The sequence below is a fragment of the Miscanthus floridulus genome, chromosome 7, assembly GCF_019320115.1.
Source record: "Miscanthus floridulus cultivar M001 chromosome 7, ASM1932011v1, whole genome shotgun sequence".
Lineage (NCBI taxonomy): Eukaryota > Viridiplantae > Streptophyta > Magnoliopsida > Poales > Poaceae > Miscanthus > Miscanthus floridulus.
In genome coordinates, this window is record NC_089586.1 from 78,262,092 (window position 1) to 78,334,180 (window position 72,089).

General features: G+C 46.5%; 2 protein-coding genes and 1 pseudogene across 2 annotated transcripts; all 3 read right to left on the reverse strand.

The window, feature by feature from the left end:
- Positions 1–6,173: 6,173 nt before the first annotated feature.
- On the reverse strand, positions 6,174–9,816 carry LOC136465693 (nucleolin 1-like). Its single transcript, XM_066464330.1, has 4 exons — positions 9,725–9,816; positions 9,400–9,642; positions 6,287–6,860; positions 6,174–6,197 (listed from the first exon to the last, which is right to left on the reverse strand). Exons 1-4 carry the CDS (start codon positions 9,814–9,816, stop codon positions 6,174–6,176), a joined length of 933 nt encoding a protein of 310 aa, XP_066320427.1.
- A 21,675-nt stretch (positions 9,817–31,491) lies between these two features.
- Positions 31,492–51,434, reverse strand: LOC136465694 (uncharacterized; annotated as a pseudogene).
- Positions 51,435–58,725: 7,291 nt separating this feature from the next.
- LOC136463525 (vegetative cell wall protein gp1-like) lies at positions 58,726–59,921 on the reverse strand. The gene has a single exon (XM_066462512.1). It carries the CDS (start codon positions 59,832–59,834, stop codon positions 59,256–59,258), a length of 579 nt encoding a protein of 192 aa, XP_066318609.1. The 5' UTR covers positions 59,835–59,921; the 3' UTR covers positions 58,726–59,255.
- Between the last annotated feature and the right edge of the window lie 12,168 nt (positions 59,922–72,089).

Consider the following 72,089-nt stretch of genomic DNA (forward strand, 5'->3'; position numbering starts at 1 on the left):
TACCTGGGCCGGGCTAAACGTATTCAGCCTGTTCAGTTAGGGCTGAATCGTGGATTATTACTCCTGACTTCTAACTGAAAATTTACGATCGTTTATGACCATAACTTGGTTTGAGATCGTTTCATCACATAAATGGCCATGGTTTGTCAAGGTTTTATGTTGAGTGATTTTATCTTCAGGACCTGGTAGGACCTATGAGGCACAATTGTTATGAAATCTGGTGCTTTTCTTAGGTACCGTTTAGTTCATTTCCAATTTGCAAAATTTTTCAAGATTTCCCGTCACATCGAATCTTTGGACGTATGCATGAAGCATTAAATATAAATAAAAAATAAAACTAATTACATAGTTTAGACAAAATTCACGAGACGAATCTTTTAAGCCTAATTAGACTATGATTAGACACTAATTGTCAAATAACAACGAAAGTACTACAGTACCATTTCGCCAAAAAAATTGCAAACTAAACAAGGCCTTAGTTTCTAAGGTTGTCAAATCAAAGGTATTATATGTACGTTGACGTAGGCATGCTAATTGTTATGAATGTTTATTTCTTGTGGTGGCCTGTTTGTGGACATAACTGAATTATATGAGTACGTTTGGCTAGGTGGCCAACTCTTAGGCAGGCTCTAAGAAGCCACCTATGGAGTGTTGCCTGTCTATCCCGTTAACCAGGCCTCGATGGGCCACCGACCAGGCTGTATCCTGGCTAGCTGGGAACGTGGGGAGAGTCCGTTTCCAGCAAGCCTGGCTTGGCCAGCGCCTGGGGTCCGTTCGCGTCACCTCCCAGTTCGTGCTCGAGACGGCGCTTGGAGTTCCGGCGAGGGCGCAGGGAGCAGAGGCCGCCACCACGCGAGCTCCGGCGAGGGCGCAGGGAGCACAGGACGCCACCACACGAGCTTCCCGGCGCTGGAACTCCGCGATGGCCTCGAGCGCCGCTCGGCGGGCGTCGTCCAGGCCCGAGAGCGCAGACGGGGTGGCGCACCTCGCGCACCCACCGGTGGTGGTGCTCGGGCAGCTGGGGCGCCCATCGGCTGCCCGGCAGCGACGACGACGAGGCCGCCGTGCCCGTGATGTACAGCGCGCGCAGGATGTTCGCGGCGTCCGAGTGGCTACGCCAGGAGCTGCAGGAGCGCGACGACCTCGGCCGTGGCCCGCCCGTGCCAAGATCTGGGAGCTGCCGCACCTCCTTTCGCTCGGCGTGGGCAGATGATGCAGGGCTCACTGGTACCCCCCGCCCCGGCCTCACCATCGAGCGCGGCGTGGGCAGCTCGACGTCCGCCGGATTTTTAGGATTAGCAAATAGTTTTACCAAGTGTATATGAAATTTGTTATTTGCGGCGTATCCTAAAAATCTTTAGTTCCTTTCTAGTACTGTAATTGTCATCGGATTCTCCCTCGGCCTTTTCTGATCGATGGCTCCATGTGGCCAGGAGATACGGTGCTCGCGCCGATGGTGAGAGGCGCTCACGAAGTGTTTGATAAATTGTCTTCGAAAGGTGGTAAACTTATTGCAAAGAGAAGAGGTGACTCTATGACTAACCAACCAACCAAACCAGACTTAGATAGTATAAACAACCAAATAAGTTCATCTTAACTCGTTGCAGACAGTTTTAAGGTAGCCTGGCTTATTCCTAGCCAGATTAGAAGGGAGTCAGAGAACAAAACAGACCTTATATAACCCGTATCTTTTGTTCTCGCTTCTTGGCGGACATAAAACCTTTTAGAGCTAACACCCCTCATCTAAAACTCTAAACACTCGTTGAAGTCTCTCGCTTTTTCTTGTCAAGTACATAAGAGCATTGTTCTGGATGTCAATTGATATCAACAAACAGGATTTATATCTGAATGACAGTTCACACTACTACAGTATTTTTAACCGTGGCGAGTATTTTGGGTTAACCAATGCGGTTTTTGCAACCGTCTCGACCAAAAGGTCACGGTTAATCGTGGCTTAACTGAGACGGTTGTCCTAACCGTCTCGGTTAATCAATTATACGTGGCGGTCGGCTTTACACAACCGTCTCGGTTAATACATATTAACCGAGGCGGTTGTCTTAACATGCCCGCCTCGGTTAAGATTTTAACCGAGGCGGTTGATTAAAGACGCCCACTTCGGTTAAAGCATTAACCGAAGCGGTTGTTATTAAGTGCCCGCGCTCGGTTAATGGTTTCCATATTTAAAAAAATGTATTTTTAAATTAGAATTAGAATTTGAATTTGAATTTCGCTAATGCAAACACAAATAAAGCAGAAAATAGATGAAAAATATATATTACATCCATTCTTGTTCGAGGAACCAACATTTAAGTTATTACATTAGAGATGTCTTCGTCATTACAAACCCACATCATTCATACATGAGCAACTAAGGCCAGCCATACATATCAACTTTCATTGGGAAAGAGGTCCGGTAAAATGTAATCCGAGATTCATAACTAGTTGCTATAGTTTCTGATCCTCTCGAACTTCGGGTCCCACACTAAGTCGCCTTCCTTATTGAAGAACGTATTCCCTTCATGTGCGCTCTCTATGACAAACTTACATATGTCTCCTACTGTTTGCCTGAAGTTTTGATCGACCTTCTCCCTTCGCCACCATCCTTGTGCTTTCTTGAGCTGCCGCTGAATCCGTTGCACGTCCCCAGGTACTCGCAAACGTAGAATCCACATAATACTGAGCCATAATGTTGTTTAGCGCACTGCACGATATATAATACACAATCATTAAAGCATATATAGAGAGCAGTAGTAGAAGGACAATATAGTATAGGAGTAGTAGTGAGAGTAGTAGTAGTTATAGGAGTAGAGTATAGTAGAGTAGTGTAGAGGAGTTGTAGTAGGATTGGTATAGGAGTAGAGTAGAGTAGAGTAGTAGTAGTAATAGTAGTAGGAGGAGTAGGAGTAGGATTAGTAAAGTAGTATATCAGCAGGAGTAGTAGAGAGCATGCTCGATATAATAACATAAATGACTTTTGATATACTTATCGGGAACTCGTGCTTGAGTTTCAGTTTCATGCCATTCTTGATTTTTTTTCTCCTCGGATCTTCGGTCATAGGATTCGGGATCTTGCACGTACTTCTTATAATTGTTGTACAAAAAACCAATAGTGTCAACAACAATTTCAACATGTATGTTAACTGTAAATGAATAATTTTTGTCACTTACTATCTCAAACATCTTTCAAAGCGCTTGTACCCTACTTTGTTTGTTTGCCGTAAAGAGTCAAATATACAGACCCTTCCATCCTAAGGATAGATTATAAATGCAATCCAGTGGCCCATGATGCCCTAGCTGCACCATTCACACAATACAGATTAGAAATGTACAAATATGAGAAGTCATGAGCCTAGTACCTATATACATATGTTCCAAGTATCTTTTGGACTTACCCGAACTAGTGGGTGGCCATGATCCACCCATTTCCCTAGACCTTCTTCATGGCTTCATAGATGTACATTACCGCCCGATACTTATATTCGATTACCAGATCTTCCCTATATTTCTTTCTCTCCTCCGGGTTCAAGTTCACTAGCTTTTCATGAGTGTCTAGTATATCGTAACCCACGATGGTTGTCTCTGTAATAAGCATCAAAGAGAGATAGATAATACCCTTGCCCAATTCCTTGCTTACATAGGCCTGTATCCTGCAAGGAAAGGTCATCATGGCATTATTAGTTTGTTCCTAAAGTGCCTATAGCGATGTAGTGGTGTCAAAGTCGTAAGTAACTTACAGGGCAAGTAAGGTGACTTGGGCGATGTCGAGGTCCTTTCGCCGCAAGAGTCTATGCATGTTGTGGAAATCTACAATGACTTGACCATCAGTGGGCGTGTGGAAGTACTCCGCCGGAATCTTGATGACAAAGTTTTCCAGGCCAACTTTTACTGCTTCCATGTACCATAGATGGAACCTCCTTACCTCCCACTTCTCTTCAAGGAGGTTGCCCAAGGTCAACATAAACTTCCCATGCACGTAGTTTTCAGGGCAATCATCTGACTGGGGCCAAAACGACGGCAGTGTTTTCGGCCTACAACACTAGGGCTTGAGATGTTAGGGAGTGGGAAATGAATTATAGATTGACTATGCTTGCTAGTAGCATACCTTTCAAATGTAGTTGAGTATGGGTGCTCGTCAGCTATTTGATAGGCCACCCAACTCGACTTGGTGTGGTTTAGGGGTATGGCCTCCTCTTCATCTGTAGGCTTCCTTGGTGGGGGAAGACATTGGTTTGAGCCCTGCTTCGAACCACTTGTAGGCGGTGGTGTCACATTGCCTGATGTTGCCCCTATGCTTCCCTATGGATTGCTATTAACACGAGGCGGACTACCTAGAGGACTGTTGCCTAGGCTTGCCTGGGCCGCTAGCATTGTCGTTGTCATCGCTGCCATCATCATCATCGTCGTCACCCAGGTCATCCAAGGGAGACAATGACGGGTGTGAGGGCTGTGACATCGACGTCGGCATGTCCAAGACAATGTCGCTCGTGTTCCATAGAACGTGCATGCCGATAGTAGCGCCGATGAACCTGTACCCCTCTTCATTGGTAATGTCGATTTTATCCTTGTCAAAATCTTTGTTGGTCCACGTCAAGTTGACCCAAGCATAGTCGGGCGGGATTGGCTTGCCGTCGTACATGGCACCGCTTTTAGGCAGTAGTGCCACTCCCATGGCCACGTCCTTCTTCCTCTAAGCCCTACCAATGGCCACCTAGAGCGTGCAGCTCGTTGGTTCAATGATGTCGTCAATCGAGTACCTGGGGAGTTGTCCGGTTCATGGCACTATTTGCCCTTGTACGGTGGCTTGAGCCTATGGTAGCAGCATGCTAGCATAGCGAAACATTTGCATCTTCAGCTCCACCATCTTGGGGTTGGTGCTCGTGAAAGCGTCTTGTATCTTCCCCATGATCATGTCCTTGACTGCCTCATCACGGCCTTTCTGGACGAGCCCTTCCTTGTAGCTCTACCTCCTATGGTTAGAGTTGGCGTCAGATTGACAGGCCTCCACGTCCTTCTAGCTCTATGAAAGGTCCTAATAGCTAGAGAGGGGTGAATAGCTAATAAAAATTTCTACAACAACACTAAACAAAATGGTTAGACAATTATGAGGCGAAGCAAATGTTGCGCTAGCCTACTAAAATGCAAGCCACCTACCACAATTCTAGTCTCGATGATCTCTAGGCACACAAAGGCTATGTCACTACACTAAGCTAGTGAGCTCTCAATGATTAACTAAAGAGACTCACTAACCACTAGATGTGACACAAGCTAGCTCTCAAAACTAATGACACTAAAGAGCTTAGCTACACTATGAATGTAAATACACAAGTGGTTGAGATGTTTATACCGCCATATAGAGAGGTGTGCCGATCACAAGATGAAGCCAATCAATTACAATAGAGTCCCAGTGACAAGAGGTGACACAATGATTTTTTACCGAGGTTCACTTGCTTGCCGGCAGCTACTCCCCGTTGTGGCGATACACTCACTTGGAGGTTCACGTGCTAATTGGCATCACACGCCAAACCCTCAATACGGTGCCGCACAACCAACACAAGATGAGGATCACATAAGCCACGAGCAATCTACTAGAGTATCTTTTGACTCTTTGTCGAGGAAAGGTCAAGAACCCCTCACAATCACCACGATCGGAGCCAAAGACAAGCACCTTCCTCCGCTGGACGATCCTCGCTGCACCAAGCCATCTAGGTACCCAAACTTGCTTAGGTTCTTGAAGGTTAGTTACTAAACTCTTTGGCACCCAAATAGCTTTCTTCTTTGAGCCCATCCATGGTGCACCAATGAACTTAGCCTTCACACCATTTGTACCCTTAATAAGCACATAGAAAGAATCAAGCTTAATTAAGGATACATTGGCTTGTGGCTTCTTTTTTATGCACTTTTGCTATACATGATCAACTTGCTTGTAACTAGTGCAAAACCAGTCATTGTTCTTCACAAAACTAGTCTTATGAGGAGCAAAGGCCACCTTGCCTTTCTTGGGAGTATAGCACAATCCCTCTTTGTAGAGAGAAGCTCTTTGGCTACCCAAGCACATAAGCAAGCGGTCCTCACAACCATAGGCTTTAGCCAAGGTGTGATTGAGCTCTTTTACCTCCTTCTTGAGTGTCTCATTCTCAACCATTATTGAGGCATCACAAGTTAAACCATCACTACTAGATGAGGTAGAAGTGGATGCACTATAAGAAAGGTTAGTGGGAACAACAATGATAGGCTTATATGATGATTCTTCAATTATGTCACATGTTAAGCCTACTTCACATGTTACAACATGCCTCTTCTCTTTTTGCTCATTAAGTAGAGAGGAATGAGCTTTTTCAAGCTTCTTGTGAATCTTGCAAAGCTCCTCATGGTCTTCCTTTAGACTCTCATGAGATGCATTGAGCTCATCAAAGGCTTGCTTAAGGGCTTTTAGTTCCTTACGCAAGCTTTTGCATTCCCTTCTCTTAATGTCAAAATGTTCCTTAGCATCATCTGGCATGTTAAGTAGTTCATCTTTAGTAGGTTCATCATCATCACTATCACTTTCATTTTCATTTTCGTTATCATATTCCTCATCATCACACTCATCATCGGATTGTACCTTAGTGGCCTTAGTCATGAAGCATGATGGAGTGTCGAAGAGAGATGGCTTCTCATTGATAGCAATGCTTGCAAAAGCCTTCTTGTTGGTGGTCTTGTCATCATCACTATCATCATCATCATCACTTGAGGAAGCATCACTATCCCAAGTGACCACATATGAACCATCATTCTTCTTATTGAAGGTCATCTTGTCCTTCTTCTCTTTCTTTTCCTTCTTGTCTTTCTTCTCGCTCTTCTTGTCCTCATCATTATTGTCGCTATTGTATAGGCATTGAGCAACAAGATGATCCTTGCTTCCACACTTGAAGCATCTTCTTGACTCTTCTTTGTTCTTGGATGAGGACTTCTTTCTTCTAGCACGGTAGCCTTTCTTTACCATGAACTTACCAAATCTCTTGACAAAGAGAGCCATCTTCTCATCATCATCATCTTCCCATGAGCCATCATCTTCACTTTATGTATCTTGCTTGGCCTTCCCCTTAGATGATGTGGCTTTGAATGCCACACTCTTCTTCGTGTCATCCTTATTCTCATCTTTCTTCTTCTTTTCTTCCTTCTCATCATCATCTCTATAAGTGTCATCGGTCATCACATCTCCCAACACTTGGTTTGGTGTCATGCTATCCAAACCACTCCTCACTAGCAAGGTGACCAACATGCCAAACCTTACGGGTAAGCATCTCAAGAACTTATGGGAGAAGTTCATGTCCTTTATTTCTTCTCTAAGTGCTTTGAGATCATTGACAAGCACTTAAAGCTTATGGAACATCTCCAACACACTTTTATCATCCTTCATCTTAAAACTAGCAAACTTCTCCTTAAGGATGTATGCCTTGGCACCCTTCACGGCTTGAGTGCCCTCAAATGATTCTTCCAACTTCTTCCAAGCTTCATGAGCCATCTTAATGTTCTTGATTTGCTCAAATGTTCTCTCATCAATAGCATCATGAATGGCACTAAAAGCATTGTCATTGTTTTGGAGAAGCACTTCATCGACCGTGGTGGAATTCTCCAGATCGGCTATCTCAATTTTGGTCTCCACCACCTTCCACACTCTTCTATTGATTGACTTGATATATGTTGTCATCTTAGCCTTCCAATAAGGATAGTTTATGCCATCAAATTGGGATGGCTTCTTGGTGTTGTTGATTTGAGCTATTTTTGACATCGAAGGTTGTTAAGCCTCAAATCATGGTGACCACAGCTTCGATACCCCTTGAAAGGTCCTAATAGCTAGAGGGGGATGAATAGCCAATAAAAATTTCTAGAACAATACTAAACAAAATGGTTAGACAATTATGAGGTGAAGCAAATGTTGTGCTAGCCTACTAAAATGCAAGCCACCTACCACAATTCTAGTCTCTATGATCTCTAGGCACACAAAGGCTATATCACTACACTAAGAAGCAATGCACCTAGATTCACTCCCAATCTCACAAAGATGATCAATCTATGATAGAGATGAGTGGGAGGGCTTTGGCTAAGCTCACAAGGTTGCTATGTCAATGCCAATGGCTAAGAGGGTGAGCTTAAGCTGGCCATGGGGCTTAAATAGAAGCTCCTATAAAATAGTGTCATTGGGCTCCCACAGCAGCCCAACTCAAGGCGATCGGACGCACCGATCAGATGTGATCGGACGCATGCCTCAGCATTCGGTCATCTGATGTCATCCACGTGTCACACCCGTTTCAAATGCCAGCTACGCGATGCCTATGGCTAGTAGCCATTCTCGCGCTCTTTAAGTCATGATCGGACGCGTCATTGCGTAGACTAGACACGCCGGTGCCAAGTCAGCCATGCGCACATGCCACTACTACACCATGACTGGACACTCTGATGAGATGACCAGTCATCTACGTCTGGAGTCCGGTCACTTCTAGAGAGATTCTAGAGCGGCCAAATTATGACTGGACGTGTCCGGTGCATCTCGACCGGACCCTTCACAGCATCCGGTGCAATACCCTAGGTTACACTGCCTCGACCTCTACTGACCGGACTCACAAGCCAGTGTCCAGTCACTGCGAGAGCGACGTCTGGTCACTCAAAATCAGTGACAATCACCTTATTTACTTCACTAACTTCACTCTTGCTCAAATGTGCCAACCACCAAGTGTATCACCTTGTGCACGTGTGTTAGCATATTTTCACAAACATTTTCAAGGGTGTTAGCACTCCACTAGATCTAAATGCATATGCAATGACTTAGAACATCCAGTGGCACTTTGATAACCACATTTAGATATGAGTTTCACCCCCCTTAATAGTATGGCTGTCGATCCTAAATGTGATCACACTCACTAAGTGTCTTGATCACCAAACCAAAAAACTCCTATCAAATTTCACCTTTGCCTTGAGCTTTTTGTTTTTCTCTTTCTTCTTTTCCAAGTCCAAGCACTTGATCATCACCATGGTTACACCATCATCATGATCTTCATCATTGCTCCACCACTTGAAATAGTGCTACATATCTCATGATCACTTAGATAAATTAGGTTAGCACTTAGGGTTTCATCAGTTCACCAAAACCAAACTAGAGTTTTCACTCTGCCTCGAGGAAACCCCACGGATATGGCTGCGGTGCTCGAGGTTTCCCAGCGCCTTGGTTAGTACATCCCTCTCTTAGTGAGGTTCAAAGGACCCGCTCTTCTTGGTCGCAGAAACCTCCAAGATCCTCTTCTCCACCTCCTCGGTCTTTGGCTTGCTGTACTTGGTCCTGCCCTCCTTCACCTTTTTGGCCTACGGTCATAGAGGTAGTTATGTGACCTCACATCAACACCCTATAATGGATTCAGCTACCCAGCCTCAGCTGCCTCCCTTTCTTCTTGCCACCACTTCTCCATCTTAGCGGCGCACCCTATCATGCCTAAGTGGTGGTGGAGCTCGTTCCTCTTTTCAAGCTCAGAGAACTTCTCGCCCTTGTCCTTTGCATCTCCGGTCGATTGTTTCATGACGAACTCTTCCCAGACGTCATGTGTGATGAAGTTGTAGTCTTCGAATGGTGTCCTTCCTTTATGTACGTACTCCCTATTGAGCATGGACCTAAAGTTGCGAAGCGCTTTGCCTACAACAAATAGAGCATTCCCCCATGCACTTGTCTTCATTATAGCCCTCTGCTGGATACATGAACTGCCTCTTCACCTCTCCCCACACATTACCCTTGATGTCCTTGGGAACTTTTCTCCAATCATCATATGTGATAGTCACCTTCTCCATGACTATACAGGAACACTGGTTGCTGAAGGTGTCGATGATGGTGGTTGGCTCCAAGGGCTCTCCTTTCGGCCCTAACTTGTGTATCAAATGCACTTTGTTGCGTATCAGGTGCCTCCCATGTTGGCCCCTCTTTAAGTCTCACTTCTTCTTGCTACCGGTCATTGCATTTGAAGAAGTGCCTAAGGAGGGACCAAATGCTTCTCTCCTCTACCCCTTCTTCACCGTCGTCGGGATACTCCAAACAAAGAGGCACCAGTGGTATCTGTCGAGGACAAGAACTCACATTAGTTATATACTTGTGCAAGGCCCTCGAATGTTGTGTCAATTAACATACACTGCTTCATCTACGTACCTCGTGCCTTGAGTCTTCGGTATCATCTTCCTAAGGCACTCGTGGTGAGGTGCGAGAACCTCATGCCACATCCTTCAGATCAAAGTCTAGATCATCTTCTTCCTCTCCAAGAGGTCTCTTCACTGGCCTCGGTGTTAGATCCTCGCTCTCATATGAGGTGCACCCATCTGATGATGAGCCTTCATCATTGCTCGCATCAGGAGTAACCAATTTTCAAGAGCCTCCTTGGTCGACATTGATAGCTATGGAAAAGAGAGAGTTATAGGAACACAATGTTATATTCATCTCAAAACATATATAAACACAATGCTATATTCATCTCAAAACATATATAAAGGAATCAGTAATTATATATATTCATTTGAAAACAAGATTACATCCTTTTTTCATATACATTGGGTGTAGGGATACAAAAAGTGAAGAAAAGTACAAAATTGTACAAGAAAAGTACAAAACTATATAAGGAAAGTACAAAATTTAAGAATTTGGAGAAAAATCATGTACATAGTTGGCTTAGATTCGCCCCATTGTTATCACATCGCTTCTAAACTGGTTGCTTGTATACAAGCCATCCTAGTTTATGAGCTTATTACCAGTAGGGGGGCATTTGATCATCATAGCCGTTGCCTCAGCATAAAAGGGTTCACATCATTGCAAATGCCACTACCTCAGCACATTTTTAAAAGTTTAAATAGTTCATCATTGCATATGCCACAGAGAAGCTCAAATTCAATCAAAGCATAGTACAAGAAACTCAACCGAGGCGGCAAAAATGATTAACCGAGGCAGACAGTCCCATTAGTAGAGTAGACTAGTAGTAGTAGTAGAGTAGGAGTAGGAGTAGGAGTAGTAGAGTAGGAGTAGGAGTAGGAGTAGTAGGAGTATAGTAGAGTAAGTGTAGTAGTAGTACAACATGAGATAGTAGTTAGGACCAGCAAGTAGTTAGGACCAGCAATAATGTTGTAGTACTAGGAGCAGTAGTACAGTAGTAGATAGTAGGAGTAGCAGTCAACAGCTAGCAGCAGTAAGAGTAGGAGCAGCAGTCAGCAACCAATAGCTATAAGAGTAGAAGCTAGTGAATTTAGGCATCATAGCTCATGAACCGAGGCGGTCAGCCCACACCATAATATGAGTAGAGTAGTAAAATGCAAAAATCATGGGCATCATAGAAGTATAGCAGCCAACACCATAATAGGGGTAGAGTAGTAGAACAGTGGTGGTAGTAGTATAGAGCTGTGGTATCAAGACAGTGCTAATTAGCACAACTAGAAAAAAATCTTTTGCACAATGTTTCCATTTGGGGCTCGAAGGTAGTTGGCTTGGTTGCCCGCCTAGTAGTATAGGAGGAGTAGTAGATATAGGAGAGCAGAATAAATCCGATGCGATCACGGTCCGACTGGGAAATGTATTGCTTTTGGAAACCATTTTATTTCTCAGCCCAAACCATGATCACATCAGATCCACATCATGCATAAAGTACAGTAGTAGTACCAGTAGTAGTAGAGTAATAGTCTTAGGAGTAGAGAGTAGTAGGAGTAGATAGTAGTAGAGGATAGTAGTAAGAGTAGGAGTAGTAGAGTAGAGAGCAACAGCCAGCACCAGTAGCTCTAGAGAGGGAGAGAGGAAGCACAACAAGCACCAGACAGCACCAGTAGCACCAGAGATGGAGAGAGTAGGCACAAGCACCAGACAACACCAAAGAGGGAGAGAGAAAGCATGCCAAGCACCAGCCTTGCCCTATGCTAAGTCCTTCGGTCGTTTCAAATCAACCCCGAAGGGTTGCCTGAAGCATAGAAGAGTAGCCAGAAAAGAGCAGTTCATCAAATTGGAGTAGTATATAGTTGTAGGAGTAGATGAGTAGTGGTAGTATATACCAGTAGCTATAGTAGTAGTACATACTAGTACCAGTAGTAGTAGTATATACCAGTAGCAGTGTAGATGAGTAGTAGAGAAGTGTAGCATCATGGGCAGTGCATCAAGCACAGCAAGCACAACAAGCACCAGAGAGGGAGGGAGGAGGTGTGCAAGTATCAACAAGCACTAATGTTGCTGAAATTGTGTAAGAACAGTGGACAAGCAAGCAATAGTAGTAGCCAAATTGCATATAGTTGGTCAAATTTATCTCAATTTAGCCAAATTGCATATATTTGCAAGAATAGTGGACATGAGTAGTAGCTGAGTAGGAGGACAGTAGAGCAGCAGCAGCAATAGTAAGTAATAGGAGTAGACAATTTCACTTCAAAATCATCTCAAACTTATCCCAATTCATCTCTATTTAGTTAAATTTGTCCCAAACCATCTCAAATTAATGTCAAATTCATCTCAAATGAGTGGCAAATGCTCAGTTAACCAATACATTAGGCATCATAGGCACTGGCATTTGCATTGTGACAAAAAATGCATCACAAGAAGCATTTAATCAAAACTAGAAAATTGAAATGACAAATGCATCATAGGCATCACATATCATAGGCATGGGGACAAGAACATCACAGCCAGTGTACCGGGGAAGATGGAGCCAGAGCAGATGGCGGTAGGTGGCACGACGACCGGAGCTAAGGTTTTGACATGAGTTCGCGTCGGTGGACAAATGGCGAAGATAGAGCCAGGGAAGAAGGCACCGGGGTCATGGACGGACAGGGAGGATGTATCTAGGGAAGCAGGCCACGAGGTCGTGGATGGAGCGGATGGCGGCGGGTGGCATAGTGGCTGGAGCTAGGGTTTTGCCCTGAGTTCATGTCGGTGGCCACAGCTAGGGAGCTAGCCTGAGGTGGAGGACGAACGGGGAAGATGGCGTGGGGCACAGCTCGGAGCACGTGAGGTAGGGAGCGGGGGGTGGAGGAGCTCGGCGATGGCGATGGCGGCAATGGTGGAAAAATTGGGCAGCCTTTCAGGGTCAATTTGAAACCGGCAAAGGACTTAGAAAAATTCAGGGGAGAGGAGGCGATATATATAGACAACGATTAACCAAGGCAGGCCACTTATGGTGCCCGCCACGGTTAATATTTACCGAGGCGGTTGCTTTAAAGTGCTCGCCACGGTTAATAATTAACCGAGGCGGGCGACTTAGGATGACCGCCACCATTAAGATTAACCAAGGCGGGTGGCTTAGGGTGCCCGCCTCAGTTAATATTTTGCATTTTTAACATTTCATTCAATTCCTCGGCTATTTTGGTTTTACAACGTTTTAAAATTGAAATTTAATTTTAATGCTTTTTAAAATTCATAGTAGTAGTAGTGTAGGAGTAATGGAGTAGTGGGAGTAGTGTAGAAGTGTAGGAGTAGTAGTAGAGTTGTAGGAGTAATAGTAGTAGTGTAGTAGAGTTATTGGAGTAGTAGTAGAGTTGTAGTAGTAGTAGTAGTAGTAGTAGTAGTAGCAGTAGTAGCAGTAGTAGCAGTAGTAGCAGTAGTAGCAGTAGTAGCAGTAGTAGCAGTAGTAGCAGTAGTAGCAGTAGTAGCAGTAGTAGCAGTAGTAGCAGTAGTAGCAGTAGTAGCAGTAGTAGCAGTAGTAGCAGTAGTAGCAGTAGTAGCAGTAGTAGCAGTAGTAGCAGTAGTAGCAGTAGTAGCAGTAGTAGCAGTAGTAGCAGTAGTAGCAGTAGTAGCAGTAGTAGCAGTAGTAGCAGTAGTAGCAGTAGTAGCAGTAGTAGCAGTAGTAGCAGTAGTAGCAGTAGTAGCAGTAGTAGCAGTAGTAGCAGTAGTAGCAGTAGTAGCAGTAGTAGCAGTAGTAGCAGTAGTAGCAGTAGTAGCAGTAGTAGCAGTAGTAGCAGTAGTAGCAGTAGTAGCAGTAGTAGCAGTAGTAGCAGTAGTAGTAGTAGTAGTAGTAGTAGTAGTAGTAGTAGTAGTAGTAGTAGTAGTAGTAGTAGTAGTAGTAGTAGTAGTAGTAGTAGTAGTAGTAGTAGTAGTAGTAGTAGTAGTAGTAGTAGTAGTAGTAGTAGTAGTAGAGTTGTAGGAGTAGTAGTAGAGTTGTTGTAGTAGTGTAGTATAGTAGTGTTGTCGGAGTGTAGTAGTAGAGTTGCTTTCAACAAGTATCAAATTATTTTTAAAAATCAAACACTTAACACGTACAGATTACGATCTCCCACTTAACACGTATAGATTACGATCTCCCACGGTCATATATATATGTGTGTGTGTGTGATTCCATTACAATAATAATCAGTTACATAAAAGTTCTTATTAATCAATAAGTGACTTCATTATTACATATATGTGTGGCACACATGTCATTTTTTTGCTACAAGTGTTCCCACTACGGTCTTCTTCTCACCGTCGGGGCAGAACTAGGGCATCATCTTGGTCTTGTTGACGCGGGTCTTGACCAACTTGATCTTCTTTGGATGATCGGTAAAGAGCGAGAGCTCAACGTAGTTGTTGTATTCTTCGAGGCTCTAGATTCCATTAGCTCCCACAATCCTCTACTTTCCGAACACAACCACATGCCTTGTTGTCTTTGGGCACTGGCCAGTAGGCTACTTGTGCGTAGCGGCTTGCTAGTACCCACTGATCATCTTTGTAGCTAACACTTTGGAGCTCCATGGTGGTTAGTCCATAGTCGTCCACGACAACCCCCTTTGGTTTGACCCACTAGCACCGGAAGACAGCTAACTGTAGGTCATCGACGTAGTCAAGTTCCCATATCTTTTCAATTTGCCCAAAGTATGTATTGGTCTGCCCTATTGACTCATTGATGCCCTCATATTGAACACCACTGTCATGTGCCATGCTCTTCTTGTCATTCTCCTTTGTGTGGAACCTGTATCCATTGATGGCATATCCTTGCCACGTGGTGATTTGGGTGGATGGGCCGGATGCAAGCCTCGCTTCATCGGACTCTCCACGGGGTATGCCCTGCATCTCTTTGATCCATGTCGTGAAACTGATCTTATGTTGTATCTAGACCCATGCCTCCGTGCGTTGTCCATCATGAGCGGCGTGGATCTCCTCTAGGTGCTTGTCAACATATGGTTCCATAACCACTAGCTAATTGATGACGTTGTGATGAGCTTCTTGCACTGTTTCGTACTATACATCGGTGCATACCTTCCTCCCCATGCAACCCATTCCTGAGGTTCTACCTTCATGCTGAGGGATAGGTAGGCCAATTGGCCTTCCATCCCAGGATGTACCTGGTGTAGCAGTTAATGGCCTCCTCGGTTGTGTATGCCTTGTTCATAGAGCCCTCTGGGTAGGCACGGTTAAGGACGTATCTATTGAGGGTTGACATAAACCGCTCGTACGTCCACATCTATTGTAGGTACATGGGGCCTAGTTCCTGTATCTGATCAACCATGTGCATCATGAGGTGTGGCATAATATAAAAAAAAGACAGCAGGAAGCATATCTCGAGATAGCAAAGAGTCTTTGTGATGAACTATTTCAGGCCAGGCAGCTCAGATTTATCGATGACCTTCTGTGTGATGCAGTTGAAGAAGTAGAACATGCGTGTGATGACCATCTTCACATACTCTGGACCGATAGCCCTAATTATAATGGGAAGGAACATTGTGAGAATGATGTGGCAGTCATGTGCGTTGAAGCTGGTTAGTGTGAGGTCGTTCATCGAGACTAGGATCTTGATGTTGGAAGAGAAACCGGTCGGCACCTTGACACCCCTAAGCCACTAGCACATGGCCCTCTTCTGATCTCTCGTCAGGTTGTAGCTCCCACTCGGAAGGTCGACTTTCCCGCTCTGTGGCGCCAGTGTCGAGTGAATTTCGGTCCAGGCATCCTAGTTGATAAGATCCATCTATGACTTCATACCATCCTTCATCTTAGTCTTGATGTCTAGTAGTATGCCAATGGTGCTTTTGAAGATATTCTTCTCGAGGTGCATGCAGTCGATGGCATGGGGCGTATCTAACTTCTTGAAAGGAACGGGGGCGACAGGTGGTTCCTCCATCCTATCCCGCTTCCTCTTCTTCCTTATCATGGTCCCATCTTCCTCTTTCTTTTTCTTCCTGAACTCAATGTATATGCCCTTTACCATTTGAAACACCTTTTGCCCATACCTCGTCCTTTTCGTCTCATCAAGTTGAGGCTCCTCCTGGTTGTTGAAGTACTTATTCATCGTAGCTGCTTGGTACCTATGCTTTTTGACGAGGAATCACCTATGCCTCATGTACACCATCTTCTTGGATGCACTAAGGTAAGTGTAGCAGGTACCGTCAATGCAAACTACACAACCTAACTTACCTTTGATCTGCCCCGATAGTGAAAAAGACTAGGGTAATCGGTGATGGTGACAAAGATGATGGCTTTTAGAGTGAACTCCTTCTTTAGGAATGCATCCATCATCTTGACCCCATCATCCCATAGTATCTTCATGTCCTTCATGAGCGGCTCTAGGAACACATCTACATCATTGCCTGGCTGCCTAGATCTAGAAATAATTATGGTTAGTAAAAGATACCCGCGCTTCTGACATAGCCAGGGAGGTAGGTTGTAGATGGTGAGGATGACCATCCAAGTGCTGTGCGAGATGCTAAGGTCACCGAATGGATTCATCCCATTGGTACTCAATGCGAACCTTACGTTGCTCGCCTCATCGCCAAACATCGGGAACTTGGCATTGAAATGCTTCCACTGCTTGCCATCGGAAGGGTGCCACAACTTGCCATCGCCCTTTGTGCGCTCATCAGATGCATGCTAGGACATTAGCTTGGCATCCTTGGAGTTCCCGAATATAGCATGCAGGCGATCGATCACGGATAGGTACCACATCGATAGGGCTAGACTTTTCCTCTGCATGTAACCCTCTTCTTCCTCATCCTCAGGAGACGGGATCTACTTCTTCGTGGTACTCTTCTTGGTCTTCTTCTTCTTCTTTGGCCCTCTCTTGTCATCCGCATCCGCATGACAACCGACATTTCTCTTGTACCGACTCACGCCACAGTGCGGACAGCTCTGCAAGTTCTCATACTTGCCCCGATATAGGATACAATGGTTAGGGCAGGCGTGAAACTTTTGAAGCTTTATCACCACTGGTCAGATCAACTTCTTTACCCGGTAGGTATTGGCGGGCACCTTGTTACCCTCTAGGTATGTGTCAGCAAGGATATGTAACAAGTCGTTGAAGCTAGTGTCGAACCAGCCATGGCAAGCCTTCAGCATTAGCATCTAGAGGTTAAAACGCAGCGTCGTCCAGTGCTTCGGACAACCCTTATAGAGGGGATCAATTGCCTCCTGCTTCATCCCTCTAAAATTCTCTAGCCACCTCGAGCTACTAAACAGAACGCCGTCGTGGTCAAGACGGTTAGCGATTGACTCAAAAAGGTCCGTGGTCTCGGGATCCCTCACAGGCTCACCACCATCCCCATCATCACCGCCTTTACCACCATTGTCGCCAGCCGTGTCTTGGAGCAGATCATCTATCGTGATTTAATCATGATCTGCATTATTGTCGTCAGTAGCAGCATTGCCATGCCCGTCGGCCGTTGCTGGTGAGGTTTGTTGTTCTACATTCACCGCTATCATCGTCATTGTCGATGAGTTTCCTCCAGATGCACTGGCACTCAGATCCTCTGCTTCCCCATGAAACTTCTAGACGGTGTAATCCTTGATGAAACCATACCGGACCAAGTGAGATTTCACCACGTTATCTTCATGCAGTAGAAGGTTCTTGTAGCTCTTACACGGACAGACGGTGTGTTCCCGCTTCAGACCCAGACGATGCCTTTTCGCAACGGCAATAAACTTTATCACATGTTCTAGGTGCGAAGGATCCAGCCTCAATGTCTTTGTACATCCATTCCCTATCCATGACTGCTACACACACAAACAACGAAAATGGCGCATATAAGCAGAGCAGTATGGGAAAAAGCAGCTGGGTAGCTCTAAATCTGATTGTATCTCTCCAAATAGATATAGATCTAGATCTTGAAAAAAAAACACCCAAACCATGGAAAAGAGAGGATTGAGGGTTTGAGAGCGAGAATCAACCTCTTGCGGTGCCCCCTTCACCAAATCCAAGGGCAAAACCCCTCCCCCTAAAAATGGCCATTTTTAGGGTTTTGAGGTGAAAACCCGAAAAAATAGAGGAGAAGCCGTGGGGAAGAATGGTGGGTGAGGCTGCATTTATAGCCCAGACTTAACCGAAGCGGTCACTATAAGGAAACCGCCTCGGTTAATCGCTTGTTAACTGAGGCGGTTGCATTAGAGCAAACGCCTCGATTAATGGATGAACCGAGACGGTTACCCTAAGCCAACCGCCTAGGTCAACCGCCTCGGTTAATCCGCATTAACCGTGGTGGTTTCTTTACGACGTCCGCCTCGGTTAATGATTAAACGAGGCAGTTGCTGATCTGGCTGCCCTGCCTCGAATAACTGAGGCGGGCAACCAAGCCAACCGCCTCGGAGCCCCATTTTAAAACGCTGTGTAAAAGAATTTGTGTAGCAGTGTCAACTTCCATATAACCATTGATTCATAATTCATTCATCATGAATGGGGAACAAAGGAAGGAGGCTAGCCCTAGCCCTATCTATCTATCTTGTGCTAGCACGCAGCCTTACGATCGATGGGCACGATTCAATGCCGAGCATTTCGGTTCAGTTCCGTGCGTTGTGAATTCTTCATGCCGGTTGGTGGGTTTGGCGGTGAGGCTCCCTGGCTCCTCAGCTTGATTGGACGGCGGTACTTTGAACAGTTGGATCTGTGGCTACTACCGTCATGCAAGGCAAGCATGTACCATGTCCTAACTGCAATTTATGACCAGCGCATCAAGTCCAAAGTGTTGATTGTTGCCTCCGATCCATGCCCATGCTTCAACACTACTCGTACGGAGTTAGTGAGTTACTGTTAGGACTATGTTCCAATTGCATTATTGCATCTGCTGCTAGGACCAAGAGAGAACTGCTTGCATTCAGCAGTAAAGCATGTCCTTACTCCTTAGGCTTAGCCCTTATCTTATCTTATTAGGAATGTGCCACCTGAAAACCATTATCTCAATGCATGTATCTACTATACTGAAGCAGAAATCGATGGATCGATCAGCAGCAGCAGACTTGCTAGCTGTTGGTCAGAGGACAGAGGCATTTCCAACTTCAACTACTGCATAATAACTTTAGTCGATCTGGAACATATATAGGGTACTTAATTACATAGTTAAGGCTCTGGTGGGTTCTTTAGGCGCTCCTAAAATTCCTGTCACATCGAATGTTTGGACACATGTATAGAATATTAAATATAGACTAATTATGAAACTAATTGTATAACTTGCGACTAATTTGCAAGATGAATCTTTTAAGCCTAATTAGTCTATGATTTGACAACATGTTGCTACAGTAAACATGTGCTAATGATAGATTAATTAGGTTTAAAAAATCATCTCGCAAATTAGCCTCCATCTATATAATTGATTTTATAATTAATATATATTTAATACTTATTATTAGTATCTAAACATTCGATGTGATATGAATTTTAGAAGCGACTAAAGAACTAGACACCCCCTGATACTCGTGAGCTAGTGAGGGGACGTCTGAACCTTAGATAATAGAGTAATTCCTCGTGTGTGCAGAACCGGTGCATTTATATATAAATGCCTGGGGGTGACGATCGACATGACATCGTCTCCTTTCTTCGTGTATCGTCCTCTTGCTAATAACCTCTAGTATATATCCATCATCTCCTGTTGCGCTATCCACGTCCATCTGCCTATTGCTTACACACATGCAGTGGATTAATTATAAATTATATATATATGCCTACGTGATCGATCGACGTACCCAGCAGGTACGTGCAGAATCGCCTATCTATCTCTATCTATCATTGGAAGAAAGGAAGACGTTGTACGTACAAGATCAAGATGTAGCCCATGAATGTGTTTAAAGGCCGCGTATAATCGGATACAAAAGGAGCTACTACTCTGATGACATCGATCTAGAGTACGTAGTCGCGTCTGAAACTAAACACTAATTTATTGTTCCAACGTGAACGTAGTACTGCTCAGCTCTAACACTATTTATTAGTTCCTCGTGCCGTAGTCGCCGGCTTTCTTCGAAACCTTTGGTTACCTAGAGCTGAGCCGTTTGTTGTTTGATTTGGTGTTGTCTAATTCCTCTTAATGAAATACATGCTACATGACACGTTCGCTAAAAAAAATATCCCAACAACAGACAGGTGCAATTCCAAAGTATGATACTTGGTCCCAGTCCCATAGGGCAACCATGCATTTCGTAGCCACACCAGCTTTGCAATTGGGCAAGTAAATAGCAAATCAAATATTTTGGATGCATGTTTTCATCTTCATTACAGAAATAAATAACATTTGGGACATAACGTCCACTTTCATGTTATCTTTATAGTTAGGGAAGCATTAATTGTTCTGTGTAACAACCACACAATATATTTTGATCTTAACAAGAAGAAACTATTATTTCCTTTCCAGATGGGACAAATTATATTGAGGCGGCTCTCGCTGTGTTTTGTTTTCAGCTCATGTTTTAATCACCTGGCCAGTCGATCGATCGACAGCATCTAGATGAGCTGGCCTGTTTTGTTTGCGATGGACCTGAGTAGTCTAGCTTCGTTGTTTGTTTGAGTTTTGTGATTTTTGTCTTTTGACTTAAAACTGGCTTATATGGCTTTGGTTTCTGGACATTGGCATTTTTTCTATTAATTTTTAAATAAGTTTTTAGCTCTCAGGTATCTATCAGCACAATCAAAACCTAGTTTTTTAGTGTTTATTTAACCAGGTTTTCACTATTTCAAAGTTAGTTCAACAACTGGGCTGTTTGTTTGAGCTTCTAGCTAATAGAAGTCAGCACAAAGCTGAAACAAACACACCCTTAAAGCCGAGTCACTTGTGCTAGTGATTAAGCATATATAGGGCCTCTTTGCATTAACTAGGACTAGTTATTAGCAATAGCTAAAAATTAAACCAAATTAGCTAGAATTAGCCAGATAGTTAGCTAACAACTGGTTAGAGCCTTAGCTAAAAAAATAGCTTATTATATATTAGCTCCCTATTTACAAGAGCTAAGGCTAACGGAGGGTGTGTTTGGCAGGGCCTCAGATTCTCATAGAAATATTTCGGATCTAAATTCTCTTAAGAAATGTTTATGATGATGAATTGGAATTACTTTTAGAAACCGTTTGGCTGGTAGTCTAGATTCTAGTTAAAAATCATATAAATAAAAATATGTTCAAAAAATCTAAACTTTTTATGGACGGAGAATAACTTAAACACAAACCATTTTTATGGATGGAGAATAGCTTTGACTCTTTAGCTTAGCAGCCTGTGGGTCTGATGAGGTCGTACAATATATGATATTATGATATATGAAACGGGACAGGGACTGTTCTATTTTAATTTAATTGGCAAACTGAAGCCGCCACTCTAATTTCTCCTGTCAGTAGATTGTCCTCTAGCCATGTCCCATGTGTACTCGCTTATTATCATTGCCTGACCATGGCTTATTCGCTACCTGAAACCTCTTATAGTAGTACTATATATTTTAATCATCATATCAAGGACTTATTTCACATGGCTTATCCTCAGCCTCTGGAGGGGTTAGAGCACTTGAGGACGAGCCAACGGCTTGGACTTCTCTACTATTTGCCCCATTCTAAACGGATCCTAAAAATTAGATTGCTAGGCCCATACCACTTACTTCTCTAGGGGGCCGTGAAATTGTTGAGACGGCCTACAGGACATACGGCCTTAGGGGGCATGACTCCTCCATTGCTCCTTCGAAAGCTATTTTTTTTTTCAGCCGCTTGAGCAGCTGTGCTGCAGCTGCAGTAGTTGAAACGAACAGGCCCATTGATCTGCAAAGTGAGACACACGAGTGAACTGTATAAGAGTAGATGTGGGCTACTACACCAGGCTTGGAGCCCATATATAACGAGGTCATACATAGCATCAACCAAGTAATAATAAAGCAAGATATATAGCATGCAGGTCAACTACTTTTAGGGGCAGTAAAAGCTAATGAGGCCATTAATTTGGGAGAACGGTACGAGTAAAACAGGTGAGGATTATGCAGATTGAATTGCATAAGAATTAAACAGTCTACTCGGCATGCAATTACAACTTACAAGGACCACCTTGCTAATTAGTAGTTCATGATGACCAGCTAGGAGAGGAGGAAAAACTGAGATGCCAAGTAGAATCAATCGGTAAGGCTAGCGCTCGGACGTCCAGCCCCAGGCCCGCGTTCGGACGCAGCTCCCGTGCTTAGTGTCCGCATCGCATCTCACGCACCCCATCTTGTTCCGATCCCATCCAGCGCAAGTGTCTGAAAACCGCGCCTCGCACCAATCCCGTGCCTGCACGGTGGAACCGCGCCCCGTGACAATCCCGCGCTCGCATGGCGGAACCGTGACCCCGTGCGCACCTGCCCTACCTGCAGAGGCGTCTACTGGCCTCGGGCGCCAACACGCTAACCAAGGCAGCGCCCTCAACAACAGCAGTAGGTGGACGACGGCCTGCAACATTCGATCTACTTTTGAAACATCTATATGAAACATTTGCAACATAAGTCTGAGACAGATGAAACACTTGAAACATTCGCTTGAAACATGCGTGTGAAGCCATTGCAACATGTGCAACACTAAAATCTACTTTTGAAACATCCAGATGAAACATTTAAAACAAACATCTGAAACATATGAAACAATTGAAACATAGGCTCACAACATGCGTATATTGCCATTGCAACATATGCAACATCCCAGATCGACTTTTGCAACATTCGGATAAACCACTTCAAACAAAAAGTTTGAAACGCTTGAAACACAACGTACACCCGCACGGGCACGGCCTACCTGTGTGGAGAACTGTAGAACCGGCGGCGACCTCCTCCTGGTGGCGCGGTGCACGCCATGGCCGCGATAGGTGAGGTGGATGGAGTTGCAGCGAGGGACGCCCGCACGGCGCGACACGAGATTGGAACGGGCGTGACCTGGGATGGGGTGCGGCAGGGGATGGCTGCGGCAGGCAAGGCAGAGTGGGGTGAGTAGAGGCATGTCGTGAACGCGGTGGGCAGATGGCGCGTAGACATGTCCGCTATTGGTGGAGGGCGCGGTGGACGCGGCCGCTGCGAGCGGATGACAAGGTGAGAGCAGCCTCGATGATCGGGGAGTGGGGAATGTTCTGGACGACACGCAGACAAATAAGTTGGGAAGCGGAATCAGTTGAAGACTTGAATAGGCCGCAGGGATATTGGTGTTGAGCCCCGATGGCTGCTCAGGCCTAGAACGGGGCGTCCGAACATAGATGCTCAGACGGACGCACTGACAGGAGTACTATAGAAAAACAATTGCTGGATTTTGATGGGAAAACTAACTCTGACTGAGGTCTGAAGTAAACACCCCCTGTCTCTCACAACCTAAAGGCCTTTTTGGTTTCTGCAGTACCTCCTAAAATTCATGTCACATCGAATGTTTGGACATATATATGGAGTATTAAATATAGACTAATTACGAAACTAATTGCATAACTTGCGACTAATTTATGAGACGAATCTTTTAAGCCTAATTAGTTCATGATTTGACAACGTGGTGCTACAGTAAACATATGTTAATGAAGGATTAATTAGGCTTAAAAAATCGACTCGCAAATTAGCCTTCATCTATGTAATTGGTTTTATAATTAATCTATATTTAATATTCCTTATTAGTATCTAAACATTCGATGTGACATAAAATTTAGGAGCAACTGCCTAACCGAAGAATTTATGTCCTGCTAGATTACGAGCCAAAGCTAGCCCAGGTTGGGTCAGGTGTGCAGCATGCAGTGCGCGCCACATGGCTCGTATACAATGGCGAGAAAAATTAATTGCCCTGGAAGTGAGAGCGGAATCACCGCGAATTTCCGCGAAGTACTAGTAGTCGCCTAGCTCCGATCCCCCCGTCCTCTTTTTCAGGCAAGGCGACGCCAAACGCTACGAAACGGGCCATCGTTTTCAGGGGACTTCCGGGCCTTTTGTGATCTTGCCCTTGTCCGTTGCGTCCTGAAAACGCTCGCCTACTGGAAATCGGTGGAAACACATGGCCGTCTGTATCGATCGGATCGCAGCTGAAGACGCAGGGCAGGTTGCGTAGAATGGTGTTGAGATGTGCATGGCAGATTAGAATAGATTAGATTACATTACATTACATTAGTTGTGAGATGACGATGATTCCTGGAAATAAAAAAGAAAGCCAGCATGTGCACACACACTCCTTAATTAATAATGTACATATTTTCTTTGCAGTGACTATCACGCCTTCGTCCATTTCATGACTGCAAAATGTGCTGGAGGCGTGCAAACAAACTTGCATTGTGTGTGCTCGTACGTGATTTTTAGTTGGGTAAGAGTGAGGATGTATGTCTAAACCACCTAGGTTTAATTCCTAGCTTGTCGAGGCCACGTGTTTATAATGGGTGGCGCAGAGCCATTCTATCTGTGATACGAATTCTGTTAAGAGAGAGCAGGCGGACGACACGTGCATGCATGCGTGCTTGTTCACCGATTTATCTTCAACCACTTACACATGCATGCTTGAGTCGATACATAACTAAGGGCGGATAATAATGCAAGTAGAGAGGGAGCAACATGTGTATTAGAGGATTTAATTTGTTGTCGGTCTGTTCTAGTAAATCATCTGTGCTATTATGTTTGTATGAAATGGAATCATGTGTCGATCGGCTTGCTTCTGAAGGTAGAGATGTTCGTCATCATTGCCTTAAGCAAGAACAACCAGAGTCTTCCACAATCAAAACAAGCACATCGACACCTGATTACGTTTCATCCGGGGTCCGGGAGTGTGTGTTCACTCAGCATGGTAAGTTTCACAAGCTATATGCAACAATATTGATATCATCATTGAGATCACAGGGAAACACCATAACTCTTGTGAGAATTTCTAAGATTTTTTTCCTAGTGTGTCCTGTGAAGAGCATGGAGGCTCAATTGGGGACGTCTAGTTAGAATATTTAGATTATATTCTTTTTTGTAGCATGATATAGTTATATATGCTATTTTTCATCCCTTTCTGTGATCGACAAGATGACTATATATATTAGCTTTGAACTTTTCATCTTATTAGTTCTTGCAATCTTTTTATGCACTTGACACTCTAGTGCTTATTGCATGTTTCAGTATGTAGGCTACATTTTTTTTATATAATATACAAGGACACTCTTAATTACTGCAATATAAAGGCTACACTCTTAAAAATACTACAATAATGTATAGCATAAGCAATCATTTTAGGCTGTGCTGAATTTGCTATATCTAAGAAATGTGTGTAGTAGTATTGTTTTATAAAAATGTATAGTACTTAAAATTAAATGAACGGTTTTGATATGATATAATGCTTCAATTAAAACATATAAACTTATTTCATAAGCAATCATTTTAGGTTGTGCTGAATTTGCTATATCTAAGAAATGTGTGGTGTAGTAGTATTGCTTTATAAAAATATATAGTACTTAAAAAATTAAATTAACGATATTGATATGATGCAATGTTTCAATTAAAATATATAAACTTATTTAAAGTAACAACTAACAAAAATTTGGATTTCTTAGGGCGGATGACTTAGTTAACCGTCTTTGGAAATAGTTACCGAGCAAGTAACTTCATGACTTATTCAAACAAAGTCTTATGAAGACATTTATATCAAAATCTAAAACCTTATAGTTGATAGCTTTTTTATTTAAGATCGTTTAGGGACTTTGTGGGGTTGAGATGGCGGACTACAGGGGGTGAATAGTCCTTTCTAAAATTAATCACGCCGGCTAACCGAAATAAATGCGGAACTAAAACTAACGGTCTAGCTAAGACTACACCCCCCTATCTAAGTTCACAAGCACCTTATAAAGATTCTAATTAGGCAACAAAGGTGCCAGGCTAGCTAGAGCTCACCTAATCAATTCTAGAGCAAGGTCAAACAAACCTATGCACTAGTACTTTGGCAACCAGGAGAGCTCCTACATAATCTAGTAAGCAAAAGCACAAAGCTTCTAAGCTCACTAGCAAAGCTCAATAATAAGGCTACACAAGCCAAATTATAGAGCACAAAATACTTAGCTACATAAACTAAGCAATGCAACTAATAAGGCTACTCAAGCCGAATTAGTTACGCAAGAGAGCTACTTCTATGCTACACAAGTAAGAAGGTAACTAGCAAGCTACACAAGCTAACTAATTACAAGGGCAACTACACAAGCACAATATATAAAAAGTAAGTACAAGCTTGTGTAATGGGGATGCAAACCAACAGGAAGACAAGGATGACACGGTGATTTTTATCCCGAGGTTCACTTGGTTGCCACCAAGTTAGTCCCCGTTGTGTCAACCGCTCACTTGGTGGTTCAGCGGCTAATTGGCATCACCCATCAAGCCCACACGTTAGGCACTGCAAGAACCTACCCCAAAAGTGAGGGTAGCTCAATGACACGCTCAACTAGAGTTGCTCTTCGCGGCTCCCGCGGGGTGAGCACAATACCCCTCACAATCACTTTTCTGGAGCACCGCACAATCTTCTTTGCGTGCTTCGACGAAGACCATCACCAAGTCATCTAGGAGGTGGCAACTTCCAAGAGTAACAAGCACCATCGGCTTGCAACTCGATCACCTAGTGCCACTCGATGCAACCTCATGATGCAATCGCACTAGAATCACTAACTCGCAATAGATTCGCACTTCTCGCAAGCACAAGTAAGTTAGAGGCTTCTCAAACCAAGCATACACAAAGGCAACACATCCCCATGGTGCTCAACCTTAGCCAAGCCCGAGCTCCACCTCTATTTATAGCCCCCAAGCCATGGGGAGCAAGCGGATCGGAAGGATGTCTCGTTGTGGCCTGACGCGAGACGCTGCCCGATGGACTCGAGTAGATCATCTGACAGGCCGGATCTCCGGTCAGAGAGAGGTAGGGACCTTCTCTTTAGATTGGGAGGCTGAGCCATGGAAGACATATGAATAGACCCAAGGACAATTTTAGCAAGAAATAGCACAAGCAAATTCTAGAGATGGACTCATGGACCAGCCTATTATGCTAGGATTCATCTTGTTGTTATGGCAGTAGTATCAACGACATTTGATTGATTGCAACCTGTCCGATATGATTCCATATAGGATCGCTCATAATCCAATGCCATCTTATTAGTATATCTTACTACCTTATTATTACACTTCTATATCTATATATAAACCAGAGACGTACACCATGTTCATAGTTTATGTGGTTCTATCTATATAAAGGCGTTATAAACAGTAAAGCCTTCTTATATTTTATACGTTGCATATGAGCATGTATGTACCTAGCAAACACAGCTAGAAAAACATCTTGAAATTTGAAATGGAGGGAGCAATAAAAAGAAAAGGCAGGCCGCTGAAACACAAAGCACATGAAATTTAGCCCACAAATCCAGTATCCAACCCTAAAAATGGCCCAACGAAAATACAGCCCAAGCTGACCAAAATTCAAACCATCTTGCCCGTGTGATCACGCATTCTCTCTAAAAAAACGCATTCTCCCCCTCTCAAAAGGATTAACCGAGGTCACCAAAACCCCTCTGGTCGACCCGCTTCCTGGCCCACTGGTCAGTCTGTGCCGCAACAGCAGGATGCGTTGCTCGCATCGCAGCGGTAGCAACGCCCCCCTCCTGGCCTCCCCTCCCAACAATTCTTTTTTATATATAGGTAGCATGCATGTGCGTTGCTATGGGACAACAAAACTTTTGTACTAAAAACACATGGATCGTACGATAAGATAACAATATTCCAAAATTGTCTTTCTGTCAAAATATAAGTGGTTTCATAGTATCATTTTAATTTGACAAGTAAGGTCATTGCCGCATGTTTCATTAATGGAATTTGCTGGTTTACTGATCTTCTCTTTCTCTTAGCCTGATACCTTAGCGGCACATCAATTAGTCGTCATATACATGAATTAAATAAGAATAAATTTAAACCCAAATTTCCCAGTAGCCTGGTACCTTAGCAGCACATCAGTTAGTCTTCATATACATGAATTAATCAAAAATAAATTTAACCCCAAATAACCCAGACTGTCACCATGGTCGTCGTCATCGCCATTCTTGAACCATATCGTCACTGTCACTTTGTGAGGACAGTGGATCCTCCTCATCGGCGTCGTTCTTATCTTGACCACATCGAGCAGTTTGAACGTTGAAAGAGCATCAGGATTACTTTAACATGTTGTCTTAGCTCCATTTGGATATCAAATATCTACGGAGCATAAACGGAATCAATACAGAGTCATATCTATTGACTCACGATGGCTAAGACAAAATTTATATATACGTTGACTTATGTTAATGAACAGCTATACTCTACTTCTAATTCCTAATCTGATAGTGAAGATGTCGTTGAATGCCTTGCCACTGTTGATAAAACTTGATGATGACAACCTTGCAGTGAAGACTACCTCAAGTTGATTCAGTAAAAGTACAAAACAATGCATCTATGGTGCTAACAAAAATAGTGTGGCCATCAAGACCGATATCACTCTTATTATGTCCTGTAAAAAAATAGTTCAAAAATAGTTTGAAGGGTCGATTGTTCACAGTTCAGAAATAATTTTGACTCAAAAAGTAAAGATGCATAACACTAACAAGTTTTTCTATATGAGTTGACAAACTAACATGACTTTTATATCGGAGCTGACATTCTTCTTACTGCAGTAATCATTGATGTAGAAAACACACACATTAGACAACATTGATTTCAATTAGATACCCCGAATTAGGTGTCTTCTTTTTGCAGTTTTGGCACAGTGAATATCATACTGTATTTTCATATTCATAAGGTTGTCACGATATCAATTCATATGCACTGATCATAACTTAAGTACACCAAAATAAATCAAATACAAGGTATGTATTGGTTACTCAGTTAGTACTTGCAACCTGACACTTGCTAAAAGGAACAAAGAATTTCAGATGATAGCTGCAAGGCAAGTACTCACCGGCACGTGCTCGACCTCCGGGCTCTGGCAGAAGATCTCAATGTCCCGCAGCTTGGAGAAGTAGAAATCTCTTTAGAGCATCTAGTAAGTATTAACCTAAACAAGAAAAAAACTATTTTACTACAAAGTATAACAGCCTAACTCATGATTTGAATATTTCCAATGAGACCAACAAAATGACGCAGACAGCAGAGTGTTTCATTGTTCTCGTCAAATTCTAAAGAAACCAAACAACACGGCATGCAAAAATTTTCCACACAGTGAGTATGACATCATCAAACTGCTTTGAATTAGCAAAGGAATTGAGAAATATTAGGATCCTACAAGGCCTTAACACCACTAAAAACAAATTCTTGCACAAAAATTGAAGCTACTACATAGCATGTCCACATGTTAGTATGTCACATCACACAACTGGAATCAACTCTCATTAGCACTGAACATTCAGAGCACGAAACACAAGGGCAGCAAACTGGTTCAATCAATTTTAGGAAAAAAATCCCCACGCGAGCAGCACAAGGCAAGGGAGAGAAACTAAGCCGTGTCTCACCTTAGTGATCTTGAGCTTGTTGAACACATCCTGTAGGACCTTGTAATTCTGGATCATGTGCATCAGCATGGCACTAGGATGTGTCGCATCCATCAGTTTGCACGCAACCGCACCCGACGCCGCTTGCAGACCATGAAATCGACGAATGGGTTTCAAGGACTCAAAACTTGGACAGAACCCAACCGCTTAGCCCGCATCCTCCCCACAGATTCGCGAAACCTCTGCTGCACCACTAACGTGATCAACATAGATCGGCAAGAGGGACTCGGGCGGGCACTGCTTATCTGAAACAATACAAGGTAGGCTACGCTAGAACAGAAAAATTTCTACCACGTAAAACAGGAACACTGTTGTTATAGATCACGGGATTACCACTAGACACGTAGATGCGGAACTTGATGAAGCGCGTCGGGGCAGTGTAGTCGATCACCTTCACGTCAAACGTTCAGCGGCGTCCTCCTCGTGCAGCGGCTCGTCCAAGTGTTGCAGATGCAACACCTCCAAGGTATCCACACGTGCGGGGAGGAAGCATCGCAAACCAGACTGCTAGATCAACGAGTGCAACTCGGTGAGGGCGTGGGTGATGGACAGCTGATGGGCATGGGAGATGGACAGCTGCTGGGCATGGGAGAGCAGCAGCTGCGCCAAAAGGGTCCTAACCCTAAGCCACCCCTACCCCTCAATATATAGAGGTCCCTGATAGGCCTCTAGGTCCGAGGCCCATTAGTACTCCTAAATCTGGTCCAATTCGGATCAGATCCTCATTGGGCTTCTAGCCCCTTAAGTGTGTGACCCTATAGGTTCACATACATAGAGACATGACGTGAGTACTTCTACTCGGTCAATAGTTGGTAGCGTCCTCTAGCAAGACATGCCAACTCCTATACGCACACGAAGATCATATCAGACGAACCATCACAACATCATGTACATGCTATTCCCTTTGTCTCAAGATATTTGGTCTAGCTCCAAGCCGACCTCTCTTTCTCGATCCTGTGATTCAAAATCCCTTTCTAGGTTAACTCTTAACCTCACGTAGCATGGCCATGCATTTTCGGATTTGATCACTCGAGGGGCCTAGAGATATCTCTCTCAAGTAGAGAGGGGCAAATTTCATCTTGATTGATCATACCTCACAGCATGCTTTCTAACAAACTCAAAAGCTACCTTTATAACTACCCAGTTACGGAGTAGCGTTTGACAGCCCCTAAATAAGTCGATTCACATCTTGAGTGCATGCAACAATCTTAGGTCTAAGGACAAAGCGTACACATTGTGTAAAGAGAACTATGTAACTATATCTCGTGTTGGGTCGGTCCTATCACATGTCTCTACATGTGCCCACATTATTAGCTTGACATCTGCATGTCCATGACTTGTGAAACATAGTCATCAGCTAATACATGTACTAGTCTAATATTCATGTGTGTCCTCACATGAACTCCAACTAGGGACAACTTTAGAATAACCATACAAGTAAAGAGTTTCACATACAATTCACATAATTGCAAATCAATTCAAGTAGCCTTTAATGGATATTCAAGGAACACAATGAAACATGGATACAATGGAATATCATCATCTCTATGATTGCCTCTAGGGCATATCTCCAACAGTCTCCCACTTGCACTAGAGTCAATCTAGAAGATATCTAATACCCATAGCTCTTACATGCGCATCATGCTTAGACTGCGGGAGAGGCTTTGTCAAAGGATAAAAAATATTCAATTCTGTATGTATTTTGCATATCTTGATCTCACTCCGGTTAACAAAGTCTCGAATGAGATGAAATTGCCGCATTACGTGTTTATTCTTCTAGTGATTCCTTGGCTACTTTGCTTGCACAATAGCTCAATTGTTATCACAGTAGAGATTCAATGGGCTGGACGCATTCGGGAACACACCAAGCTCAATAAGGAAATTCCTTATCCAAACACCCTCCTTCACGGCTTCTGAAGCCGCGATGTACTTGGCTTCTGTCATAGAATCAGCCACCGTCTCCTGCTTGGAACTCTTCCAGCTAACAGCACCACCGTTTATCGTAAACACAAATCCTGACTGTGACTTTGAATCGTCTTTATCTGATTGGAAACTAGCATCGGCATAACCTGTTACAACGAGCTCATCATCACCTCCATATATGAGGAACATTTCTTTAGTCCTTCTAAAGTACTTAAGAATGTTTTTCACCGCTATCCAGTGACTCTCACCCAGATCAGACTGGTGTCTACTTGTCATACTTAGCGCATATGAAACATATGGGCGGGTACTTATCATTGCATACATGATAGATCCGATAGCCGAAGCATATGGCACTCTACTCATGCGATCCCACTCATCAGTTGTCGAAGGACACTGAGTCTTGCTAAGGTGTATGCCATGTGACATAGGCAAGAACCCTTTCTTTGCATGTTCCATGCTGAGCCGTTTCAACACTTTGTCAATGTAAGTATCTTGGCTTAATCCTATAAGCCTTCTGGATCTATCTCTATAGATTTTGATGCCTAGAATATATGCTGCTTCCCCTAAGTCCTTCATCGAAAAACTATTTTTCAGTGAGGTCTTGACGGTTTCAAGCATAGGAATGTTGTTTTCAATCAGTAATATGTCATCCACATATAATATTAGAAATACTACAGAGCTCCCACTAACCTTCTTGTAAACACAAGCCTCTTCTTCGTTCTTAATGAAGCCAAACCCTTTGACCACTTCATCAAAACGAATGTTCCAACTCCTAGATGCTTGCTTCAACCCATAAATGGATTTCTGAAGTTTGCATACCTTTCCAACATTTTTTGGATTGACAAAACCCTTGGGCTGCATCATATACACGTCCTTAGTTAAATTTCCATTCAGGAAAGCAGTCTTGACATCCATCTGCCATATCTCATAATCGAAATATGCAGCTATAGCTAGAATAATCCAAATAGATTTAAGCATCACTACGAGCGAGAAGGTCTCATCATAGTCAACTCCTTAAACTTGTCAAAAACCTTTTGCGACAAGTCGAGCTTTATAGATGTGAACATTTCAATCCATATCTTTCTTCTTCTTATAGATCCATTTGCACTCTATGGTTTTAACACCATCAGGCGGGTCAACCAAGTTCCAAACTTGATTGTCTCCCATGGACTCTATTTCAGATTGCATGGAACTCTGCCATTTTTTAGAGTCTGGGTCCATCATTGCTTCTGCATATGTTGTAGGCTCATCGTTGTCCAACAATAATATTTCCCGCAATTCGCGGAGCCTCGCTGACCTTCGTGGTTGTGGTGGTGCTTCTCTTGCCATGGGTATCTCAACTTGTTCTGCTACGCTAGCATCACTCGTTGATTCTTGCCCAATTGGCTCATCCCAAACTTCTTCAAGACGCACTGTCTTTCCATTCTTCTCCCCTTTGAGAAACTCTTTCTCTAGGAAAATACCGTTTCGAGCGACAAACACTTTGCCCTCTGATCGGTTATAGAAATAATATCCTAAAGTTTCCTTTGGATATCCCATGAAAATGCATTTATTCGACTTGGGTGTTATCTTGTCCGACTAAAGTCGTTTGACAAATACTTCACATCCCCAAATCTTTAGAAAAGACAAACTAGGAGTCTTTCTAGTCCACATCTCATATGGTGTCTTAACTACGGATTTAGACGGTACCCTATTAAGTGTGAAAGCTGCTGTTTCTAGAGCATATCCCTAGAATGATAACGGTAGGTCCGACTGGCTCATCATTGATCGAACCATGTCCAACAAGGTTCGATTACGTCGCTCGGAGACACCGTTTCTCTGAGGTGTTCCAGGTGGCGTAAGCTGTGGAACAATTTCGCAGCTCTTCAGATGATTGCTAAACTCGTGGCTTAAATACTCGCCTCCATGATCAGATCGTAAGGCCTTAATTTTCTTGCCACGCTGATTTTCAACTTCATTTTGAAATTCCTTGAACTTTTCAAAGGTTTCAGACTTGTCCCTCATCAAGTAGACATAGCCATATCTACTAAAATCATCAGTAAAAGTTATCAAGTATTGGAACCCTCCTCTAGCTGTTGTGCTCATTGGTCCGCATACATCGGTATGTACGAGTTCCAACAAGTCTAATGCTCTCTCAGGAAAACCTATGAAAGGCCCCTTGGTCATCTTGCCTAGCAAGCAAGCCTCACATGTCTTGTATGATTCAAAATCAAACGAGGTTAAAAGTCCATCAGAATGGAGCTTCTTCATGCGTTTTTCACTTATATGACCTAAACGATAATGCCACATGTAGGTAGGACTCAAAACATTAGGCTGAGGCCTTTTAGCACTTATATTATAGACAGGTGAATCATCAAGACTTAAAACAAACAATCCATTCACAATGGGTGCAAAAGCCATAAACATATTATTCTTAGAGATCACACAACCATTGTTTTCACTCGCAAATGAATAACCATCCTTCACCAAGCATGAAGGAGACATAATGTTTTGACTTAAACTAGGAACGAAATAACAATTATTCAACTCCATGATAAATCCTAACGGGAGGTGGAGTTGCATCGTCCCGACGGTCAACGCAACAACCCTTGCATTATTGCCCACGTGGAAATCAACTTCTCCTCTTTCAACGCTTTTACTTTTATCAGTCCCTGCATCGAATTGCAAATATGAGCAACCGATCCAGTATCAAATACCCAAGAATTAATAATTGTATCAGCGAGAAATATATTGTCTATAACATTAATAACAAGCGTACCTGAGGTGGATGTACTCTTACTTCTGCCATTCTTCAATGAAGCCAGATACTTCTTGTAATTTCTCTTCCAGTGACCAAGCTCATGACAATAAAAGCACTCTTTGTCTGGAGCAGGTCTAGCTTTAACCTTGGGCGCTGGTTTGGCTTAGAGTTCACATCCTTGCCCTTCTTCTTCCAAGAATTGCCCTTCTTTTTAAAGCTAGGCTTGTTCTATATTGCTATCACATGGCTACTGCCAGCATTTTTCTTAATGTCACTGTCGGGGACCTAATACCGGGGTACCCCAGAAGGTGGAACCGATAACCACCGAGCGTAAAAAACTTCTGGACGCATAAGGGCGCCATGTCATCCTTTGTTCGAATGACAGGAGTTCGGTTCCGCCTCGCCCGACACCCTTGGGACGGGCTCGGTCTCGCCCGAGGACCGAGGGATAAACTCCGTCTCGCCCGACGCCTTGAGGACGGGCTCGGTCTCGCCCGAGGGCTGAGGTATGAGTTCCGTCTCGCCCGATCCCGGAGGGGTGGGGTCAGCCTCACCCGACGCCTTTGTGGGATAACCCTGCCTCGCCCCAAAGGCTCAAGGCTAATCTCCGTCTCGCCCGACGCCTATAGGGCGGGCTCGGTCTCGCCCGAAGGCTAAGGGATAGATTCCGCCTCGCCCGATCCCGGAGGGATAGGGTTAGTCTCGCCCAAGAGATAGGGACTGGCCTCCGTCTCATCCGACGGCCCAGAACGAGCCTCGCCCTGATCGATATCTATCCTTGGTAACGATGGGTACAGGACGAGACAAGACGTTCGGGTCAACCATGACTCCAACGACCATACCCTGCGCCCTGACAGGAAGAGAACTGTCAGGGAACGACAGGACTGATGCTTAGACCCTTCCGGGCGCCGCAGAGCCCAAAAGGTATTACAGGTGCGTGCACCTCACTCTGTAGAGTTGTAGGCGCCGCCTTCAGCTCTGGGACACGGAACCCAACGAAGATATACGACAACCGCTACGCTCCAAGAACGGATTTGCTATCTCCACAAACAACGGATACTCCGTCACCACGCTATGGACCCAAGGGAGCGGGGGGCCCTCTTCCCGACCCCTCAGGTCCTCCAAGTCAGAGAGCCTTGGCCACGGCGCTACACCGGACCCCGACCCCGAATTCTCATCATGGGAACCAGAAGGCGTGAGGAGCAAGGCTGGGGGGAGGCCCCTAAGTCAAAACCACTGTACCACAACCCATACCCTGGGGGCAGCATGCTGTGACTAATCTGACATCCTATAGAGATATCGACAACATCGTAAGCACTTATCTTCCTGCGCACTCATCAGAATGGGGGACCTGACCAGGTAAACAGGAGCCACAAGACTAGGTAGTGTACGAAACACTGAAGCTCTCACCCTTGTAAAGCCAGCCCCTTCATCTATAAAAGGGGAGGCATGTCCTCCATCAAACGGACGGGAAAAAATAGGACCGAACAATAGAACGCACTCACACACATTCAAGCAGCTACGAAGCTCTTGACCACCTTTCAATCCTTCGATCAGAGACTTGGGACCAGTCCCTCTCTCGGCAGTTTGTATCCCTTACTACAGATCGTTTACGGTGCTAATAACACAAGCAGCAACAAACTGGACGTAGGGACGTTCCGCCCGAACCAGTATAATTCCTGTGTCCTTTAGCGCACCATCCGAACCTAACGCGCATTACTATAAATTTACTTGCCGGTGCTTGTACGAAACACCGACAGTTGGCGCGCCAGGTAGGGGCTTTGCGCGTTCCAAATCAGGTCTCGGATGGCCACCCACGCAATCACCTGGGCCCCGGGCGCACACGTGCGTTTCGGCGACCTGGATTTCATCATCACGCTAGGAGGAGAGCTGGCGCTGACTGATTCAGCCGCCCCCTCTCCCCCTTCCATCAACCTCAGCCGTCTCAGGCTTGAGGGCCCACCAGACAACTCCCGAGGAGTCCCGTCACCCAAGGGGGCTTCCCACGACGCCACCATGTATCCGGAAAGGTCCGTATGGAGCGCCCCGACAGCGTTTCCATTCGGTCTCCGCAACGCTGCTGGCGACCGCCGGCCGCCCTTGGGCGCTACGTGTGGTTCAATCACCCACGGACATCGAGTTCGTGGGGGTGATTGAGCGCGATACGGAGACCCTCTACGAGCTCCTCAACGAGAAGCCTGTATCGCTCTCCAGCTCAGATTCTAGTAGGGGGAGCCACCATCCTTCCCGAGAGTGCTACATGACGCAGACCCCCGAGGGTCACGTCGAAAGCGCCTCCAGGGAAGAGGCCACCCCTACAAACAATCCTGACGGCAGATCCGGGGAAGAGGGGACAGCCCCATCTCACCTGAGGATGGAGCAGCTAAGGGCTCGTCAGCAAGAGATCGATGAGGCCGGGCAAGGGCTCGCACGGGAATACGCGGACATCAATCGCGAGATTGAACGCCGCAAAGACGGGGGGCGCGCGCGCGCCACAGCCCGCACCGTACATCAAAGGATCCTCACCGACGATGGGGCCTTTCCTCACTTTGCCCGAGCCAGCCAGAACATCGCCGCAGCGACCGCTTTGCTGCATGGCCTTCCGGAGGCCGCGACGTCCGAGGATCGACACGCTTATCGGGAGATTCGCACGTTGCTCGAGCGTGCAGCAGCGCAGCAAGCGGAAAGTTCGTTGTCTCGACGACGCGAACCCGACACCAGCAAGCACGCGCCCTCAGTGCGTCCCACCAAGGACGCATCCGTACACCAAACACCGCCAGCCGGCGGGCAGCCCTCCGTCGTCCCTGTACATCAACGCCTCGGCCGTGGCCGCGACGTACGCAGCATCATCGACGCCCGGAGACGTGCCCACGGCGACGAGGGAGAAGCAGCGCGCCGCGGCTATCATCCCCGACGTGGAGGGCGCTACGACAGCAACGAAGACCGAAGCCCGAGCCCCGTTCTGCCCGGCCCTCAGGCCTTTGGCCGGCACATCCTCAACGCCGCGTTCCCCCTAAGGTATCGACCGCCTACGAACATTCCTAAATATTCTGGCGAAACAAATCCCGGGCTTTGGCTCGAAGACTATCGGCTTGCATGTCAGGCCGGTGGTGCGAGTGATGATAATTTTATTATTCGCAATCTCCCGCTGTTCTTGGCCGACTCGGCACGAGCATGGCTGGAGCACCTACCGTCCAATGCTATTCAGAGTTGGGCGGATCTAACTGAGATCTTCGTGGGTAATTTCCAGGGCACGTACAAACGCCCTGGAAACCCATGGGACCTCAAGAACTGCCGTCAGAAGGCCGATGAAACCCTCCGCGGGTACATCCGGCGCTTCTCCCGACAGTGCAACGAGCTCCCAAACGTCGCCGACGCCGACGTGATAGGAGCCTTTCTGTCCGGAACGACCTGCGAGTCCCTGGTCCACAAGCTAGGACGCAGGGGCCCGCGAACTACCAAGGAACTTCTGGACATCGCCACCAGTCACGCCTCTGGAGAAGAGGCGGTCGGAGCCATCTTTGATCGCTCCGACGGAAAGACAAGGCGGGACGAGGGCGCCAGCGAAGGCGCCTCCAACCGTCCCGCCAAAGGGAAAAGTAAGAAGCAGCGGCGCGACAACTCGCTCGTGGCCGCAGCCGACCGCAAAGGTGGCCGGAAACCCGCGGAGGGCACTCCGAACCACTTCGAGAAAATGCTCGAGGGGCCATGCCCAAACCACGCCTTCCCGGCCAAGCACCTATACAAGGAATGCGGCCTTATGCGCAAATACTTGGCCGGGGGCCTGAACAAGGAGGAGAAGGGGAAGGAGCCTGTTCCCACCATTGACGACACGGAGGAGAAGGACGACGCCTTCCCAACACCGACCGGTGCCCTCATGATCTTCGGAGGATCAGCGGCCTACGACTCCAGGCGCCGCCAGAAGGTCGCACGTCGAGAGGTCTATACCGCTGGACCGGCTATGCCAGCTTATCTCCGGTGGTCGGAATCCGCCATAACCTTCGACCGGTCCGACCATCCAGATGCCATCCCACACCCGGGGAGGTATCCGCTTGTCGTCGACCCGATCGTCGGTCCAAAGCGGCTCACCAAGGTACTGATGGATGGGGGCAGCGGCCTCAACATCATGTACGCCAAGACGCTCGACGAGATGGGCAGTCGACCGAACGCACCTCCGTCCCGTCCGAGCACCTTTCCATGGCGTCGTGCCTGGAAGGCAAGCTGTGCCACTAGGGCAGATTGACCTGCCCGTCACTTTTGGGGATCGATCCAATTACCGGACTGAGACCCTCACCTTCGATGTGGTGGGATTCCCGGGGACTTTCCACGCCATTCTGGGGCGACCATGTTACGCGAAGTTCATGGCCGTGCCCAATTACACATACCTGAAGCTGAAGATGCCAGGTCCCCGTGGGATCATCACCATCGGCACCTCCTTCCAGCGCGCTTACGAGTGCGAGGTCGAATGCTGCGGACACGCATCCGCGGTCATCGCGTCCGAAGAGCTCGCCACCCTCAGGGAGGAGGTCATTGAAGGGACACCCGACGCAAAGAAGTCGTCCGGATCGTTCGAATCAGCAGAGGGTTCCAGGGACGTCCTCTTGGATCCCAGTAGCTCCGAGGGCAAAAAAGTCCGAATCGGGACCGCGCTCTCCTCCGCATAGGAAAGCGCGCTCGTCGACTTCCTCCGCGCCAACAAGGACATCTTTGCGTGGAAACCCTCGGATATGCCGGGCATCCCGAGGGAGGTCGCCGAGCATACCCTCCAGATCCTCCCGGGCTCCAAGCCGGTGAAACAACGCCTGCGCCGCTTCGACGAGGAGAAACGCAGGGCCATCGGCGAGGAGATAGCCAAACTACTGACCGCAGGATTCATTAAGGAAGTATACCACCCAGAGTGGTTAGCAAATCCTGTTCTTGTCCGAAAAAAGAGTGGGAAATGGAGAATGTGTGTTGATTATACTGGTCTCAACAAAGCGTGTCCAAAGGATCCATTTCCTTTGCCCCGAATAGACCAAATAGTCGATTCCACCTCGGGGTGCGAAACCCTCTGTTTCCTTGACGCATACTCAGGCTACCATCAGATCGCGATGAAAGAGTCCGACCAGCTCGCGACATCTTTTATCACGCCCTTCGGATCATTTTGCTACGTTTCAATGCCGTTTGGTTTGAAGAACGCTGGGGCGACGTACCAGCGCTGTATGCTTAGTTGCTTCGGAGACCTCATCGGGCGAACCGTTGAGGCCTATGTCGACGACATCGTAGTCAAATCCAAGCGGGCTGACCACCTTGTCGCCGACCTTGAACGCACCTTTGCGAAACTCCGGGCGAACGGCATCAAGCTCAATCCCGAAAAATGTGTTTTCGGAGTCCCGAGGGGCATGCTGCTCGGCTTCATCGTCTCCGAGCGTGGCATCGAAGCCAACCCAGAGAAGATATCGGCCATCACGAGGATGGGCCCGATCCAAAACATAAAGGGGGTTCAGCGGATCACAGGGTGCCTTGCCGCCCTCAGCCGATTCATTTCACGCCTCGGCGAACGAGGACTCCCCCTTTATCGACTTCTGAAGAAAACTGACCACTTCGAGTGGACAGCCGAGGCTCAGGAGGCACTTGACATGGTTAAACAATTTTTAACTAAGCCGCCGGTCCTAGTTCCTCCACGCGATGGAGAATCTCTCCTACTATATATATCAGCCACCACCCAGGTGGTTAGCTCCGCCTTAATAGTAGAGCGAGAGGAGGAAGGGCACACCTTCAAGGTGCAGCGCCCTGTATATTTCATCAGCGAAGTGCTATCCGACTCCAAAACCCGCTACTCCCAGATCCAGAAACTCCTCTACACCGTCCTCATCACCAAAAGGAAGCTACGCCACTACTTCGAGTCACACCCCGTGACAGTAGTGACGTCGTTCCCCCTCGGCGAGGTCGTTCGTAGCCATGACGCTACGGGAAGAACCGCAAAGTGGGCGCTCGAGCTGATGGATCAGGGCATTTCTTATGTCCCCCGAACGGCGATCAAATCTCAGGCACTGGCTGACTTCATCGCGGAGTGGACCGAGGTCCAGATGCCACCAGCAGCCGTCGATCAAGAGTACTGGATAATGTACTTCGACGGATCGCTGATGAAGAAGGGCGCCGGAGCAGGACTAGTCTTAGTATCCCCCCTCGGGGTCCACATGAGGTACATGGTTCGGCTCCATTTTCCCTCATCAAACAATACTGCAGAATACGAAGCGCTCATCAACGGCCTACGAATCGCCATCGAGCTGGGCATCCGACGCCTTCGACGTCAGGGGCGACTCTCAGCTGGTCGTCAACCAGGTCATGAAAGAGTCGGCCTGCCACGATACCAAGATGGAGGCATACTGTCAAGAGGTCCGACGTCTGGAGGACAAATTCGACGGCCTCGAACTCAATCATATCCCCAGACGCCTCAACGAAGCGGCCGACACGCTCGCAAAAGCGGCATCCAGCCGAGAGCCGGTTCCAACAGGCGTCTTCGCTAGTGACCAACACAAACCCTCGGTACGCTACACGGGGTCGGAACAAGCCGACGATGGCCCTTCTAGTCCGACCCCCAAGGCCGATCCGCCAACTGTTCCTCCCGACCCCGAGGTCATGGAGCTTGAAGAAGACCCAGCAACGGAGTCCGATCCTCCCAATGACTGGAGAACGCTTTACATCGACTATCTCCTCCACGATGTACTACCAACCAACGAGACAGAAGCCCGACGGCTCGCGCGACGCGCCAAATCCTTCGTTCTTGTAGAGGGCGAACTCTACAAACGAAGTCACATCGGAATTCTTCAGCTTTGCATCCCTGGCGAACAGGGAAAACTCCTACTGAGCGACATCCACGGTGGGGCATGCGGACACCATGCCGCACCAAGAACCTTGGTTGGGAAGGCATTCCGACAGGGTTTCTATTGGCCCACCGCAGTAGCCGATGCCGAGCAAATTGTACGCACCTGCGAAGGGTGCCAATACTACGCTCGGCAAACACACCTCCCGGCCCAGGCTCTCCAGATGATCCCCATCACGTGGCCCTTCGCGGTCTGGGGGCTTGACCTGGTCGGGCCTCTTAAAAAAGCGCCCGGAGGCTTTACCCACTTGCTTGTCACCATAGACAAGTTCACAAAATGGATTGAAGCTCGGCCAGTATCCACAATCAAATCCGAGCAAGCTGTGCTGTTCTTTCTCGACATCATCCATCGCTTTGGAGTACCGAACTCCATCATCACAGACAACGGCACGCAGTTCACCGGTAGGAAATTTGTTCGTTTCTGTGACGAACAACACATCCGAATCGATTGGGCAGCCGTCGCGCACCCCCGGACGAACGGACAGGTCGAGCGCGCAAACGGCATGCTCCTTCAAGGCCTCAAACCCAGAATTTTCAACCGGTTGAACAAATTCGGCGCGCGTTGGCTCGCTGAGCTCCCGGCTGTGCTCTGGAGCCTAAGGACGACTCCTAGCCGGGCCACCGGCTACACACCCTTTTTCATGATCTACGGCTCCGAGGCCGTTCTCCCGACGGACCTCGACTATGGAGCGCCAAGAATCAGAGCATATGACGCTAAGGGAGCCGGGGCATCTCACCAAGACGCCATGGACCAGCTGGACGAGGCCCGCGACATCGCCCTCCTCCATTCAGCCAAGTACCAGCAAGCGTTGCGGCGGTACCACAGCCGACGGGTGCGGGGTCGAGCCTTCAACGTCGGAGACCTCGTCCTCCGTCTTGTACAGAGCAACAAGGATCGTCACAAACTCTCCCCGCCCTGGGAAGGGCCCTACATCGTCGCGGAAATACTTCGCCCAGGCGCCTACCGGTTGAAAACCATCAAAGGGGAGGTCTTCGCCAACGCCTGGAACATTGAGCAGCTACGTCGTTTCTATCCTTAAAATAAGCTTACACTTTTCCCTATCAGTTTTTGTCTTAACAGAACTTCCGATCCTTAGTAACTACCGACCCCTGCAAATCGCGAGGGGTCAGACCTCACTCGGGGGCTGGCATGTGATCGTAACATATGTCATGTGTAGTACAAGTATTACGCTTGTAAAAAATCCCTGTGTTATACTTGCAAACATTTTTCTAAGTTTTCCATTCGCCTCATAAACGAGTCTCGAGGGCTAAGATCTTGGGAGCTAATTCTGAATACAACTGGTAGGACTGCGAGACACCCACGCCCCAGCGGCTGCAACCTCTTTGCTCACCAGTTCAATCAGAATTAGTTTGCCCACGTTCCTAGCCTCCTATGACTTAGACCATGAGAAGAGTTGGAAAGCACTAAAATGACTTGCCACAAGCAAAGGATGTAGTTTTGTTCATTTTTTGCACGAATTCACCACTTACAAAGCGATGTCATTACAAAAAAGGAACAATATACCCTGAAGATTGTTTACTCGGGGGCTTCCCCACAACGTTATTTCATTACAGTCTCGGCTCAGCTCTACCACAAGTGCTACTACGATCGCCGTACCACGCTCTCCATCGGCGACGTCGAGGGCATGTACACGGGCCAGTTCGTCCACTGCGGCCGCCGTGCCACGCTCTCCATCGGCGACGTCGAGGGCATGTACACGGGCCAGCTCATCTACTGCGGGCGCCGTACCACGCTCTCCATCGGCGACATCTTCGCTGGACCCTCGAAGGCGCCACCATCTATGACGCCTCCGCCGGAGCGTCCGGGGACTACGCCATCGTCGTCAGCCGCAACCCCGGCAGCAACGCCACCGTCATGGCATCTGGGGACTACGCCATCATCCCCAGCCATAACCCTGACAACGGCGTAGGGGCAGGAAACGCCTCCAGCCAAGGGAGGAGCGCAGCGAACGACGGCGCAGTCAACGACGCACGACACCCACCGGCGCCTCCTTTCCTTCGGCAGCAGCGACTCCTCAGCAAGGGCCGCGCACACCATCTCATCTACGTTGGATAACCTCCGGCTCGACATCACGCACCAGAATCACGAGCAAGTTTGTAAGTTCTCTATCTCTCTCTGGCATTACTCTTCCTCACTCAGGAACCACCGCGACGCACGGACGCGTTGGACGGAAAGGAAGAAGAAGGAGAGATAGCGGCTCGGAGGCAGAAGGGGAGGTGGGATGAGAACTCCTCTCCCCCTCCCTATTTAAAGAGGAGGCGCAGTAACTAAGGAAAGGCGAAAGGTCGGACGAAAAACCCTCTCCCTTCCCCTTTTTTAATACGCAATCAATGCTGATTGATATCTGAGGGGACGCGCCGGAAGTGACGGGACGAACCCCGGTCTACGAAGCGTCCCTCTTTGGTCAAACTGAACACTGCCTGGGTATGGCCCGCCACTGACCCGCTCCGGACGCGGCGATTAAGGCACCCACATAGGCAGACAACTTTTTAGCCTTCCCATGCAGGACCACGGACGACCCGATGACGGGACCCTTCAGATCTCCTGGGTCGACCGTTCGGCTCAGAAGACACGACCAAAGAAAGATAAGCCTCTCAGCTTTCTCACTTTATACGTTAAAATTCGTTCGCAAGATTCCGACCCCGTCAAATAGCAGGGACGCGAGCATCACTCGGGGGCTGTCGAGGATGACTACCAGTCTAGACATCCTCTTCACCCGACCCCTCCGTACGCCCGAAACTAAGGGCGCGACATACAGGCACAAAGCTTTGAGTAAAACTGGACGAACTAGCAAACCCTACGCCCCGATAGCTACGGTGTTTTCTGTTTACCAGAAAAATCCTACTCAACGCCCCTCGCGTCTCTAGTTTCGACGTCGGCCCTCTCAATGAAGGGATCGGAGGGGTCCGCCTACAGAGTCTCCCCCAAAGGAGAAGCTGTCAGGCCGCCCAAGTTAATCGAACGGCTCGGATCGTCACCGAGACACGAAAACAAAGAATAGCAATTCTTACGCAGGTTTTTTCAACCTCGTCACAAACGTCGGGGCCCGAACCCATCTGCTAGGAGCTTTTCCGCCACTCACATCACCAAGGTAACGTTACCGACCCCGCCTTTATTTTCAATTAAATATTGCATTCAAAACATTCTCATTCGATATAGGCAACCATAGGCTGAGGTTCGAAGGCCGGCCCGCGAGGGCTCGAGGCCGCCTCACGCCAAACAGGGCCAGGGAGAGATAACCAAGACGAGCCCCAGCGGCCCTGCCCGATCCCGCTCAGAAGCGAACCGGGACGTCTCGACCTTCTCTCGTTCGATTCTAACCTCGAGCCAAACCCACAGAATCTCCATCGAGGAGAGGCCATCGGGCCCCCTGAGCTTATCGAACGACTCAGGCATCTGCCGGGAGGCGGGTTAAGAAGTTGTGGAGTGCCACCAGAGGGCTCTGCCGACCCCATCAGCAAATGATGGACCCGGATTCCGCACGAACGTACCCGTTAGCGAGCTCGTTGAGCGCGGTACTCAAGCCGTCGAGGCAAGTGTCGTTCACTCAGCCCCTCCGATTGCGAAAACCGAGGACGGGGTAACACGCAAATAACAACCGACCCCTATCAGACCCTAACAAGGCTCGGGGGCTCGGGCCAAACAATGCAGGAGCAAAGGCCCCACCTTGCCGAGCCCATAGAGTCCCCAGTTGGGATTTCTGTTGGAAGGCAGGGCAGGGATTATTGCGAGGACATCCATTGTCACCAAAACCACGATTCCGGTCTCCAGTAACACCCGACCCCAGGCAGGTGCGGGGGTCGGACCTTACTCGGGGGCTGTTAAGGTACGGCTACCTCCTCAATCTCCTCACATTATAATCAGCGGCATAATTCAGGGGAACATATTGGTAAGACCGTAAAAAATCAAATCGCAAAAAATCAAACAAAACGAAATTAAGACGCAAAAGCACGAAAGGCGTCCAGACTCGAAAAATACCGACACTTGTCCACATATTACATATAAGCTATTCTCAAAATTGTTCGACTAATTACTCCCGCGAAGGGAGAACCATTTCTTTCAGACTGTCTGCCAGGTTCTTCGCAAGAGGAGCGACCATCTTCTCCATTTCCTCCAGCTCTTCATCCTCGTAGGTGGACGGAAAGCCTTCGCTCATCACCCTCAGGTTTATTTCCTTCTCATAATGGGCGTGGGCGACGGTGAAGGCCTGGGTAATCCCGGCGTGAAAGGCACTCTCCTCAAGTTGGCCCACCCGAGCCGTGATACCTCCGACACGAGCCGCGAGCGGGCTGGTCTCCACAGGCTCCGTCACATTCAGGGCGTTAAGGACCACCCCGACCGCAGCTTGTAGAAGATCATGCTCATCGCTCTCCGCCTGAAGGGCCCTGCGCGTATAGGCAGCCTCTTTCTCCAGCTTGGCGGCGACGTTCTCGGCACTCAACTTTCCTTTCACCGCGTCATCAAGCTCCGCCCGGAGAGAGCGGACCACCCCGACGTCCTCATCCACCTTCTGCTGGAGGGCTGTGGCCCTACTCTCGGCCTTCTGCCGGAGGTCCCGCTCCATCTCCAGCTCCTTCAGGATTTCGCTGGCCTTCTCATTAGCCGCGGCATTCCTCTGCAGCAGCTCGTCTCGTTCTTTTTGGAGTTTGGCAATCTCCTCTCCATCCAGCTTGGACCTCGCCGACAGGTCCTCGAACATCCCGTGCGCCTCCTCCGCATCCTGACGCGCCTGGGCCTCCCGCTCTTGGACGATAGCAAGCTGGGCGGCCATGTTTGCTCGCAGCCGGGCCTCCTCGGAGAGGCGATCCCGCTCTGCCTTCTGCTCACGGAGGAATTGGGATTTTTTCCGGCTACGAGCAACAAGAATCTGAAGAAGAAGAAGACTGATATCAGAAATGCGAGAATCCACAAACACACGAAGAAAGAAAAAAGAAAGTCCAGAGAATACCTGAGAGGTAGGGATAATGATCTCACGAAGGGCTCCTCTGGCCTGGTCCAGGGCGTTCAGCATGGTCGAGAATCCCGATGTCAAGACCTTCTCGCTCCATACTCTCGGAATGATCATCGAGCGAGAAAAGAGCCGACGTCGGGTCCTGAGCAGCCATCCACTGGAGCGGCGGCTCCCCCCGCGCAGGGGAGCGGCTTCCTCCCGACAAGGGGGCCGGTGGCGGCTCCCTCCTGACCCTGTGTGGCACCACCGCCGCACTCAAGGACCCTCCGGATGGACCCTCCTCCGTCTGGACCGCTTCGGGCGCCACGGGCGGATCCACATGGGCACCTGGTGGCGCGGATTGCACACCACGCCCTCGGGTTGCCACCACGACCGCGCCCGGCTGATCCTGGCTCGGCGCAGTCACGATCACCTTCACCGGCGGTATGCGGTCCTCGGCCGCTCTTCCACGCCCGCCGCGGAAGAAGCCGCTCGCTCAGTAGCCTCCGCGGGCGTGGGAGCCACCATGGACGCCGTCGGTTCGGCCAACGCGGCCCCAACGTCGGCACCACCCCTGCCCCAAAATAGGGGAACTCCAGGCGACGCCGTCTGTCCCGCTGGAAGGGCGAGACTCTTCTTGGGCGCCAGCCCCAGGGGGTGACCCGTCCGCAAGAACCTACACAAAGGTAATAACCGTTAGTCAAAATAAAAATGAAAAGAGAAGAAAACAGAGGAGTCAGAGCTTACGTTGACGTCATCGGCCGACGGAAGCGTTTTGGGGATGGATCCCCAGACCCTTGCCCTGACTCGTCCGGGCGGGGACCGTTTCATGCCTGCCCCCTGCTCCGGGGTAGGGGGGTTCGTCTTGTCGGGCGCGGCACCGGAGTCACTCCCCCCCATCGTCTTGTCGGGCGCGGCTCTGGAGCCGTCCCCCTCCCTCGTCTCGCGGGGCGCAGCACGGAGCTCGCTCCCCTCCATCACATCACGAGGCGTGGCACCCAAAGCCGGGCACGGCTCCAATACCACCCCCCTCCACGATCGCCTCAGGGTCGCGACAGCAAGCTCGGTGTCCCCCATCCACCGATCCTCGGCCGGCGCGCCGTGCAAAGCGGCGGACTCGCCGGCCTCCACTGACCTCATTGATTCACTTCCCTCTGCGTGAAAAGCGAAGGGCCCCTGCACGGGTGGGTGGCCACTTGTCAGCGTTTCCTCGTCCGCCAGGACGCCCCAATCCACGTCGACGGCTACCTCGTCGTCGTCGTCGTCATCATCATCATCGTCGTCATCCTCGCTGCTCACGTCCTCTCCCCGGTCCCGTGCCTCCTACTTCAGCCGTTTCGCCTTCTTCATCTCCTCCTTCGCTTTCTTGTCCCGCTCGGCCGTGAGTCGATTCGCCGCCGCCACAGCCCTGTCCTTCGGCAGTGGAGCCGGACTATCCTTGAAGACTAGCCCCCTCGGCTAGCCCCAACATCACAAAAGCAAGTATTAAAAAGGGAGATTCAGGAGAAAGAAAGAGTGCAGGGGGAAGAGGGGCTTACGAATTCGAAGAACCCAGGCTCCCGGCCGCATTGGAGGATGCCCGGGCACCGGATACACGATGTCGAGGACCATGCCGGCAGAATCCTTCGTCGGCTTCGTCGCTTCCTTGACACGCTGCGCCATCTTCCGAATAAGGGAGCGCCTCGTCAAACGAGCACCGTTCCCTCGAACGACATCCCTGGCATCATCCGATGCAGGGGAAGCACGCGCGCCATCAGTGGCGCCACCCTCCTCGCGTGGTAAGCAACCGATAATCCCCGACCCCTTTACAAAAACACCCCGACCCTTCAGGGCATGGAGGGCGGAGAGAAGGTCGGAGATGTGCTTCTTGTCTTTAGTCTGACGCCCCAAGCCCCATGACGCCGGAGCATCCACAATAAGACGTCCAGGTGTACTTCGGTAGGGGGCACTCGCATCATCCCTACATAAAACCATTGCGAATGCCATCCCTTGTTGGATGTGGCCAGACGCATTACGGGTAACCCTCGATCGGGTATGGCGCAGGTGAATGCTGGCACACCCCATCGGCGTCTACTTCTTTCCCCCCATCTTCCTCCTCGACAGACTAACGCTAAAGAAATGCCGCCACAGATCAAAATGGGGATCGATCCCCAGGAAACCCTCGCACAGGGCAACAAACGCTGCCATATGCTGTATCCCATTGGGAGTTAGATGCTGCAGCTCTACCTCATAGTAATCTAATAACCCCCGAAGGAATCTATGCGCGGGTACCCCGAATCCCCGCTCATGGAAGAGGGCAAAGGAGACGACATACCCTTCAGGCGGCACTGGCTCACCCTCGTCGCCAGGAAGCAACCACTCCTAGACGACGGATTGTGGGCGGAGAAGGCCACGGCGGACGAGGCCCTCCAAACGCCAGGAAGTGATGCTTGTTCTGCCCCACAACTCCATTGAAGCAGTAGGGGGGAAGGGCAGGCACGAGCTTAACGGCGGCTGGAACACGAACGCAGGCCGATCGAACGGTGGCGATGCGGGCGTGAGAGGCAGGGAAGATTGGCGGCGGATGTCTCAGAACGCAAAGGAAGGGGAGCGAAATACGGGACCCTGGGGGCGAACCCCTCGGTTTTATAGGGGGCGACGGACACGAGAAGGGCAACCGTCCGCCTCGATCTCCGGGCCTGCCACACGCGCCCCCGCGTCGCGTCGCGGGACACGCGCCCGCAGTCCCTATCTTCTTATCCCAAAAATCTCGGCGGACGGTTCGCCTTCCCCAAGCGAATCCGGACTCTCTGCCCACTGGGGAAGCGCAAGCCACAAAGGCCTGTTTCTTTTCTCTTTGGCCCACCTAGGGTCCAGCAACTCGCCGGCCAGCCCAAATAAGAAGGAATCCACGAACGATCCGCCATCAGGGGCAGAAGCACCAGTTAGGACAGCCCCGAGTCAGTCCCCAGCGAACGGGACGCCACGACCCAGTCGAAAAAACACCCAGTTGATGAAAAAACTAAGTCCTTCAGCCTTACCCGCGAAGGGGCCGATACAACCCCCTGGGCGACTCTACTCGAGTCACCCGGGGGCTCGGGGGCTACACCCATCGGGTGCGCTCGCGCGCACCCTCCGGCAATTTAGCTTCGGCGAAATCGAAAAACACCCTCCAGGCGGTTCTGCCCGAATCACCTAGAGTCTCGGGGGCTACTGTCGGGGACCTAATACCGGGGTACCCCAGAAGGTGGAACCGATAACCACCGAGCGTAAAAAACTTCTGGACGCATAAGGGCGCCATGTCATCCTTTGTTCGAATGACAGGAGTTCGGTTCCGCCTCGCCCGACACCCTTGGGACAGGCTCGGTCTCGCCCGAGGACCGAGGGATAAACTCCGTCTCGCCCGACGCCTTGAGGACGGGCTCGGTCTCGCCCGAGGGCTGAGGTATGAGTTCCGTCTCGCCCGATCCCGGAGGGGTGGGGTCAGCCTCACCCGACGCCTTTGTGGGATAACCCTGCCTCGCCCCAAAGGCTCAAGGCTAATCTCCGTCTCGCCCGACGCCTATAGGGCGGGCTCGGTCTCGCCCGAAGGCTAAGGGATAGATTCCGCCTCGCCCGATCCCAGAGGGATAGGGTTAGTCTCGCCCAAGAGATAGGGACTGGCCTCCGTCTCATCCGACGGCCCAGAACAAGCCTCGCCCTGATCGATATCTATCCTTGGTAACGATGGGTATAGGACGAGACAAGACGTTCGGGTCAACCATGACTCCAACAACCATACCCTGCGCCCTGACAGGAAGAGAACTGTCAGGGAACAACAGGACTGATGCTTAGACCCTTCCGGGCGCCGCAGAGCCCAAAAGGTATTACAGGTGCGTGCACCTCACTCTGTAGAGTTGTAGGCGCCGCCTTCAGCTCTGGGACACGGAACCCAACGAAGATATACGACAACCGCTACGCTCCAAGAACGGATTTGCTATCTCCACAAACAACGGATACTCCGTCACCATGCTATGGACCCAAGGGAGCGGGGGGGCCTCTTCCCAACCCCTCAGGTCCTCCAAGTCAGAGAGCCTTGGCCACGGCGCTACACCGGACCCCGACCCCGAATTCTCATCATGGGAACCAGAAGGCGTGTGGAGCAAGGCTGGGGGGAGGCCCCTAAGTCAAAACCACTGTACCACAACCCATACCCTGGGGGCAGCATGCTGTGACTAATCTGACATCCTATAGAGATATCGACAACATCACTTATCTTCCTGCGCACTCATCAGAATGGGGGACCTGACCAGGTAAACAGGAGCCACAAGACTAGGTAGTGTACGAAACACTGAAGCTCTCACCCTTGTAAGCCAGCCCCTTCATCTATAAAAGGGGAGGCATGTCCTCCATCAGACGGACGGGAAAAAATAGGACCGAACAATAAAACGCACTCACACACATTCAAGCAGCTACGAAGCTCTTGACCACCTTTCAATCCTTCGATCAGAGAGACTTGGGACCAGTCCCTCTCTCCGCAGTTTGTATCCCTTACTACAGATCGTTTACGGTGCTAATAACACAAGCAGCAACAAACTGGATGTAGGGACGTTCCGCCCGAACCAGTATAATTCCTGTGTCCTTTAGCGCACCATCCGAACCTAACACGCATTACTATAAATTTACTTGCCGGTGCTTGTACGAAACACCGACAGTCACCCTCTGCTGTTTTAAGCATGCCACATAGTTCATTCAGATCCTTCTCTGCCCCATGCATATGGTAGTTTGAGATGAAGTTCCCATAGCTAGGTGGAAGAGACGAAAGAATGAAATCAGTGGCCAACCCTTGGCCTAGTGGGAAGCCCAGCTTCTCCAACCATTGAACATAACCAACCATTTTGATTACATGTGGCCCTACTGCTACGCCTTCTGCTAGCTTGCTTATCACAAAAGCCTTAGACACATTGAACCTTTCAGTCCTAGCCTATGTCTGGAACATGTCTCTAAGCGCCACGATCATATCGTACGCCTCATGATTTGTTTCAAACTGCATCTGTAGTTCGGGTTCCATGCAAGCAAGCATAAGGCAGCTTACTTTGAGATTAGCATCACATGCTTTCTTGTAAGCATTCTTAATGGCAGCAGGTGCATCATCAGCAGATTCTTCTGGTAATGGGGTGTCTAGAACATCTTCCTTTTTATCCTCCTTGAGAACAATTCTCAGGTTGCGGATCCAATCCATGTAGTTTGTTCCATTTAGCTTGTCCTTCTCAAGGACTAAACGCAAAGCAAACGGTGTGGTGTTGCTAGGTGCCATTTATCTATAGCAAATAATAATGCAAAATACTAAGACAAAAGTATCCATGACAGAGTAAATCACATTAAACTTTTAACAGACTCTACTCCCACTAACATCAATATCCCTCTATTGATACTTAGTGATTCAGGATCCACAACTAACAAGTCTACTAGTGAGCTTTAGCATCACCGCTAGCAGTCAAGGTAGATCAGTAAGCAACTCTTTGCTAATCATATCACATATATGACTCCTATTGTTGGGTGACATTTCATGTCTCGGCGCCCAACCTTCATGCCCCAAAGTCCTTAACCATTAAGATGACCTTGTTAAGCAAACCAACCCTTATGCGTGTAAGTATCTGATACAAACATGTCTAGTCAAGGAAAACTAGTGATACTCTAATTTCATAGACCCACCACCAATTGTACAAGACATGGGACGGTGCAAGTTTTAGTTGGGAGGGCATACATAACTTAAAATTTGCGAGGGATGGTTCTACTTCTAACATCACATCATGTAGAGTAAAACAAAATAGTAGCATTCACATAGTTGTGACACAGTATGGCCTGATTTCTAGTGGTGATCTCCATCTCCATAGAACCTATTCACCATGATGATCTCCATCTCCATGATCTATGTGCGCCATCCTCCTAGTGATGAGTCCTCCAAGAACTAATACAAGCTATTACATCTAATAAGCTAGTAAAGAAGGTTACGCAGTTGCTTGGATCATCACAGATTGACACACAGGTCATCAATTACATTAATTTGACAATACATATGTAGGGGCCATACTAATCACAAAATCCTGCAAAACAGAGTTAGGCGTTCTAACGTCCAAACTTAAAAGGCCCAAAACTCCATCTTCCAAGCCGATTTTGGGAAATCTAATTTTCCAAAAACGCCAAAGGCGTTGGATTTCATGTGTAATTTTTTTTTCTGTAGATCAATTTTCATATAAAATTCGCCTCGATCCAAGATCATACCCAAAAGTAACGGTCGTTTTATCGAAACACATGACCATGGTAAATTATCTGATCCAGTAGTAGATCCAATCGACTACTATGCATCATATGCATTTGGCATATGAATCTAGGTTTTGATTTGACCAATCACATTGATCTTCACTCGCTGCAACTGGCATTACGTGTATCACTTAACTCCGATGGCAGAATTCCGACCGGTAGGAGTACGTCGTTACACGACCATTGCAGCAAGATCACGAAACCATATCATAGATCAATCTGAAAACCCACATATCTCCATATGCACACATCCTGAATCCATAACTAAATAGCATCGGCTCTGATACCACTAAAACAATACGAGGTAGGCTATGCTAGCACAGAAAAATTTCTACCGCGTAAAACATGAACACTGTTGTTATAGATCACGGGATTACCACTAGACGCGCAGATGCGGAAGTTGATGAAGCGCGTCGGGGCAGTGTAGTCAATCACCTTCACGTCAAACGTTCAACGACGTCCTCCTCGTGCAGCGGCTCCTCCAAGTGTTGCAGATGCAACACCTTTAAGGTATCCACACGTGCGGGGAGGAAGCGTCGCAAACTGGACTGCTAGATCCATGAGTGCAACTCGGTGAGGGCATGGGTGATGGACAGTTGATGGGCGTGGGAGATGGATAGCTGTTGGGCGTGGGAGAGCAGCAGCTACGCCAAAAGGGTCCTAACCCTAATCCACCCCTACCCCTCAATATATAGAGGTCCCTGATAGACCTCTAGGTCTGAGGCCCATTAGTACTCCTAAATCTGGTCCAATTCAGATCAGATCCTCATTGGGCTTCCAGCCCCTTAAGTGTGTGACCCTATAGGTTCACATACGTATAGATATGACATGAGTACTTCTACTCGGTCAATAGTTGGTAGCGGCCTCTAGCAAGACATGCCAACTCCTATATGCACACGAAGATCATATCAGACGAACCATCACAACATCATGTACATGCTATTCCCTTTGCCTCACGATATTTAGTCTAGCTCTAAGTCGACCTCTCTTTCTCGATCTTGTGATTCAAAATCCCTTTCTAGGTTAACTCTTAACCTCACGTAGCATGGCCATGCATTTCCGGATTCGATCACTCGAGGGCCCCAGAGATATCTCTCTCAAGTATAGAGGGGCAAATTTCATCTTGACTGATCATACCTCACAGCATGCTTCCTGACAAACCCGAAAGCTACCTTTATAACTACCCAGTTATGGAGTAGCATTTGACAGCCCCTAAGTAAGTCAATTCACATCTTGAGTGCATGCAACAATCTCAGGTCTAAGGACAAAGCGTACACGTTGTGTAAAGAGAACTATGTAACTATATCTCGTGTTGGGTCGGTCCTAGCACATGTCTCTACATGTGCCCACATTACTAGTTTGACATATGTATGTCCATGACTTGTGAAACATAGTCATTAGCTAATACATGTACTAGTCTAATATTCATGTGTGTCCTCACATGAACTCCGACTAGAGACAACTTTAGAATAACCATACAAGTAAAGAGTTTTACATACAATTCACATAATTGCAAATCAATTCAAGTAGCCTTTAATGGATATTCAAGGAACACAATATGAAACATGGATACAATGGAATATCATTATCTCTATGATTGCCTCTAGGGCATATCTCCAACATTATCTCCACCTTGGAGAGGCCGAGCTGCAGCGTGGTGCGCCCGACGAAGTAGGCGCCGTCCATCATCGAGGCCGACCCGCAGATCCGGCCACCGTGGGCTGGCTGGCCCGGCCGGCCGTCGTCTCAGCTGGCCACCATATTCATGATATGGTTGTTACAGAACGTATTTGAAATATTAGAAAACGGAAAGCATAGACATAATATATTTTTGTCTCTAAGCCACCATAGTCATGCTATGGCTGCAGATAAAAACTTAGGAATTAGCAGACTGTTGAATGATTTAGAGTTTTTTTATAATATATATTACATATGTAAACTCTCAATTATGAACTACTGTTAGCCATTAAGGCCTGCTGCTAAAGAGCAGAGCTAATGAAAGTCCACTACATATACACAGGTAAATTAGGTGAAAACAAACTGACCCAGTATTTGTTTGCAACTACAAATGTAGATTCCCTGCAGGAAAAGAATGGAATTCAACAAAATACAGTTTCAAGATTATAACAATCACAGTCCATATTCAACTATTGTGAAAATTATATTTTAGACTACTTACTTAAGGAAATAACAATTTTAGCTACTAACCTTTGGACCAAGATTCGAAAGCAAAGACTCCAGCATTTCAATACCAACAGCCAACTGAATCAGTTGTCAAAGAAAAAAAAACAGCCAACTGAATCATATCTGAATAACAAAAAAATGTTGATTACTAACCTAGCAAACTGTTAAAGCTCAAGAAAGAAAAACATAACAAATAAATAAACCAACCATTGAATGTTGTCTCTGCAGTGACGCTAATTATGAATGTTTAAATTTCCTACTCTGTTCACATCTCTGCCTGGTCCAATCAACTTGATTATAACAAAATTCCAATGAGATAGCAATGAGGGTTGTTTTTATTTCACATACTCAGATGAATGATAGAAAACTTTGAATTCATAATATGTTAGTTACTGCAAAAGAAAAGCTCACAGGTCAAATTGCTTACCTTGTTAGTTACTGCAAAAAGAACACTGACTCCTCATTGAAACAAGCCCTTAATGGGCCAGTTAGGGTTTCAGCCCAGGGAAATGTGCCAGATGGACCATTGAGCGGTCCAGCCATAGTCCGTCTGGCCCAGGTATGTGAGCGGCGGCGCGGGGGAAGGCAGCGCGCGGCAGCGCGGGAGCAAGCAGCACGTGGCGGCACGAGGGCAGGCAGCAGCGCTCGACGGCGCGGGAGTAGGCAGCGCGCCACAACACGGGCGCGGGCAAGCAGCGCGCGGTGACAGCGCGGGGGAAGGCAGCACGCGGCGGCGTGGGGGCCGGCAGCACACGATAGGAGCGCAGAATGGCGAGATGCATACCTCAGCGCGCGTGGTAGACCTAGACGGCGGCGTGGTCCTCGATGCGGGCTCCGACGGGGAAGATGCCTTTGCGGATGGGCTCCGAGTGGCATGGCGAGACGGCAGGGCTTTGAGTGCAAGTCGGGGCTCTGAGGCGGGTGGGGCTAAGGCCGACACGGAGCGGCTCCGGCGAGGCGAGACAGCGGAGCCCCGAGGCGGGGCTCCTATGCAGGCAAAGGTGGGGATCCGGCGCGGCCGAGACGGCGGGGCTCCAAGAGGCGGGCGGGCTCTGGCACGGCTTCGAGGCGAGTGGGGCTCCGGCGCAGCGAGACAGCGGAGCTCCGAGGCGGGGCTTCAACCGAGAATTTTTTTTCGCACGGGCGAAGGCAGAGCGACCAAGCGAGCGAGGTATCGCACGGTCGTGGGCAGACGGACGAACCAAAACAAATGTTGCACCAAAAAATATCCACGCTTTGTTCTTTTTAGTTATAGGAGATATGATCAATAACGTAGTAGCGGATTGGAAAACCGCCTGTTGAAAATTGATTTTGATTGTGTTGTGGCGTAACTTAAGAGGAGCTAGTTAAGGCGCATAGTAGTATCGGAGTGACATGACACTAGGGGAGTGTAATTAATACCAATACACCGTGATCACGCGTGATCCGAGTGACAAGGACGACGCACACCAAAGTACTGTACGTGACGCGCCGCCATTCTGTAGGAAACACGCTAACACCGAGCTGCAGGCGTCAGGACATTTACCCCCACGACAGTCCCGTACGTCCAGCCGGCGGTCATCACTAAAATAAATTCAGAGACGAGAACGTATCCAGTGCTCCCATTTGGAAAAAAAGGACGACCTTCTAAATGTGTCAAAAAAAATTTAACAAAAATATGAATAGATCGATGATGAAAAGTCCTATATTCATATAAATTTGAAATGTAACAGAAATCTGTGCAGAAAGACAAAAAAAGTGAAATCACCCCTTGAATAGTTGTGGCACGTTTATCTACCTATGCCAATTGGGTCCGTGCCAAAACAGGTTGTGTCTAATAAATGGGGCCGCGCCGCTGCTGCCCATTTTCCTTCCATTATCAAGGCATAAATAAACAAAATGGCGCTGAAAATAAATGTACGACAATCTAGTTAATGTGTGGTATTCTCTCTAACTAAATTGTAATTTACTTTGACATTATCTTACGTCAAACTTTTGTAGCTTTGACCATGGAACACTACAAAAATATAGTCCATAGAGTATCTAATGAAATTAATTCAAAGTAGTAGATATTGGTGTTTTTCTATAAATTTAGTTATAATCATAGAATTTTGACGATGGCAAAGTTAAAGTGAACTATAATTTAAAATGGAGGGAGAGGATATATTTGTAATATGAGCCTCATTAATAAATCCTAAATGTTTCGTAAGGGATTTTTCGGTTAGCTCGAATCCCCTTGGGTTGAAGATTGACCGAGCAAGTTCTAAAATAGTTGGCGAGAACGTGACATAATAATATGCGGTGCTAGCTTTTTGCATCACATAGTCGGTTTTAGACAGCTGGACAAACAAGACAGCCTCCACTACAACTGCACGATATCTGTCCAAATCAAAGCATATATATACAACCGAAAGGGCATGCATACGCCGCATATATATGTGCAAAGTGCCATGCATGTACTGATGTACATATGGAAAAAAAGGGGAATTTTTTCGTGGATTTTTTAGGTTCAATTCGTAAAGGGGAGCGGGAGTAAGTTCATTATCAGGAGACGATGCACACATATGGACAAATCACACATATATGGAGATGATGGAGATGATATATATATGTATGCATTTATATTATGCGATTATTATTAATACTCCCTCCATACTTAAAAATAAAGTCGTTTTGGAGAAGGCTTGGGAATATAAATCATGAATAACTTTAAACTTGTTGAGTTTGGAAATGTGAAAGCCATATAAATAGATTTGTCTTGAAAACTACTTTCATAAAAACATACATATATCACTTTTTGATAAATGTTTTTATAAAAACAAGGAGTCAAGGTAATACTTTGGAGACCATGTCGCTATCCAAAATGACTTTATTTTTTAGTATAGAGGGTGTATAAGGTACTAGCACGCAGTTAAGATATGCACGCACTGCAGGTGCGCGGTAGAAGAAGAGTTTCTAGCTAGCTAGTGGACGACTAGCTTGCTCGTCCTTACAACCACGTACTACTGCGTGATTTGGTGGCTGCATGCTTTGTGCATGTAGCAGCACCAAACTGTCGGTTAACACAAAGCTAGATCTATCTATATGCACACACATCTCTTGTCACAGAAATTCGATCGTTTCCTTCTTGTCGCTTCCGGCGCTTGCATTGCGTGATGTAACTAGTAGTGCTTTCTCTAAGGAAAACATGCACTTGTTTTGCGTATAACCAGGCAGCAGATGTAATATATAGCAGCATTACCATGGGCTCCCATCCCTCCGTCTTTAATTTACTACTCCCTTCGGTTCAAATTATAAGTTGTGCTGACTTTTTAATTCATAGTTTTTACTATGAATCTATATATACATTATGTCTAGATACATATTGAAAACATATATATCTAGAAAAACTAAATCAACTTATAATTTGAAACGGAGGAAGTACTTATGATGGATTAAATAAGAGCTAGAGCACAGTCGTTGAACTTGACAATATTTTTTGTCTAAAAAGGAACTAGCACTTTGATGATAGTATATTTTATTGGACATTGGTCATGAACAATAATTTTATAGAATAATAATAGAGTCACAAATTTTAACTATCAGCATAAAAAAGTGATACTATTTTCCTAAAAAAACAACCTACAACCCTATATAGGTCTCTACTAGCTATATATTCATTTACATACATGCCACTCATCCCTGGTGGATAGATTTCATCACAAGTAATCTAACCAATATGCTAGTTATAATAATTTTATAATATATTTTACAGTTAATTATATTTGCAATTATTCTCTGGTCTAGTTTCTAGAACAGTTGGTGCAAACAGAAATTTTTTTACAACACATTTATTCCCGATACTTGACACCTATAAAGGACCTTCTTGTATCTAAAATAAGGTTACATAAAATTTAGGCGTTGCTAGAGTAGAAACCAATTGGGCAGAGAAATCCTTTAAAAAGATTAGGAGTACATAATTAAGTCATGTTGCCTGTACGTAGTATTTCTTACATATGCCAAAAAATAATCTGTATTTCTTCGAAGGCGCGCTGCTTAAAAAAATATAGGTCAAAGTGTAGCATATTTGAGGCGATATATATATATATATATATAGTATACACATATATATCCATGTCAAAAAGACCATACAACGTATGTCATGCTTACACACCTTCATCTTTTCACCATCATCAGCTTTTCAGGATCACACGCTTCGACTTTTGATGTCAGCAGTGGCCACCCAGATCAATATTTCAACCACAGGCTTAAAGTTCCCAGTGAACTTTGAACGTAAACCCAATAATGAATGATGAATGCTTACCACCACCAGCACCAATAGCACCAAAACATTTCATTGACTGCCTGCAATTAATGGTACGGCGGCGCCTCACGAATTATTGGCAACGCTAAATAAATACAACATGTACTCCGTATGTATCAAATGGAATCATATATATAGTCCTATTTACTGTAATATACTAGTAATTCGAGTAATTTGCAGTGAATTGTCATCGCACAAAATGCAAACGGCATCACGCACACCAATTAATATTGCTATCAACACAGCACACACGCGCGAACTGGGAGTGGGAGATCGAGATGGAGACTGAGAACTGGAAGTTGCAGCAGATTGCGGGCAACAACGACTTATCTCTCGGGCCTCGGCCGCTCAGGCCGCCGGCGACTTGGCCTTTGCGGCGAAGCAGGCGGCGGCGCGCTTGCAGGAGCGGTAGAGGCTGAGCATGGACAGCCACTCGGCGAGGGCGTCGCCGAGCCTGCTGGGCGACCGGCGCCGGGTCCGGCGCACGCGCACCCTCCAGCGCTTCGGCGGCGGGTCCATGGCGGTGGCGTACTCGGCCGGGACGACGGAGGCGTAGGGGTCGGAGCCGCCGGCGCAGGAGCGGGCGAGCAGCGACGGCGGGAGCGGGAGCGCCTTGCTGTTGTTGCCCTTGGAGTTGGAGCGGTTCCGGGCGGGCGTCTTGGGGATGCCCGGGCGGTGCTCCCACGAGAAGGGCACGGCGGAGGCGCGCAGCGGGGAGGGGAGGAACCGGTGGAACGGCGACGGCGACGTCGACGTCGGCGGGAACAAGGAGAACGGGGAGGCCGGCGCCGCCTGCAGGGACGGCGACGGCGAGTGGTGGTTGGGTTTCCCTGCCTGGAGGAGGCGCCGGCGCCGGCGAGGCGTGGCTACGGCGGAGGGCGGCGGCGTGGCCGGAGCCGGCGTGGGGCGCGACGGCGAGGCGGGCATCGGGGCCGGCCGGCCTCTGGTGACTGCTGGTGCCGTGGTGGTGGTGGCTGGTTGGGGTGAGCTGGGGTCGGTCGGTTGGTCGGGCTTTTTATGCTGCGCGCGGGGAGGAGCAGCGGCGCGGCGCGGCGCGGGTTTGGGCGTCGAGGCAAGGAATATTTTAGGACCCCGCGTCGGCCACGTGGGCGCTGACGTGCCTGCCCGAGTCGATGCTCCAGTCCAACGTGGTAACTGAGCACTGTGGTGCTTCAACCGGCTTTGAAGATCCATGGTTTTAACTTTTACTGTGAGTATTGTTTTGGCTCAAACAGTTCCCACCAAACTCCAGAAAAATGCACTATTTAAAAAGAAGATTTCTCGTCACATCAAACTTGCGGTATATACATGGAGTATTAAATATAAACGAAATCAAAAACTAATTGTACAGTTTGGTTGTACTTTACGAGTTGAATCTTTTGAACCTAATTAGTCAATGTTTGGACAATAATTCACAAATACAAACGAAACACTACAGTAACGCATTAATTATTTGGCCACTCCCAAATTCGGGAACTAAACGTGCTCTAAGTTTTGCCTTTGCCTATTTGGCCGGCCCCACTGGTCTTTATTATCATGTAGTGGGTGACTAGATGAAAATCTGATCCTAGGTGATGAAAGAATCGGCACCACTAACGCGGTCATGATCGATCCCCACTGACTTACTTGGGTCTGCTTTTGGCCTTTGCCCGTCGTGTCATCTGAATCGGATGGCCATTGAGTACACGGGGTCTAGCAGCTTCACGTCGTAGAGTGTGTGCAGGCGACCGATATCGGACGTCGCCTGGGCCAGGCAACTCCGACAAGGAGGAAACCAAATAGACCCTTAGTTTCGTATTCTTTTTCTAGTTATCTTTAAACTGTTGTGTTTCTGTTAAATTATTAATGAAGACGAGGAATGTCTCGGTTGGAAAAAAAAATACAGCCATGATCCAAATAGCCAAAAAGAAGTACGTGTTCATGTATCTCTAATTTCGTCTGGCTAACAAGATGTGTGGCGGCAACACGGCATGTGTGGTGAATGGCATGGATTATGGGGGTGTTTGGTTTCTACATGTCCTTCTAAAATTCCTATCACATCGAATGTTTAGATACATGCATAGAGTATTAAATATAAACTAATTATAAAACTAATTATACAACTTAAGACTAATTTACGAGACGAATCTTTTAAGCCTAATTAGTTCATGATTTGACAACGTGGTGCTACAATAAACATATGCTAATGACAGATTAATTAGGCTTAAAAATCGTCTCGTAAATTAGCCTCTATCTTTGTAATTGGTTTTGTAATTAATCTATATTTAATATTTTTTATTAGTATTTAAATATTTAATGTGACATAAATTTTAGGAACGACTAAGGAACGAACACCCTCTATATATTTGATGTGACATAACTCTTAAAGTCTCCTACTACCTAGGCACAGTTTAGTTCCCCAAAAATTTTGCAAAATTTTTAATATTCCCCGTCACATCGAATCTTTAGACGAATGCATGAAGTATTAAATATAAATAAAAAATAAAACTAATTACACAGTTTAGACGAAATCCACGAGACGAATCTTTTAAGCCTAATTAGACTATGATTGGATACTATTTGCCAAATAACAACGAAAATGCTACAGTATCCATTTTACCAAAAAATTTGGAACTAAACTGGCCCCTACCATCTTTGGTTGTGCCAGAGCCAGACCCCTTGGTCTCTGACTGCCACCAGATCCGAAGTACTCCCTCCGTCCCATTGAGTTTGTCGTTGGAAAACCGTGCCCCCCTCACAATCCCGCTTCCCGAGCGACAAACTCAATGGGACGGAGGGATTAGTTGATAAAGCAGTAACTCTGCTTCGGTACGTCAACGTTTGTATAAATCATGTCGTTTCTTTTTATCATGCTTGTTTTTTTAAAAGTTAATCCTCTTTGCATTGGTTGATGATGATGAAGCAAAAGTGAAAGGAATCGATGTCTACCTTATCGTTTCACCGTCGATAGATGTTGCGGAAAATTCATACTGCTGTTCATGGTATACGAATGCGATGGATGTTCATGATTTGGATGGTTGACGGTGAACAACTGAACATGCAAATAATGTTCATGAACCACACGGCGACTATCTTCTTATCGGCAGTAGATGGCAGGAAAATTAGTACTAATTCAAGTCGTTCTGGACAGAGTTTGGATCAAACATTTAGAATATAAATCACGGATAACTTTAAAGTTATTGAGTTTAGAGACGTGAAAACCATATGAATAGATTTATCTTGAGAAGTACTTTCATAAATATTTTTTATAAAAATAAGAAGTCAAAGTTATGCTTTGGAGATCGTGTCATTATCCGAAACGACTTTAATTACCGGCACGGAGAGAGTACTGTACTGTATTTAGCTGCGTGCTCTGGTTACCGGAGGTCCTTTTCTTACTCGGGAAAAGGAGACAGTGTGGTGTTGTAATAACGTAAGGCACCGCCTGATGAACCTTTCAGGCTTTGAATTGAAGAAAGTAAACAAGTGGTTACCTATTCCATTGCAATTTGAGGTTCGGCTGGTAATACGTCGTGCATCACGTTTGCCTCGAGCTTTTTGCATGCACGCACACGGCCACGCCAGTGATCGATGACCTAAGCTAGCTAGTCAGGTAAAAAGAAACCTACTACATATAGTACTCTGATTGTTGATCTTAATGATCATGATCCAGTGGAAGGGTACGTCTAGCAATCAAATGCTAACGCATACCAGCTAGCTAGATGGCACTCCAGTCTTTTAGCGCACACGTGTACACGAGACAAGGACGTACACACGGTTGCTGCAGTTCTAATGTTCGTCTCGAGTAACTTGCTATATAAGTAGGATTAGTATAATAGTACTATGTACTAGCTAGAGTATATAGTAGAAGAGGCTTATTGCTGACCCACGAGCAAGAAAACCCGAGGGGGAGATAATTTGGTGCATCTCGGGCCCTGTTTAGGTCTATTAGCACTAAAAATGAGGTAGCTAATAGGTGTTATCTTTACCGAGCTAATTTTTAGAGGGGAGTGTTTGGATCCACTGGCCTGCTAAGAGGTGGTTGGATAGTGAGTTAAAGGTACGTATAAACTATTTAGCACCTATTAGCAACTACGAATCTGCTAATAGAACTAATAGTTAGCAAACCCTCCAGCTAATAATTAGCATGTTATTAGCAGGTATATTTGGATCCATTAGTACTAACTTTAGCTGCTAATTTTTAGTACTAATAGATCCAAACATGCCATTGCACAGTTTATTGATAGTAATCCCCTGATTCACCTAGTAAAGAAGGGTTGCAGTACATGCAAGTAAGGAGGGCCTACTGGATCGAGCAACTCCTGCCGTCGTCACCTGAACGTGATGGACGACCCATCTCCGTATCCTATCTAATTAGCTGACGCATTCTATTACTGTGCTACTGATTATTATGTTATTATATATATATGTGTGTGTACATAGGTAACACGGTAGCTTCTCTATAGGAATATTAGCAGGGGTAAATTACACCATACGAAAGAAACACCGTAAAAATAAAGAACACGCTGGCTTACGCCAAGCAGGCATGCATCATATTCTTTCTCTGCCGGTCTACCCGGCCGGGTCTCTTCCCTTCCCTTGGCTTCTCAGTTTTATTTGGGGGAAGTGGCGCACGCACGCAGGTGCAGGCGTGCAGCGCAGTTACTTACACGTACCAACGCGATCCATCTCCATCTGCTGGCCGGGGCTCTCTCGCTGCCGGTTAAGACATGTTTGGTTTCTAAGTCAGGTGACTAAAAATTAGTAACTTATAAGTTATGCATATTTGATTGTAGATGACTTATAAGCTCATGTCTGTTAAATGAAAGGTGTGGACTCTACGCGGAAAATGGTGGCCTATAAGTTTTAAGCAGGAGTGAACCAGCTTATTTCTTATAAGTAGGGGTGACCTATAAATTGGTGATATTTGATAAAATTAATCACTTATTTTACTTTTTAACTTATAAATAGATGACTTATATAGAGCCAAACGTGCCCTGACTTACGCGAGGAGAAAGTACCTAGCTAGACAGGCAGGCAAGCAAGCATCGGCGAGGACGAAAACACCCGGAAAGCAAAGCAAAGCAACCAGTCGCTCTCCGGAAAAGGAACCCATCGAAAGAGAGCATACCTGCTAAAGTTAAGTGATGTGTATACGGTGTACCTCTTTGCTCTGTCTCTCTCTCTGTTTTTTCCTCCGGTCGATCCCCTTCAAACAACAAACTTGTCGACGCCCGGCCCTGAGCAGTCAGGAGGAAGTGGGCATAGATGTCAGTCGAGATCTAGCACTCAAATCGTGGTGGACCGTGGACCGATGTATGTGAGCAATGCCTACCAAATCAACGCCTAAATGGCCTATTCATTTGTTGGTTTCTGAACTAATAAACCTAATTGATGCTGGATTGTTGTTATAAAAGAATATTGTTAGCTGACTAATAAGCCCTAGCTGGAACCAACGAACGAACAGGCTAAATAATTAAACACACGCGTTGGATCGCCTGGAAGGCTGGAAACTCAACAAGGGAGCATGAACGCACGCGCAGACTTGGGCTACGAAATCTAGCAGTGTACTGTATTATGTTTGTATATTCCTTCCGTTGCAAAATACACGCTTATATAGTTCTATTTCATAGATCGTCGTCGTGAATATACTGCTATGTAAACTAAAAATAGTTGTGCGTACCTACTCCCTCTGTCCATTTTTAAGTATCGCTATTGATATTTGTACTGGTTAAACTTTTTAAAGTTTGACTAAATTTGTAGAAAATATTTACAATATTTGTATATCTAAAAGAGTTTATTATAAAATAGATTCAACGATTTATCTAATAATACTAATTTATGTACCATAAATAGTAATATTTTCTTATATATATTTAGTCAAAGTTGAGTACGTTTGATGGCGTATCATGAGTTTATCATATGAATTTTGGTGAAATCAACCTATTCTCTGTTAGGGTTTTTGTTCTGAAGAATCACCCTGCCATATGAGGTGGTGTAAACCAAATCAACACGAACATTAGCATAAGAAACCGTCATTTAACTGTCTAGGGACAGTTATTTTATTATGTCTATGCCTCTAAAAATGGTCAGATTTTCAACTGTAAATCGATTTCTAAGCTATAGTGCAACAAATGAAATAATCTAGAGATGGTTTTCTATATCACGAACACAGGAACATTAGCATAAGAAACCGCCATTTAACTGTCTAGGGACAGTTATTTTATTATGTCTATGCCTCTAAAAATGGTCAGATTTTCAACTGTAAATCGATTTCTAAGCTATAGTGCAACAAATGAAATAATCTAGAGATGATTTTCTATATCACGAACACCCCCCCCCCCCCCCCCCCCCCCCCCCCCCCGGGCCCCCCCACCCCACCACCACCACCACCACACACACACACACAAAAGGAGTAAGGCCACTAAAAAGAATTATATATGCGTGTGTACATAGGTAACACGGTAGCTTCTCTATAGGAATATTAGCAGGGGTAAATTACACCCTACGAAAGAAACACCGTAAAAATAAAGAACACGCTGGCTTACGCCAAGCAGGCATGCATCATATTCTTTCTCTGCCGGTCTGCCCGGCCGGATCTCTTCCCTTCCCTTGGCTTCTCAGTTTTATTTGGGGGAAGTGGCGCACGCACGCAGGTGCAGGCGTGCAGCGCAGTTACTTACACGTAAGGATGGCAACGGATCGGGTTTGGTGTGGATATCCGCGGGTTTCGGGTTCTGCGGGTTTGGGTTTGGGGATGGTTTTTCACCCACGGTTTTCGGGTTCGGGGCCCCGAAACCAATCGGGTTTGGTTTTCCACCCGTGGATATCCAATGGATATCCGAAATAAATCATTTGGAATTAAAACTCATGTTTTATAATATACTAATAATAATTTGTTTACTTAGATTATTAAATTTATTTAAAGTTGACTCATGAAAATATTTATTATTTGTTGCCTCTTGTTTATACATGTGAATATGTGTGTATATATCCGCGGGTTTCGGGTATCCATTCGGGTTTCGGGTATCCGTTCGGGTTTCGGGTATCCGCGGGTTTGGTTTTGGTGATGGATTTCCATCCGAATCGGTTTTCGGGGCGGATTCGGGTTTCGATTTCGGGTTTTCGCTTTTGGGTGTACGGAGACTCCACCCGATCCGAACCTGACCCGTTGCCATCCTTAGTTACACGTACCAACGCGACCCATCTCCATCTGCTGGCCGGGGCTCTCTCGCTGCCGGTTAAGACATGTTTGGTTTCCATAAGTCAGGTGACTTATTAAGTCAGGTGACTGAAAATCAGTGACTTATAAGTCATGCCTGTTTGGTTGTAGATGACTTATAAGCTCATGCCTGTTAAGTGAAAGGTGTGGAACCCACGTGGAAAATGGTGGCTTATAAGTTTTAAGCAAGGGTGAACCAGCTTATTTCTTATAAGTAGGGGTGACCTATAAGTTGGTGATATTTGATAAAATCAATCACTTATTTTACTTTTTAACTTATAAATAGATGACTTATATAGAGCCAAACGTGCCCTGACTTACGCGAGGAGAAAGTACCTAGCTAGACAGGCAGGCAAGCAAGCATCGGCGAGGACGAAAACACCCGGAAAGCAAAGCAAAGCAAAGCAGCCAGTAGCTCTCCGGAAAAGGAACCCATCGAAAGAGAGCATACCTGCTAAAGTTAAGTGATGTGTATACGGTGTACCTCTTTGCTCTGTCTCTCTCTCTGTTTTTTCCTCCGGTCGATCCCCTTCAAACAACAAACTTGTCGACGCCCGGCCCTGAGCAGTCAGGAGGAAGTGGGCATAGATGTCAGTCGAGATCTAGCACTCAAATCGTGGTGGACCGTGGACCGATGTATGTGAGCAATGCCTACCAAATCAACGTCTAAATGGCCTATTAGCTGATTGGTTTCTGGACTAATAAATTCGACTGATGCGGGTTTAGTATAAGAAAAAAATATTATTGAATGACTAATAAGTCTTAGACGAACAGGCTAAATAATTAAACACACGCGTTGGATCGCCTGGAAGGCTGGAAACTCAACAAGGGAGCATGAACGCACGCGCAGACTTGGCTACGAAATCTAGCAGTGTACTGTATTCTGTTTGTATATTCCTTCTGTTGCAAAATACACGCTTATATAGTTCTATTTCATAGATCGTCGTCGTGAATATACTGCTATGTAAACTAAAAAATAGTTGTGCGTACCTACTTCCTCTGTCCATTTTTAAGTATCGCTATTGGTATTTATACTAATCAAACTTTTCAAATTTTGACTAAATTTGTAGAAAATATTTGTAATATTTGTATATCTAAATGAGTTTACTATAAAATAGATTCAACGATTTATCTAATGATACTAATTTATGTACCATAAATAGTAATATTTTCTTATACATATTTAGTCAAAGTTAAGTACGTTTGATGGCGTATCATGAGTTTATCACATGAATTTTGGTGAAATCAACATATTGGGCGCGTTCGCTGGTCTGGTAAAACCAGACCAGCCGGCTGATCCTCCTCAGCGAACACTGTTCATCAACCAGCCGCTACAGTGTTTCTCTCTCACAAAACCAGTCAGTTTCAGCCAAGTTTCAGACCAGCGAACGGGGCCATTCTCTGTTAGGGTTTTTGGTCTGAAGAATCACCATGCCATATGAGGTGGTGTAAACCAAATCAACAGGAACATTAGCATAAGAAACCGCCATTTAAATGTCTAGGGACAGTTATTTTATTATGTCTATGCCTCTAAAAATGGTCAGATTTTCAACTGTAAATCGATTTCTAAGCTATAGTACAACAAATGAAATAATCTAGAGATGGTTTTCTATATCACGACCCCCCACCCCACACACACACACACAAAAGGAGTAAGGCGACTAAAAAGAATTATGCGTGTAAATTGTAGGATCCTTGTGTATACGATCGATCGGATTAGCTTAGCTAGCTTAATTTAATATTTAATACAAGTTGCGAGCCCCCTGTGGTTTGGTGGTGTAGGGGAAATGGATTCTCTGTTGCTAGTCAATCGGCGGCGTGCCGTCGTCGTCGTCGTTGCTCACCGGCGCACGACTTGTTGGATAAAAGCGGCCGCCGGAATTAATCCCACACCTACTAGTTACGTCGGTCGATCGCCGGCTAATTAGGCAGAAGCCAGAATGGAAGCAGCTGATGAGATGAACACGTACGCACTTAATTCTGACACATGCGCTTGCCCACCTCGGCCACATCGGCTCCTCTTGCAGAATGCGTATATGTTCTCATTCATTTAAGGACGCCGGGCTCGGGCGTCACTGACCCAGATGTGCATCAACGAACCAGCGGCCATGATCCTCTCCTCCCTCCTGGTGTTATTATTGCATTTATTTTGATGATTCTCCCCGGCCCGGCCCTCTTGATTCAACTTGCAGGGTTCATATCGGAACAACAACAACAACCGTGCTGTTCGCCCGAATTTTTTATTTTTTAGTCTTTTTTTTTTTGAAAGTTTCTTACAAATAGACCCGTGGAGAAAAGATTTTAGAATATAAACTCTTAGTTCGGCGCCATTGATGCTGGCGCCGAGCTAACACTTCTCGGCGCCAGCGTCTACGGCGCCGAGCTCAGCGTCGGCGCCGTAGACGCTGGCTCATCACGCGCGCTGGCGCCGAGCTCTGGTCACTGGCTCATCACGCGCGTTGCACGTTGCCTTTGGTAGCTCCCACGTTGCCGCACCAGAAAACTGACTGGCCAGTAGTGGCGTGTACTAAAACCTGACGGTGACTACAGCAACATGGGAGCGCAGCGCAGACAGCCCGTGGCCATGCCGTGCCCGTGCATGCGGCCGTGCCCGTGCGTGCATGAACGAGTTGCGAGGCTCGAGCAGGGGGCGTCGACGCGGTAGGCAATTATTAGCTGCTAGTGTATATATAGTACCATGTCATTTTTTGCTTTGTATATGGATGTAACTTTTCTGGCCCTTTATCAAAATAATAATAAACTTTCGTGCACATTTTTATATCATCGCAAGATTAGTTGAAAAACGAAGAATACGGCAACCTTTTTATTCTTGCCGAAAGTTGCTGGACCTGCAGTCATATGTAAACCGAATATAGTTCACTGCTCTTCTTCTTTCAATAATCGATCAGCTGATTGCCACGCAGACTGTCATTCTTTGGGGAAAGGTTCTGGATGGTAATGTTAGGCTAGCTAACTGTCATTTTGTACATGTACGCCAATATATTGCTACCCGCCCCTAAGAAGAATCGCCAGTGTATTACATTACTTTTATGATGATTGATGACCACAGGCATGCATGTATGCCAAATTAAAGGGGATATGCTTTACACACCAGCAGAAAATTAAAGAGTCCTCTTTAGAAATTGCTTATTTTAACCACTTGTCACTGATTAAAAGAAAGTGAGTTCTCGTTCACACTCCGGCACCGGTAATTACTGCACCAGAAGGTTCATACGAAGTTCTCGTGGTACAAATCCTGAGGCTATTACTAAACTGAAGCTAATGAACACTACTGGTAAGGCTGGCAAGTAGTCACAAATGATCCTTCTCTGGGCGTACCTTTGCATCAACATCGGCTAGTACCAAATTCGTAGAAAAGGATAATGTACTTAGCTACAAATTTGACTAAGCCGGGGACAATTCGAGCCATCTTCATCTCAGTATCATTGAAGCATGTATATTACTATTACTTTTTTTTCTGTCATCTTTGTTTTCCGGAACTGCATGCACTATGTCGATCCAAAGAAAAGGACGGCAGATATTCACGAGAACACAGAAGCCTGCTTCCTAACGTCATTTGGCAGTTTGGGGGAAACCTTGTATATTTATAGATCGTATAAACACGACTAAGAAACAACGGCGGTTAGACCACCCACAGTGTATCAAATATCGATGTTGAAACAAGGAGAGAGAATGTTGAAACGAAGAGAGAGAAGAATTCAGCATCGATGCAACACATTGCAGGGTGCGGTGCTAGAGCCAGAAAACTCAGGCATCTAGACATGCAGAAGCATCGGTGCTGAAACGAATAAAAAACTATTTCTCGAGCTGTTTCAGCATCGCTCATGTCGTGGACAGTCTTAGCGTATAATAACAAAGGAAAGCATAGCCATCTACATCCGAGAAGAGCAGTGAACTATATTCGGTTTACATATGACTGCAGGTCCAGCAACTTTCGGCAAGAATAAAAAGGTTGTCGTATTCTTCCATTTTCAACTAATCTTGCGATGATATAAAATGTCAGGAAAGTTTATTATTATTTTGATAAAGGGCCAAAAAAAAGTTACGTCCATATACAAAGCTCAAAAGAACATGGTACTATATATATATATATACACACTAGCAGCTAATAATTGCCTACCGCGTCGATGTCCCTGCTCGAACCTCGCAACTCATTCGTGCACGCACGAGCACGGCCGCACGCCACGTCGCTGTCTGCGCTGCGCTCCCATGTCGCTGTAGTCACCGTCAGGTTTTAGTACACGCTATTACTGGCCAGTCAGTTTTCTGGTGCGGCAACGTGGGAGCTGCCAAAGGCAACGTGCAGCGCGCGTGATGAGCCAGTGACCAAAGCTCGGTGCCAGCGTCTACGGCGCCGAGCTCGGCGCTAGGGACGCTGGCGGCGAGACGTGTTAGCTCGGCGCCAACATCAATGGCGTCGAGCTAAGGGTCCATATTATGAAATCTTTCCTCCAGAAGTCTATTTGTGAGAAATTTTCAAAAAAGAGCTAAAAAGTAAAAAATTTGGGCTGTTCGTTTGAGCTTGTTTGGCTTATAAGCCGTATTTTTTTAGCCAACGAATAATATTTTTCTCTCACACCAAATCAGCCAACAGTACTTTCAACCATGGCTTATCCGCCAAACAAACCCAAACGAACAGGGCGAACAACAACATTAGTAATAATAATTATTATCCCTCTAAAATACGCGGACACACCCGTTCGCGAAAAATATATAATCCCTCAACCAGAAACAAAATAAGGCCAGCCAGTGACTCATGCACTGTTCAATACTGATCATCGAGGTTTGTTCTACTGTGCGCCGCTGTTTAGTACTATCCTTTGTTTCTCGCTATATTCAGCCTTGTTTATTACTATTCACTTCTCTATTACTATTTATATGCACTTTGATTTCTTCATGTTTTTTCCTGCTGTTCATTAGTCCACGCAGCAGAGCGCGTGTTATGTGCTAGTAATGTTAACTTTGCCCTGGCCTAGAGATCTATATGGAAACTTTTTTTTTTTCTAAAATAAAGAGAATTATGTTAAGGCCCTCTTTAGGCATCCACCAGCTCTACCAAATTCATGTTAATTGATTTCTTGTTGGATATTTGTAGCTCGAAGAAAAATCTTGGATCCAGAGACCAGAGCTATAGGTGCATCAAGAGCATTTAGATGAATCATTTTGCTTATAGTATAGAGCACATAAACCATTTTTACTCCTGTCGTTCCAAATTATAAGTCCTCTATAAATACGTAGCTTTTCTATGCACTTAGATGTACTCTATGTTTATATATACCTAAAAAGCCAAATCGATTCATAGCTTGGAACGTAGAGAGTGATAAAAGTTTGGTCTCTATACAAGAGATTTGTACTCCTTCTGTCCCAATATAGATGACACTTTTGACTTTTAGATATTATATTTTACCATTTATCTTATTCAGTCTTTTTGTGTAAATAACAAAATAAATAAGTCATTATTAAAGTATACCTAATGATAAATGAAGTCATAACAAAATAACTAATATTTATAAAAAAATTTAAATAAGAAGAACAATCAAATAAGACGTCTAAGAGTAAAAAAAACATCATGTATTTTGGAACGAATGGAGTAAGACACACAGTAATAACAAATCAAGATGCATGTATGGGGCCTTCTTGAAACCCTGGCCCTAGATATGACTTTCATGGGTTTTTTTTTATTTCTGCAGTTTTTCCCTAGTAGTAGCTATATAAATCTGTATCTTTTAGCTTCTTTAACCACTATGAGAAAGAAATTAAAACTGTACTATATGATAACCAGCTAACTTTGGTTACAAATCTACTACTAATAAATAAGTAGTACAATTTCCGCGTTACACTCTACAAAGGTTTATTGTCGGTGTTTTCGGACCACCGATGAGTAAATTTGTATTTACGCGTCTAGCTCAGATGGTGTGCTCAGATGACACAAGGGTTTATACTAGTTCGGGCGGAATGTC

Coding starts and splice junctions, on each gene's coding strand:
- LOC136465693 (XM_066464330.1), bottom strand. CDS start 9,816: ATGGAGAAGGTGACTATCACATATGATGATTGGAGAAAAGTTCCCAAG. Junction 9,643..9,724: donor GAGGTGAAGAGGCAGTTCAT/GTATCCAGCAGA, acceptor TCGCAACTTTAG/GTCCATGCTCAATAGGGAGT. Junction 6,198..6,286: donor AAAAAGAGAAGAGGCATGTT/GTAACATGTGAA, acceptor CCTTTCTTATAG/TGCATCCACTTCTACCTCAT.
- LOC136463525 (XM_066462512.1), bottom strand. CDS start 59,834: ATGCCCGCCTCGCCGTCGCGCCCCACGCCGGCTCCGGCCACGCCGCCG.